The following is a 56335-nucleotide window of genomic DNA, read 5'->3' as shown; positions in this document are numbered from 1 at the left end:
TTTAGTAGAAGCGGACAAATTTGAATAGTTATTTTTAATCTTTTTTAAATTTTGTATTGTACTGTATCATTGTTTTAAACTGGCTGTAAGCCGCCCTGAGTCCTCCGGGAGAAGGGCGGGGTATAAATTTAATAAAATCAAAATCAAATCAAAATCAAAATCAAATCCAGAAGATGGTAGAGGACAGAAAGACCTGGAGGAACGTTGTCCATGGGGTCGCAATGGGTCGGACACGACTTCGCAATTAACAACAACATAGCCTATGCAAAAGAAACTACTGCCAGCCCAAAAAGGAACAGAAAGACCCAAGCACTATTCCACTATCAATCAGCACCCAGATCAGCAGAGATTAATTCCAAGGTTAGCATCAGGCTAATAATTAAGTAAACAATATCCCAATCAAGAACTGCCAAAGAAGGCAACAGTAAACAGCCCAACCAAAGAATCTCTAAGAGCACCCCCACCAACACTGACAGGCAAACAACTAGAATATAAACTGACAGCAAACTGCACTCCTTATTAGCACTGATGACATTACCTAGTTTGGGTAATGAAATGTCTGCAAGAAAACAAGCAAACTCAGAGAGAACCAAGGACCCCTCATGTCAACCCTGAGCTACAAGTATTCTGCTTTATTACTAATTAGAGAAAATGGGTACTATACATTGCCCAATCAATGGTGTCAGATGTTAAGGAATATTAGAAATATTTCTTCTGACCTAAAAACTCATTTAGTTCAGAAAAAAAACTTTCAAGACGATTGGACCCTTTCAAAAATGCTTTAAAAGGTTGACGCTCATCCTTTCTAAGCTGAAGAGATAATTGAAAGAACTAGGTCTAACTTTGGCTATTTAAAAATGGAATCAAAATGTTGAAACTAAAGAAAATTATATAATTTTAACAGCCTGATACATATTATCATCTTTAGATCAAAATGTACATTTGTGTGTGAAATGTAGAGAAATAAACACATATTTATCTATTTTGTGTTAAATAATGTCCTCCTGAATATAAGCATGGTGCTACAAGAATTCTGAGTATTTAAGTTGCAGAATGCAGAATGATCCATTAAAAAAAATTAAAAGGGAAAACAAGTAAAAAGTAAAACATTCACCACAAAGTTGTCTTGGATGCAGATTATGAGATTAATCTAGCTATCAGTAAATGGTAATAGACATTTATTATATTTGAAGTGAAGAGTAACAATAGGTCAGATAAGAAACAGATGAAGATTCTTTCCCTTGTTACCATTTGCCTTGGTGGTCAAAAAGTCTTATAGGTGCAAAGACGTTAAGCAGTCTCCAACTGTGTGTGTGTTTGTGTGTGTGAGGGAGAAGATTTTGCAAAACTCTGAAATGTCTTAACCAAGGTTTGCATGTGAACATGGTTTGTTCTGCTTAAAAAAGTTAATTAAAATCTGTATTTTTGTCAAATTTATATCTATCTTTAGTGATTTTTTTCCTGTTTCATATTATATTGTTTTCTTCCAATTATTTCTTAAATATTCTTTTTAACTTTGCTTTCTCATAACTTATGTTCAACTTTACAATAAACTAGCCATAGGTATTCATATTACTGTATTAATGTCCAATGCAAAGCCATAATCTAAGTATTATTACCTTCAAATAGCAGGGTGAGCCAGGGAAAGACCACCAGCTCCAGGTTACAAAAACCTATTTTTGTATCTCTTTGCTGACATTTAGTGCTTATCCAAATGATGGAATTTTATCAGAATCCTTAAAAAGAAGCTGATTGTAGAACCATACCTACGTTTTTACGATCTTTATAATTGACACCATGAAAATGTTAACATGGTAAACCAACTGTACATTTTGTAATGTTTCTTTGTAACGTTTCTTGGTGTAAATGCCAAATTTATGCATTTCATTTGCTAGGTCAATGTTTCTCAACTTTGAAAACTTTGATGTATGGACTTCAACTCCCAAAATTCCCCAGCCATCAAGCTGCTGGGGGGGAATAATGCCTGGGGGAAATCTGAGAGTTGAAGTCCGTACAACTTAAACGTTACTACGGTTAACACTGAGCTAGGGATTTGCTTAGCCTGGTATTTTCTGAACTGTCAGGGCAAATCACCAGAAGAGATACTTCTTTTAAAACGAGGCGCAGTCGCTCCAAATAGATCTCTTTAAGTTTATACCCCACATCAATTCGGGGTCACAGGATTCTCCCCCGTTGTCTCATGGCGCTCCTGCCTCGCGGATGCACGACAGAGAACCCTGTACAGCAGGGGTCCTCAACCTTGGCCACTTTAAGACTTGTGGACTTCAACTCCCAGAATTCCTCAGCCAGCAAAGCTGGCTGAGGAATTCTGGGAGTTGAAGTCCACAAGTCTTAAAGTGGCCAAGGTTGAGGACCCCTGCTGTACATCCAAGGACTGCTTCCATTGGTCCACCCCATCCTCGCGCGCGGGCGCAACACGATTATTCAAATCAACTCTTTTGGGCTGGGCGTGTCACACTAGCGGCTGACGTCAAAAGAGACACCCAACGTCTGGCGGGAAAAGCTTCCGCCCGGTTGACGGAAGCGAGTGTGCAAGTTTTTATTTTCCCCTTAAGCGTGGAAGAATTTTTGTTTAGACCCCAGTCGCCATTTCTGCACACTAAACGCTCCCCTAACTCTATGCTCATTTTCTCCAATGAGAGAACGTCTCTGTTGGAAAGAGTGACCTCCCGGTAGGGCCTCTCCGCAAAGCATTTCCGGGTGGTAGAGCGTGACCCTCTGCCCTCGTGACGTCGTTCTCTCCTTTCCGGTGCTGGCTGCCGCCTGCAGAGACGCTCGAGTAAGTGGCTGGTGGGGCCGTTTTCTATCCAGCTCCATCCTCGCGGGCCCGGCCCTCTCCGCTCCCCTTGGGGCTGCCGGTGGGCTCCTCACCCCCTAACTGAGCGGGGAAGGCAAGGGAGGGCGAGGTCGGGGGCCTTGGTTTTTGCCCAGGGGTCGAGGCCCGCCTCACCCGGTCCCCGGGATAGTTGGGGTTTTTTTTTTTCGGTGTGGGCCTCCTCAGCCGGCTTTCCCCCAACTTCGCGAAGGTTCATTGTAAGCTGCGTGTATTTTCCTTGGGAAACAAATCTTTTAGAAGAAACGTGCGTCGTCTCTACCTTTATCGCACGCTAAAGAGCTGAGGCCGAAAAGTGTGTTCAAAGCCAGTGTTTCTCAACCTTGACCATTTTAAGGCATGTGGACTTCAACTCCCAGAATTCCACAGCCAGCAATGCTGGCTGTGGAATTCTGGGAGTTGAAGTCCACATGCCTTAAAATGGTCAAGGTTGAGAAACACTGTTCAAAGCCATCTATTTAAATAATATGTTAATGAGGCTGCCTTTTAAAGCACGGGCGGTTCTCCCTCCTTCTGTGGGTAGAGGAGTTTTGAGAAGGGGAAGATTTGTTGACTAGATCCCAGAGGGTTTGAGTAACTAGATGTAGTTAGTATTTGGTAAGCCTGTACACGTGGGTTTATTCCTAGAATGATTTCTGCTTTGCAGAAAAGTGGGATTCAAGTCTGACGGGTAGGATATTTCATTTAAGCCCATCCTGATTTATATAGAAAGGCCCTGTATCTTACTACACTTGTAATGCATTAAACAGCAAAAGTGGCAGTTTAAGTCTTTTAGGAAGCAATGAATTTTAAGTAATCTAACTATAGCAGTATACCCTATTGCAGTGGTGGCGAACCTATGGCACGGGTGCCAGAGGCGGCACTCAGAGCTCTCTCTGCGGGCACGCGCGCCCTTGCCCCAGTCCTAGGCCTTCAGCTGGGTTTTATAAAACCTTTTCGCTTTAGGCCTCCACCGCCGTGTGCCAAAAAAAAAAAAAAAGGTTCAATCAGTCAATTTCAACTTCTCGCGGGGAAAAAAAAAGATCTTGCAAAGTTGGAATTGATTGATTGAACTTTTTAGTCCCGCCCAGGCTGCCGTTACCACCGCAGTCACGCCCACCCAATGGGCCACGCCCACCCAGTGGGCCACACCCACCCCGCACCCGATGATGCATAAGTGGGTTTTGGGTTGCAGTTTGGGCACTCAGTCTCTAAAAGGTTCGCCATCACTGCCCTATTGTAAAGGTAATGGTCCAAGTCGTATCTTATTTTTGATCTTGTTTGGTGTGGAAAGTTCTCATACACCTTTGTGATTATCAGAACATTATGAAAATTATCAGAAGTCATATGATCAGGCAACTTAATTTGCAAAACAATAGGAAATATTGAAATTGCTAGATTTTCCATGGGATTGCTATCTGGGTATCCATACATTCTTGCATATATAATTTTTTTGTTCTGTAACTGGTATTGTAAATCCTCCCTAATCACAATGCAGCCCTTTTGTTTAAAACTTAAGTATTTTTTTCACTGAACTCTATTTGACTAGTGTTCTCATGTAAGAATGTAGCCTCCAAAATTAGTAAACTGTAATTTTCAGACTGTATAATTAATACAAAGGTAGCATAATTCACAAGTAAAATATTAAATATTGAAGTAAAGGTATAGAAATACCCAAATCATTGTTTTAATTTTGCAGGTATATACTTACGTAATAACAAGAGGGAAGTGGGGAACATTAACATTTAAATATTCATACTCTATGTTGAAGAGGCTATAATTCATTGATGGTACTTTGCCTGCAAAAGATTTCAAATTCACTCTTCCAGATCTCCAGGTAGTGCTGGGAAATTCTTGCCTGACACCCTAAAGAACTGCTACCAATCAGTGGGCAAATATTAACTACAAATTGTTTAGTTGTTGAAAATTAATCTCAAAATATTCAGAAGAAAGATCAGTATAAAATATTACAATCTTTACTGTGATCAAGAGGGCCAGATTTTGATTGCTGGATCATCTTAGGATGATTTTATTAGTACTTGTTGAATACATCACATTTTATTTAACATTTGGACTTGACTACACTGCAAATCCTTCAGTATTTTCCTCAGGTACATAAGTGAGTCAATCCCATTATTTGGTCTGTACAACAATCTGATGCTTTAGTAAGGGAGGATTAAAGCACTTACATTTAGAATTCAGTTAGGGGTAGATTGAGTATGAATTGTCAGTACATGATTGATGTGATAGAAGTTCTTATCATTCAGAAAATGATAAGCAAAAACAAAAGCAATTAACAATTAGCAGAAACTGGTTGCCTAAATTTTATGTCTGCGTTATGCTGTTCCTTTGCATGTAGTTCTCACAACACACTTTCTTGTATTGGATTTTGTATTCAGATTGGATAATCTGAAAGTCTCCATCATCTCTTGCTTCCTTTTTAAAGCCACCAACAAGTTGCTTGAAGTGTGACGTAAAGTGCCAATTATATATAATTTCTTCTGAAATGGATGTCTCTTATTGCAGGAATAAATAATTTGTGGACTGCTTATGTTGAGTGTAACATTTTGGGACCTGTCTTGGACAATTTGGATGGATTTAAGAGGAAAGGGGGTCCCTTAAGCACAAATTTTAAGTATTTAAACCTCGTATCAGTTGTGGACTGATTTTGATGTAGCTCTGCCCATGCCCATGCTGATACCACAATAGTCATGCCCCATGCAGTTCTCAGGGCAGGAAGTGTATTCCCAGTTCAGGAAAGAGTATCTGCTACTTTATTGGAGATCGGAATGGGAAATAATCCCCTAATTAGAAGTTGTGAATCAGCTTTATTATATATGATGATGTTTTTTTTCTTTCCTTGACTTGGTATTTTGATTTTTATAGTTTGTCTACTTCAACAAACTATTTTAATATTCTGTCTATTCCATAATTTGTTATTGTTTTATATAGATATGGCTCCCCGTAAGGGTAAGGAAAAGAAGGAAGAGCAGGTTATAAGTTTGGGACCACAGGTTGCTGAAGGAGAAAATGTGTTTGGAGTTTGCCACATCTTCGCTTCCTTCAATGATACATTTGTCCATGTAACTGACCTGTCTGGCAAGTGAGTATCTCTACTTGTGAAAAGATAATATTATTGACAAGATTGTAATAGAAGATCTTATTTATTTATTATTTATTTATTATTTCAATTTATATCCCGCCCTTCTCCCGAAGGACTCAGGGCGGCTCACAACATTATTTAAAAGACAAAGAAAGACTCACACACCCCACCGAATAAAACCAAATTAAAACCAATATTTTAGTGTTGTGGTGATTAAAATTTCTAAAAAACCCAATTTAAAAATCCTCCCTAGGCCAGGCNTCATTCCAGAGGGCAGGGGCACCCACAGAGAAGGCCCTCCCCCTGGGGGTCGCCAGCCGACATTGCTTGGCCGACGGCACCCTGAGGAGACCCACTCTGTGGGAGCGTACCGGTCTATGGGAGGGAATCTGTGGCAGAAGGCGGTCTCGGAGGTAGCCAGGTCCTATGCCATGGAGCGCTTTAAAGGTGGTAACTAACATCTTGGCAATAGATGTCAAGACTTTATGTCAAAAGGCCTATAATATTTACCTAGCCCCATGGTGGCGAACCTATGGCACACGTGCCACAGGTGGCACACAGAGCCCTCTCTGTGGGCATGCGTGCCGTCGCCCCAGTCCTTGGCCTTCAGCTGGGTTTTATAAAACCTTTTCGCTTTAGGCCTCCGTTGCCGTGTGCAAAAAAAAAAAAAAGTTCAATCAATCAATTTCAACCTCGCGGGGAAAAAAAAGATTTCGCAAAGTTGGAATTGATTGATTGAACTTTTTAGTCCCATCCAGTCTGCCGTTACCACCAAAGCCATGCCTACCCAATGGGCCACGCCCACCCGGCACCCGACGATACATAAGTGGGTTTTGGGTTGCAGTTTGGGCGCTCGGGTCTCTAAAAGGTTCACCATCACTGACCTAGCCTGAACTAAAAGGAAACTCTGTCTACTTGGGCGTATACATACTTAGCATTGTAACGTTCATGGAGCCGAGTATTATGTTTTATTACTATAGCTGAATCCTAGGTGAAGTATCTACTCTTGGAAGCTCTTTGTATAGAAACTATTGTTTCTGCTAAGATATAATGGTGTTGCAGTCAAGCAGAAACTCTAACCCTAACTCTGGGAATTGTTTTATTCGTACTGTATTTTAAAGACAAGTTAGCAAAGAAGTTACGCTTTTTGTCTCTGGTGAAGGAAAGGCTGGGATTAAGTTCATCTATAACAGTGTTTCTCAACCTTGACAATTTTAAGGCATGTGGACTTCAACTCCCAGAATTCCACAGCCAGCATTGCTGGCTGTGGAATTCTGGGAGTTGAAGTCCACATGCCTTAAAATTGTCAAGGTTGAGAAACACTGATCTATAATGCACTTCTTCTTTTCTCAGGGAAACTATCTGCCGAGTAACTGGTGGCATGAAAGTGAAGGCCGACAGGGATGAGTCTTCTCCTTATGCCGCTATGCTGGCTGCCCAAGATGTAGCACAAAGATGCAAGGAGCTGGGAATCACTGCCCTCCATATCAAACTGCGGGCTACGGGTGGAAATAGGTAAAGGGAGCAGCGAGCGCTTCATTTATTTCTCTTTTGCACATTTATTTTCACATGTACTTTAGAATACTTTGATTTAAATAATAAAGTCATTTTAACACCTCTCTAGTATTATTTTGTATTACTGAGAGACTTTAAAATGAAAAATATTATCCTGTGGAATCATATTTTGGAGCTGCAGCTGTTGGAAGAATGTCCTGTTAATCTGAATGCAAATATCTATCTGTAATATAGTGGATATTTCGCTGCTTTGATGTTACATTATTGTTTATATTCTATCCTTGTTTTTTAAAAAATAATTAATAGTTTTACTAATTTTACTGCACTGTACTGTGAGTTGTCTGTAGTTTGAGTTTACTATTTTGGCTTGAGCCCTGCCATTCTTGGCTCCTATGGGCAGCCAGGCATCATGTGAGCAGCTGGTTCAATGTTTCCATGAGGGAAATGGCATAGCTATCCACTTTGGAGCAGATGGAATTGCTTCCTCTCCTAAGGCTTCCATGGATCAAGCCACCATTTATAACTTGTCCTGGTCTTTGACATTCTCTTTTTAGGGAAAGTTGATGAGAAGGTGGTAGGAAGATCCTAGAGGAAATGAATTATCTGGATCCTTTTGAGTCAGGATTCAACCTTGCCTATGAGACAGGAATGGTATTGGTTGTTCTGATGGATTGCCTTTGTTGGAATCTTGGGGAAGGGGGAAGGGAATGGTCCAATTAGATCTCTCAGACAACTTTGAAATCATTGGCCATGGTACTCTTCTGGAAATGCAAGGATTGGGACACCAATTCTGCTTCTACCGGAATGAGTAATTAGAACTGATGCGTGTGGGTGACAAGTGCTCAAGTCCTTGGGAGTTTGGCATTTTATCCCATGTTTATGTGGAACCATTAGCAGAGATTGTCCACAAATTTATGGTGAGGCACCATCATTGGGTATACATTGCTATCTTGATCCAGGCTAGAAATACTATTGAAGTCCTGAGCTAGTATCGAGATCTAGTGTGTAGATGCCATTAAACATCTGGACACCCCAGTAACAATTATCCAAGTGATTACTGTGAGTGAAACCACACTTCCCCAAATGAGGTGTGACTTGTCCACTTGGACTTTCACTCCTACTCAAGCAACAGATAGAAAGTGTGACCAATGAGATGGATTTGCTCAGCCTCAGTTCAGCCAGTTGCAGCCTTACTTGCAGTAGGGTACCCTGACATTTGTACAATTTACTCCTTGGGAGGCTCCTTTTGAAGACAGTCTAGGAGCTGCAGCTGTTACAAAATTAACTAGACTATTGTAGGACACTAATGCCAGTGTAGAATTATACTTACTTTAAGGTTGTTGAACTGGTAATGAGTAGGCTTCTGGGCCCAATTCAAAGTCGTCATTACTTTACACAGCGTAGCGTCAAGAAAAAGGTAGCACCTTGCAAAAATTGAATATGTCCAATCCATTTCAGTCCATTCATCAAAATGTCTCCTTAAGTGTCCCCAGTCTTTATGATGCACACAGAGAGGAGGAGAGGCACTCCGTAGCACTCCCACTCTCTATAGCGTTTTCTTCCCTCAAGAAATATGGCCAGCCCTAATTTCTTCGCTTTTCAGAAGTAAATGAAAACAGTTCTGTCTCTTTGGTCCAAGCTAATTGTGAGCACTGTCCAATAGGAATATAATTGCATTAGGTTTTTTTGGGTTTCTTATGTACGGGTAGTCCTTGTTTAGCGACTGCCTCATTTAGCAGCCATTTGCAATTACGGTGGTAATGAAAAAGTAACCTTATAACCAATCCTCCCATTTACAGCCTTCACATATCTGTTAGCAAAGGAAAGCTGAAATAAGATAATAAACAGTTTCACTTGGCAACCACTTGTTTTCAAGTTGCTGGTCCCAGTTGCTGGTCGTTAAATGAGGACTTCCTATAACTTCTCTTGCTCAAGTTGAGATTGGAGTGGGTTAGACGTTCTAATAATTAATTAGAACCGGTTTAGCAAAAACAAGCAACAAAGGGGCAGACGTTTTACTACACCGAATACAGAATAAATCTACAAAAGATTTGCATTTAGAGACATTCTGAATAGGCGTTCTGAAGAACTTTTCAGTGGTTTTCCTTTCTTTTGATTTTATCTTAGCTTTACAATTTATAGTAGCTCTTTTAGCCAAAAAAAAAAAAAAGAAAAGGCCATGCTATATCAGTTTAACCATCGATCTAGCTTGGAACTCTGCTACTAAGAATAATTAAGCTTGAAGTCATGTTGCACCTTTGTTTCCTCACTGCTATAAATTGACAAGAAAAGAAATGCTGCACTGATGCTGCCCCTAATATTATTCGGTTCTTCCAAATGAAATAAATCCTAAAGTCAATAATATTAATGTATGTTTAACTTCCTTTGCAGGACAAAAACTCCTGGACCTGGAGCTCAGTCAGCTCTCCGGGCTTTGGCTCGGTCTGGCATGAAGATTGGGCGCATTGGTAGGTTTTCTGTCGAAGGATATTTTCAACAGTGTGCCTCCTGCAATCATTTTCAGAGAAAATATACCTGCTGCTTTATCCCATTACTTTACCCTAACAGACAAACCATTTATTTTGCATTAGATAGTTTGCAAAGTTCTTGCTAGATGAAATTATTTGATCCATACTGAAATGAGACATGAGAAAAAGATGACCCACGCAATTAGGGCCTTCAGGTAGAGAGAATTGAGTTACAACATGATAGTGCTTGCAGCTGGATCTTTCAGAGAACAGCGTTACAAATTGTCCCAGCACAGTACAGCCAGAGTGTCCAGGCCAAAACTTGTTTGGTTTAAGCACAAGCCAAAACATGTGGCATGGGGGGGGGGGAAGAGGAGATGTGATGGGGAAAAGCTTAAAAGATACTGGAATGGGGGAAAGAAAGAAAGATGTTGGAAGATTGAGGGTGGGGATTAGACAAGGAGGATATGCTGTGCTTGAAGTCAAGAATTCTAGTGGCAGCCAAGGGGAGAGAGCCATAAGATGACTCTGGAAAGATCAGGGCTTTACTGGAAATGCTGGTTGGATATATTATGCTGGAAACAAGGACTTCAGCGGATCACTTGAGAGAATAGTTTGGGAAGACTTGAGAGAGTAGTTTGGAGCTCAGATGATGCAGAACAGGGAGAAAAAATCACTCTAAACTTTGTTTCAGCCCAAACCTGGAACAACCAAAATATTCCGGGCTTCGGTTCTCACAATCTGCAACTCATTCAAAAAAAAAAGTTCAACAGAAATTCTAAAACAAAATGAGTCTCCTTCACATTGGAAATAGATTATTTTTTTTTTCTTTTGTGCGTAGACCTAGCTTTTCCTAGTAGCTGTTTTTTAAAGCTTGTGCAGACTTGCCTTATCTCGGACTTTCACATCCTGAAATTTCAGAAACTTAAATTGGGAAGTATGATCTGTCTCAGGAAACTTTGTGATGTTAGTGTTACGTTCTGAATGTTGCCCTCCTCTCAGAGTATCATTTTCCATGTTACTCCTCGGTGGTTTTTGAGGGCTTGCATACGCAAAGAGTGAAAATAATCCAAAATCAACCTTTTTCTCTCCACAGAGGATGTTACCCCCATTCCTTCAGACAGCACTCGCAGAAAGGGAGGTCGCCGTGGTCGTCGTCTGTAAAATAGTGGCTGTTGTATTTCATCATTAAAGCTTTCCAATAAATCTCCGTTCTCATTTGTTTTTCTGTTCTATAAATTTAGCCACCACTGCTGTTCTACAAAGTGTATCTTTGACTTGCCATTAAACTCTCAATAATTATTGACATGAAAAACATCCTTTCTGTGTGGAGGTTTTTGTGGGTTTTTTTGCCTCCTAATAGCTCCCACAGGCTTTTTAGTGTATTCCTTGTCACTCAAAAGTTTTGTTTTTTTTTTGCTATGAAGCTGCTTAGTGCGAAATAAAACCCTAAGGCAATAAAACAGTATTGCAAACTAAGACTCGTATCAGTTAAGTAGAGTTTGGAGATAATGCATAATGTTGGTAGCTAAAAGTAGAGATAGAGAATGGCTGCATTCCTCCTATAGATTGAGCTCTTTGTCTTCTTGGATGACTGCTTCCTCAAATGAGAAGCTCAGACTCCAATCTGAAAGGCTGATATACAAAATTGGCCTGTGCACTGAATTTCTAAAGTTCTCTCAAAAATACTCTTTTGAAAAGCAGCAGTTTGCCTCAAATTTTTTAATCCTCATTCCTGACAAAGTTTTAGTTTATCTTTTTTAATTTCGTTGGAAAACTAGGCATATATATGATTGGGCAACAATATTCAAAGACCACTCAGAAATATCTTTTTATGCAGTGGAATTGACAGACATAAGCATGCAATGGTGTTGCAGAAATAGTTTTGGTTTAAAATTGGAGGGAAAGCAGCCATAGAATTTCTGTGCAAGAAACATTTACCCGTGTTGGTGGTCCATATGGCGACCCAATTCTATAATTATGGAATGTGCAGTATCCTGAATAGATAGTCACAATTTGCTTGCTTGTTGATGCCGCACTCATCAATTCAGGCCAGACATGTCAAACACAAGGCCCGGGGGCTGGATGCGGCCCGCAAAGTGGTTTCATGTGGCCCGCAAAGCCATCCTGGAAACAGTGAGGGAACGGCCCCCACTGCCTTGGCCCTGGCCCAGGCTGGCCTGGAGCCAATGTACAATTTTGTGGCCATCTATGCTGAAATGCATTCAGTCTTAGCTCCACAAGGCCATCTGGAAACAGCAAGGGACCAGCCCCGCCCTCTGGGTGCATGCTGGGGGGGTGTCACCCTTTGTGAGGAATGAAGAAATGGACCATGTCTTGGCGCTTGCCCCGGTCCCACCCCCTTCTGCCAGAGACCCTCAGATCTGTCCCACTCCTGCCCAGGCCCCCACAGGCACTCTTGACGCGAACAATGTAGAGCTGGCCATGCCTACCCAGTAGGCCACACCCACTCCATCCACGCCCACCCAGTAGGCTGCACCCACCCTGGCCACACCCAACCAGCCCCCACCCCCGAGGGCAACCGCAATGCTGATGCGGCCCTCAATAAAATTGAGTTTGACACCCCTGATTTAGGCTATTGTACTGTTACGTTTCACCATAAAAAACCCTATCCATGAGATTTTTTTCCCTTTTTTTAACTGACCATCAGGCCTGGTGCTCTTAGATCATCTCCACAGCAGGATTATTTAATTGATACTAGATTTTTGTTCGATGCTTAACTTTAAATATGTAAATTCCAAGATATTTCAAGTTTATACTGTTGGGGTATAAATTATAGCTTAGTACAACTGGGAGATAATCAGAATGGGAAAATGAGCTGAATTTTCATTTTCAACATCTTCTATCTAATCCATAGCTGACTTTGGTAGGCAAATCAGCTCCAGTCTAGATATGGAATCTGGCACCATTTTGAAACCTTTTCTTTTTCTTCTGATGGACAGAAAATAGATGAAACTTCCCCCCAAAAAGTGATAGTTTTTTTAATCGCTGCATTTCATAGATCTTTTAAATCTAAATAACTGCTAAAATAGCAGGAATGGGGCTGAATCTCAATGAAAAACAGAAACATTAACTGCTTAAATCTAATATATACTTCACAATAGAAGTTATTTCTTTTAACTGGATACTACCTTAAATAAAAATTTATACCTTTCAGTGTCTACTTCTTTTCTGGCAGTGAGATGTGTGCCATAAAAACCATTTGCCCCAGCTACCATCTTCTTTTGGTTCCATCTTTGCCTTTTGGAGAAATCGTATGTAAACTATTTTGCTTCTGGGAGGCTGCCTAGAAGATGGACAGTACCTGTGCAGCTGTTGACCTGTCTCTTTAGGCCCTCTCCCCAGCCACCACAGCAATGTTGGCTATAAAAAACTGTGTGGAGAGACTATTGGTGATGACTGTGTAGAAATAAACATAAAGCAGATAGAGATACTGTTCTCCAGTAGTAGGACTTGCAAGGAGCAGTAATTGAGAGAAGCAGTAGTAGGAGATATAGTACCACTTGGGAAGAGTGGGGTAAGTGAGCAGTGAATTCCAGCCTGTGAATGTTTGTGTATGTGTTGCCGAGGGAGCTATGTTGTGTTGGCTCTGGTGTTTTGGAGCTCACTGGCTTGAATATACTTAAAGAAACCTGTGACAGCTTCCTCTTCTGAAAATAGTTTAGAGAAGCAGTCCCCACAATTTCTTCGTACTCTCATTCTGTGAAAAATGGCATCTTGAAAAAAAAGATTTCCTCTTTTTGTGTGCAAGCTTATTCATGTAAAAGTGACTCGTTAGTAGTGCTTAGTGCTACTAAGCAGGCACTCATTCTCAACAGAACGTTGTAATTACATAAAGCTTTTGAGAATATAGCACATTGCTCGCAAAGCATGCTATCATGGTTTTGTTCTAAATGTTCTGTGGTTGCTCTGTAAATGAATTCTCCTTTTACCGTCTCCAAAATCAGCTGATCTAAGTGTTTTCTCACTGAAACAAGCACAATGTCTATTGAGATGCTGAGATTCACCTCAATAGGGAGTTGGTATTGGCTATTGCCACTGTTGCTAATAAAATTCTATTTTAGTATTAATTTAATCAGTAGCAGGTAGTGAAGAAAAGCCTGCATTTCCTACCTCTTAGAGGTAGCAAGACATACCTCATGGTCCATACTCTTCAATAAATTTCTCTTTAATAAGACGTTTAATATTCTCCTTAATAAGACATTTTCCCTTAATACAATCACTAGGTGGCAGTACTATCTAACCATGGCTATTTGAAAACAAAAGCTGGGTTGGGCCTAGTTAGTATTTGGATGAGAGGCCATCAGTAAATCCCAGCCTTGTAAAATAAACTGGGAAGAAGAAGGTGGTAAAACCACATCTCTGTTGTTAAAGAGAAAACTGCATGCATATCAATCAAATCTTTATTAACACTCATAGACCAACATAAGGGTGGGATGCAAACAACATTTTTTTTAAAAAAAAAGCTAAAAAAATATTAAATTAGTGGGAGCCAAGGTGGCCCAAACTAGCAGCTCCTGGAAAGAGCTCCGAACCTCTCCTCTGGCTCAATCTTTTGACAAAAAAGCCACAAGAAGAGAACCCATAAATCTAAACTATATGAGTATTTCCTTAGAACACTAGGAAATATACAGTATTTGATTTGGAGACGGAAGACGCCCACATTTGTGAAGTTTATATTCTGAACTGTAAAAAGTTACTCTCAGTAAGGCCCATTTTGCTCAGAAGCAGCCCATCAGTTACCCCCAGGTCTTCTTCAAGGTGTTGAGCATTGGTGGAAAACCTGCCACAAAGGACTGAGTAACTTGCTGTGATGTATGAAAGCTACAGAATGTGTATACAGTACTAACTAAACCATGGGAGCATGTGTTCATCTCCTTTGTCCCTGTCTTTCCCAGGACCCGTTGGTTTTCTAATACTTTTAGTCAGTGCTTTTTTTCTAAAAAAAAAAAAAAGGTGCCGGAATTCACACACGTCATACAACCCGCCTTGCCTACCCTACAAGGTTCCATCCAAAAAAGGTGCCGGAACTCCGTTCTGGGCGTTCTATGGCAAAAAAAGCCCTGCTTTTAGTAGGGGAATATTCTGGCCTCATCTCTCAACTGAATGTGCAGATCAGGTAGCCATTGGGAAAGTATTCCCTAGCAATCGGTTGCCTTCCCACATTAAAGAAAGCATATAAGTTAAACTATGCCTCCTGGCTGTTTGGGAAAAAGCAGATTTAAATCATGATTTGACTATTTAAACCTTGCTGCTGAGGATTAGGACTCCTCTCAAGTAGATTTTAGATTAAAAGGGGCTTCAAAGGAGAGAAGATGATTGGAAAGCCCAACCGACCAGCAAAATCTACTCGTGATGCTGGATTTTATCTTATAATACGATACTACAAATTAGGAAACTGTCCAGATTCTCAGATCATCTCTTTGTATCTTAGTCTATTACAAATTGTAACCTAAATTTTAAAATTCTGCCTGACAAAACTAGGCCTCTGATCTATTTCAAAAAATTATTTTAAAATAAATGAAATAACGGCCATACTTCTATTTGTTTTAGCACTGCTAAGGAGCCTATAAGAACTGTTGGGCATATAATTCCAATGTTTCTTAATCTCAAATTGAGAAATACTGCATTATCCCTATCCAGAAAGCAGTTATTTCCACAATGCAGAATGAAGGAGTTATCAACTAATATCCTACTTCTCATCTCTATTCCTCTGCCATTATGTACAAAAAAGAGTTATAGCTGGAATAACCAAAGATGATTCCTTTTTGGATGTCCTTGCTAATTGTTTAATATATTGATTCAGTGGTTCTGAAAAATTCTTTGGAGTGATCCTTTTGGTAGATAATGTATAGATAATGTAAATTCTTGCCTCTTAATGTCTTTTTTCTTGATTTTGCCTGCCCTTTAATTTTTTTTGCCAGTCAATGTTTTGATATTTCCTGATACTTAATCTATATAAATAAAAATGTAAATGTTCATTTGTTCAAAATCTTAAATCTCCGAAAGTTCTTCACCGATTGCTTTGAAAGTTTGACACAACGTTGCATTCGAATATGCGCGTGTTTTTATATACCTATATTATATAGTCACACCTGTGACAGGTAAAAACATGCTTTTTTTTGAAAAACAGCACCATCTGTTGGACGTAAAAGCAACACATGCTAGACAATGGAACAACAAAAAATATTGTATACCCACAAGCATTGTGAAATTAAACATATTAGAAACGTGTGCTTTCTCTTTTCTTTCTTTTCCATTTAACCAGACTGAGCCACAGCAACGCGTGGCCGGGTACAGCTATAAATAATAAAATGATATAGGTACAGAGACAGATTTTGAACTGAGTGGTGTATTCTTGCTCTGATCTGGATGTAAGAATTGACTAGGAATTTGCAAACTAAACTGGAAATTTCCCTCAATCATTTTCCAACAAGAACTAGTTGAGGATAAGACTCTCCAAAGTTCGAATTCCACATCCTGCTCTGGGGCTGAAGTTTCTGTGAGAATTTTACCTACAAAAACTTTCTCATTGAGGGATGGAATGGATCCTGAACTAGAAGCTAGATTCCTGTCAGTTGTCATTCATTAAAATGCATGCAAAAGTACTCTCAGGAAGAGACACCATTTTGTGTATGGAGAGAGTCAAAATAGCTGGAATAGGGAGACAACATCAACATGAACAAAAGCTGTGAACTACAATTTAGTCAGTCTGTTATTTGACCTGAATTTGAAGGAATGTCTATGTATCTGTACAGAGCTCCTAACATGTCACAATTCTTTGTTCCCAGTAGTATTTATTCTTTGGTGAAGTAGCTACAAAATCATTAACTATGGTAAAAGCCAGTTTGATAAAGAGATTGCATGCTAAGTATTGGATGAAACCAAGAACAGCCACAGGCTGCCTGCCAACAGGTGATGTCATTTGAGTACCCAATGACATCTCTTAGAAATTAAATCTGAAATAAAAATGCCCAATTAGATTACTTCATTATAATAAAGTGGGCAGAGTATCGAAGGGTATTTCCAGTTACCTATTACTTTCAACTTTCACTTCCTTCATTTGCCTTTCAAGAAACACTTGAAAAGCCCAGCAAACTTTTTAAAAGTTCCCATTTTCCAGTCATCAAGCCCACTGCCAGAACTCTGCAGAACTGAGGCAATTAAGACCATGGAGGATGACCATATTCTTCTCCCACCATCTCGACCACAAGCAAGGTATTTGTAGCTACCACTCCTTTATTTCCTTGGGCTGAGTTTTGAGTTTTCAGTATTGCACCCTCCGTTGTATTGAAAAATAGGGGACATTTGATGTAGGTGAGAGAGATGGTAATTGGCTGGTCCTTCTGCAACATCTCCATTGTGTCCAGAAACATTGGTGCTGATACTAGAAGGAATTAAGACAAGGGTTTAAGTTGACCCTCAGTCTATGATGCCCTCCACATGGGTTGGTTTACAATTCCAAGCATCCCCTCTCACATGCTGGTCATTATGCTAAATGGGAGATAGTCTGTTCCAACTGGAGGGAATCTGGTGGCAAAAGTCACGGTTTGGATTATATGGATTTTCAAAATGGAAGAAAAAGGAGTCATGAGAGGCACTGAAGTTGTAGCATTATGAAAATTTACATGGAAATAAACCCATTTGTATCCACGGGGTTGTGTGAATAAATATATGTCGGATGATATTGCTTAGATTATTTTTATTTTTTGTTAAACTATGATTTATTGAATTGGCTTTACACTCACGCCACATCATAAACTATGTTTTATAAATCACAATGGCTGGGTTCACACTATATGCTAAGTCTCAAACCAACCATATTTTGACTTAGCACAAGATTATACACCTTGTTCAAGGTTAGATATATTTCTTACCCCTGAATCTTTTCATGCCTGGCTTGCTTCATTAGCACAATCAATCAAGGGCACATCTCTCAAGCTCACCAAAAAGTTGAGACACAGTGCCTGGTGCTTAAGAAAACCAATCAGGTCGTATGGAGGCCACAGCCATAATATGTTTAATAACATATTAAGTTATGTGCTAAAACTAAATAAGTATTGGAGCTATTTTTTAATCGCTGGCAAAGAATTATAAATTTTCTCTGGTACTTCACCATTTTCCTTTTTTTTTTTTTTACAATGGTGCTTTGAAAAATACAACTCAATTCTCTCTTCCTCTCCTTTTTCTTCCTTTCTAAGCGGTAAAAAAATATTCACTTGTTTTTTTGCATTGAAAGTCTCATTTTTAAAACATACTTGTAGCCACCAATTGTCCTGTTTGCTTTTTCATCATTATTTATTCTGCCCTATAGAACTACTTCGTACATTTTTTTTACAAAAAAGGACAATATTGCTTTCATTTTTGCTCCCCAAAATTCATTACATAGGCATCTTACCGGTTCTTTAAGAAAAGCTAAAAGTCTACTGTGTTACTTTTACAATACTCCTGCAAAATGTTCAGGGCTTCATAAATCAGCAGAAATGTGAATTTGGGTTCTCATATTCCCACACCACATTTATATTTGTTACTGTGCCAAAAGTTGTATCTTATGTCATCAGATGCTGTATGGGGAAAAGTAATCCTTATTAATAGAGACCATTTTTAGGGAATTATAGCGCTGTAAAGCTGGCTACTATAAGACATCCAATAATCAAAGCCAATCATTTAATAGATTCCAGATGATTAGCTGTTTCTAGGGTGAAATGTGTTCAAAAACCTCTCATCTATACTTCAGTTAGGAGCACACTTTCTAGTTCCTACTGAGTGCATATTGGTATAACTTGCAACTAAAATGCTAAACCCTAGAGGGTTTTTTTTCTCAAGGCAACACCCCAGTATATTCTGCTTTTGGATCCACTCTAAGTTATTTTAAAATGGAAGATTGCCCAGAGTATATTGGTACACTCAGTGAATGGCAATATCTACCTAACACTATGTGATCTCAGAAGATCTCAGAAGGAAGGTCTGTCCTGAGTGGTACGTAGGTGGGGAACTGCCTGGCGTTTCTAAATCAGGAAGTTGAAAGAACATTCTGGAAGAAAGTGAATCACATCGGTAATGCTGCCAAGTATTGTGCACGAATGCAGTCAACGAGAATGTAGTTAACTGAGGACTTTTTCATCTTTTAAAACTTACTGATATTGACAGAAATAAATCTTGAGCAATCAGGCAGTGTAGTTTTATGATAATTAGTTAGAAGATGATCATAAGTGGAATTCTTTAACCTGCCAGAAGGACTTTCCCCCAGTTGTCATATCTGTCACGTCAGTTAATGTATTTCAGTTTTTGCCTCTTTTCCAGAATTGTCTGGAGAAGACACAACCACTCTAGCAGCAAGCAGATATAGTATTTGACAAGATTAAACGAACATGCTAGTTCTGGACACAGTTGAAGGAAACCATACTGAAAGTCCCTCTTCGTTGCTTATACCTGCATATAAAACTTGGCACATGGAAAAGCCTCTTCTAGGATAGTGTTGCCCAACATATCCATCTTTTAAAAAAACTGGTGACTTTTCAAAAGTCCTTCGTCTGTAACCTGCAACTGCCTCTATAATCAGTCAATATATAAGTATCCTGATTGTTCAAAACTCCACCTGTTTTTTACATGTCACACATCTTGATTATTTTTGACCACACACACTGTGGACCTTCCTGAAACAGTCATAAAGTGCACGTGTACAAGAGAAGTGGCCAGAACAAAAACTTCGATTTGTTATACTCTCATGTTGCGCAGTGAAATATTTCTTCTCTTTCACTTTCAACTTCTATTTTCCAAGCAACAGATCCAAATTAATGGATCAGATAAAGGTCTCTTGGGAATTTCCCAGTTTTGTTTTTGGACCAGGTCATTTTGTGAGCTTTGGGAGGGGAAGACGGGATTTTCTATAATTTGGTAGGGGACTTTTTTTTTTTAATTGGCCATGTATAATTTTTTTTTAATTTAAAGCCTATTAGACCGTATCCAGTTTGGTCTGTGTTATATATATAAAAAAATCATATCTTTATCTTGGGTTAGAAGGCAGGGGAGTTGCAAAAGAGGGAGAAAAATGGGGGGGGGCCCTCTCATTTTAGTCCATGATTTCCTACCTCTATTTTAAGAACAATCTAAAGATAGCTATTGTCAAGTCGTCCACTGTAGTGGGATATTTACATTATTGGTCATTTATTAACTTCCTTTGAGAAATTATGGAGTTCTAAGGTTTTAAAACCACTTGTTAAGATACCAGGAGTTACAACGAGCAGATCTCATATTTTTTTTAAGGAGCAGGTGGGGTGGATGAGCTTTTTTCTATTCTATCCCACTTTCAGTTCCCTGCACTGTTTGCTCAGGTGGGTGGTGGTGGAGTATATACTTAAGTGCCTCTATGCCAGTGATGGTGAACCTTTTAGAGACCGAGTGCCCAAACTGCAACCCAAAACCCACTTAGGTATCGTCGGGTGCTGGGTGGGTGTGGCCATTGGGTCGGCGTGGCCCATTGGGTGGGTGTGGCCCATTGGGTGGGCGTGGCCCATTGGGTGGGCGTGGCTGCGGTGGTAACGGCAGACTGGGTGGGATTAAAAAGTTCAATCAATCAATTCCAACTTTGTGAGATCTTTTTTTTCTGTGAAAAGTTGAAATTGATTGATTGATTGAACCTTTTTTTTTTTTTTTGCACACGGTGGAGGCCTAAAGCGAAAAGGTTTTATAAAACCCAGCTGAAGGACTAGGACTGGGGCGAAGGCGCGCGTGCCCACAGAGAGGGTTCTGCATGCCACAGGTTCGCCACCACGGCTCTATGCTATGCTACATTTGGCAACTTCCAAAGGGAGGGATTTCCATGAGGGAAAAGGAAAAAGATACAGGTAGTCCTCCACTTATGACAATTGTGCTCAAAATTTCTGTTGCTAAGTGAGTCATTTATTAAGTGAATTTTGCCCCATTTTATGATCTTTCTTGCCAGAATTGTTCAGTGAATCCCTGCATTTGTTAAATTAATGACACGGTTGTTAGTGAACCTGGCTTCCCCACTGACTCTGCTTGTCAGAAGGTCACAAAAGGGGATCACGTGATCCCAGGACACTGCAGCCCTCATAAATATGAGTCTGCTGCCAAGCGTCTGAATTTTGGTCATAGGGATGCAACAACGGTCGTAAATGTGAAAAAATAGTCATAAGTTACTTTATTCATCGACATTGTAACTTTGAACAGTCACTACAGGACTACCTGTAATGCCTTCATTTGCTCTTTCTCTATAGTTCTTTTTAATTTTAATGAAACCACAAGGGGGGTGGATCACGGAGTCTTTCTGCTATCTCAACTAACCTGGTAATTATTGCAACAGGCAGAGGTTTGCATTAATAAATGGAAGAAATGTCTAAGCCAGTGGTTCTCAACCTTTTTAATGCCGTGACCCCCAACCGATCGTAAGTCGAGGACTAAACCGGTCGTAAGTCGAGGACTAAACCGGTCGTAAGTCGAGGACTAAACCGGTCGTAAGTCGAGGACTAAACCGGTCGTAAGTTGAGGACTAAACCGGTCGTAAGTCGAGGACTACCCAACCGGTCGTAAGTCGAGGACTTTCCCTGCCGGGGAGCGCCGCACATGCGTGGTTCCGCTCCCTGCACCGGCTGAGGCGTAGCTGGCAAGCGGCAGAGACGGAGCAGGCCGACCACCAGCTGGCCCAGCTCAAGGGAGGTAAGGCATCCGCCGGAAAAGGGGGAAAAAAATGGCGGACAGCCTTGCTTGGCGACCCCTGTGAAATGGTCAATCGACCCCAAATGGGGTCGCGACCCATAGGTTGAGAACCGCTGGTCTAAGCAAAGTGTATCCCTAGCAGAATCCTGCAAATGTGCATTCATCGCCACTGCAATGCAGATGTTTCAGTATAGGACCTGGGGTTAGAGAGGGAGGGACAGACATTAGGATGACTGGGTGAGTACTGACACACACCTCTTATATTTGGCAGAAGTTCTTGCAGCCGTGGGACTGCCTACACTGTCTTTTCTCTCCTGGGGGCCTTGCTCCTCGCTGGCCAGGCTGTGACTGTCTACTTTGTGTATCAACATGACAACCAGATCAACAAACTGACCAAGAACACCCAGCAACTGAAACTGGACTCCCTGATTGGCAGCATCTCTAAAAGTTAGTAATAATAATAATAATAATAATAATAATAATAATAATAATAATAATAATAATAATAATAATAATAAAGTTGGAAGGGACCTTGGAGGTCATCTGGTCCAACCCCCTGCTCAGGCAGGAAACCCTATACCATTTCAGACAAATGGCCATCCAGTCTCTTCTTAAAAACTTCCGATGTTGGAGCATTTACCACCTCTGGAGGCAGGTTGTTCCACTGGTTAATTGTTCTAACTGTCAGGAAGTTTCTCCTTAGTTCTAGGTTGCTTCTCTCCTTGCTTAGTTTCCACCCGTTGCTTCTTGTCCTCCCTTCAGGTGCCTTGGAGAATAGCTTGACTCCCTCTTCTTTGTGGCAGCCCCTGAGATATTGGAACACTGCTATCATGTCCCCCCTCGTCCTTCTCTTTGTTAAACTAGACATACCCAATTCCAGCAACCGTTCCTTATATGTTTTAGCCTCCAGTCCCCTAATCATCTTCACCTTCTCCCCCCTTTCACTTTTAGCTGCAGAGCACAAAGATGATAGATGACCCTCACACAAGGTTTACTTGTGACTTCTTGTTTGCAGTTGCACAGGCTCATCATGATCTCTTTATTTAATCCTGCTTGGAAAAAGCCATCCGGTAGGAAAAGGGATTTTGAAAGTAATTTGTGGTTGAGTATGAAGGACAGGGTTTCTGACTCAAAGAAAGCAAGCCAAAATTTCTACTGGGCACACTCACACATTGCACAAAGGTAAACATGCTTCAGAGATTTGTCTGGATTATAGCCAGGGACTCAAATTCTTATGTCCTTGCTTTGACATAACTATAAGGGTAGGAGGCACCTGTGAATGCTCTTATGTTTATCTCTTTCTGTCTGTATTTTACAGTTTTCTTTCTTCCCACAGATGTCCGGTCAGGTCCAAAGATGGCAATAGCTAATGTGATGCCTTTGGCCCTGAATGAACCAGAGGTAAATACGAGAGACAGTGAAGGCCACTGCTCCTTTCCAAGACTTTTTGTTGTCTATGTGTGTTGAATTCCCATCATCTTGAGCTACTTCAGTGGGCAGTTCTGCAAATTCCGAAAAACTGGCTAGTTTTAAAAGTTCACCTTTCACAGCAGCTCAACCAAGGGTTATGTAGTGTTCTCAAGGCAACACGTTTTTGCACAAACTTTCATGGCGTTTGCAAACTAAATTGCACATGTTTAGAAATTTATGCACAAGTATATTTAGAGAAAATACACACAAAATGAGGCACGGTTATGTTTAAGTGACCTCAGTGCTTTCCTCATGATCACAAGAATAGACATGCCACCTACGTACTATAATTCCAGGGAAATGGGAGCTCCTTCTAATTTTCACTTTTCCTTCTCTAAATCTCTATTTTCTTTTCCACAGTTTTTGCTGATGGAAAACAAGCTGACTAACAGCACTGAGGATCAAGTCAAACGTCTGCTCTTGGTAAGGCTCTCGTGTTGTTACTTTTGCATTTTTGACAAAGCATTGTGTCTTGATTGTGGATAGTCCAACAAATCTGCATGCAGTGAGGCATGAAAATTTGAAGGAAAAGGCACATACACACACACTGCACCACACGCTGTTGTGTTCAAGCTCCTCTCAAGTCTATGGCTCCTCCTTGAACCTACCTTCCACCCAGCATTAGGCATTAGGGGAGAAGCATGCAGTTTGGACACAGTATGTAGCCTTAAACACAAGAAGACAATGGCAAGGTCACCTTCCTGCAAACTGTGTTCCGGATAGGCCTGCCATAGTTGTCAGAAAATGGATTGTCCTGGTGGAGAAACTGTGCAAGATGGTATCCCCATCCCTAGTAAGGTTGTGACAGCAGGAGAGCAGGCAGGATTTAGAAAGAGAAGGAAGGCTAGGTTGCTTATATGAGACCCAAATTTTAACTGTAGTGCCCCCAGCTCATATAGATTGGCTAAATGACTGGGGTTGTAAGAATGCATACAGACTTCTCGATTTATGACCATAACTGAGTCCCAAATTTCCATTGCTAAGCAAGTCAGTTATTAAAGTGAGTTTTGTGACCTTTCTTATGACCTTTCTTGCCACAGTTGTTAAGTGAATCACTGCAGTTAAGTTACCGATTGTTAAGTGAACCTGGCTTCCCCATTGATTTTGCTTGTCAGAAATTCACAAAAGGGGATCACATGATGCCCAGGACACTGCAACTGTCATGAATACATGCCAGTTGCCAAGCATCCAAATTTTCATCACATGACCATGGGGATGCTGCAATGGTTGTAAGTGTGAAAAATAGTAATAAGTCACTTTTTTCAGTGGCGCTGCAACTTTGAATGGTCACTAAACAAATGGTTATAAGTTGAGCACTACCTGTATGTCCCCTAGCTTAATTGTAAAAGATTTTGTAAGAAAACTATTCTAATGCCTAGAACAGGGGTCTTCAAACTTGGCCCTTTTATGACTTGTGGACTTCAACTCCCAGAATTCCTCAGCCAGCGTGCCTGGCTGAGGAATTCTGGGAGTTGAAGTCCACAAGTCATAAAAGGGCCAATTAAGCTATTCTCAGCAGAAAATTTGCCCTTCTTCCTAGTAAGAATCAGGTTTGAGACTTCATTAATTTTGTAAATCTTGTTAAGCCACTTTGCTTTTCAAGCAGCGAAGTTGACTGATGAATGTTTTTTCCCCTACATGAGAATCAGCAATGATCCTTGACTGCAGATGCATAAAATCTGTGGAGGAACTCAAACTCCGAGAAAAATGGGAGTGGGAAGTTCCTTCTTTAGTAAATTTTACAGAACCTAGCTGTAGTTTCTGCCAAGATCTAAGGAAGCTGCCGGTGAAAGCATAGCATATCAAGCTGGAACTTTTGGTGCAGCAGTTTGCACTGGTTAAGCTGATTAGCAGTTTGTTTCTTCAAGCAACAAAGCACACCTGTAATTCTGTGCTGGTTTTTTCAGTCAGTTATGTAACTGCTTTGGACCCTGGCCAGAGAGCTCCTCTTGCTAAGTGCTCTCACTTTAACTGTGCGAAGAGAGATGTACTTTTTATTTCAAGTTCCCTTCTTGGTTGATCTGTGGGTTTTAGGGCCACTCCCCAGCCTATGCATTCACATATACTCGATGTTAGTTATACTAGATGAGTGAAATGGATGTTTCAAAATCTCTTTGGCCTATCTGCTTTTCTCTTGATAAGAATTACATTCAGATTTGGAATCTTACTGAGCTGATTGTCAGTCCCATTAGGTAGATCAGGCTAGGAAATAAATTCTACAGTAGCTTTAGCCTTCTGAAACTCTGACATTGGATGTAACAACAGTCTCTTGCAACAATCTCATTGTACTACACCTTTTCATTCTTCCTATAATTCAACGAATTTGGGGAGGTGTCTGCCTAAACCACTTTCTAATGTCATCTGTTTCTGGACTTAAAAAAAAATCCAGCTTCTTTTGTCTAGGTAGCACCTGCATGTCTCCATCAAGGTCAGCTTCCTTATTCTTAACAAGGAAGAGAATTTAAGAAGGAAATTGGAGGGAGGAAAACTATGGGGTAGGGATGCCAGCAACCTATCCCATCAACTCCTGTTCTACTTAAATTACCGTTCAGAAGAATGCAGAGGTGATCCAGTTCAAACGTGCAAAACTGTTGCAGTCATGACTAGATGATCTTACATATTATGGCACTTTATTAGACAGCTGAAACCAAGTTGCTCATGATGTATAAACTAAGCCTGGTAATCAACCTGGTTCATACAAAGTCATCACACACGATGCTTCATTTGGGCTAAACATGTTGCAGGAAACTGACACCAATTGTTTCAATACGCCATAGTTAAACAAATCATAGTTTAGCATAATGTGAATTTATGCATAATCCTAAACCATGTATTAAACATAGTTTCTTGACCAAGCTGCAAAGGCTTAGCCACATAATAAGCCAAAATGAAATGAAAAGAATAATCAGCATATGACCCTGGCCTTGGTGCTCTTGAACAACGGCCCTTGTATCTTTTCTGTAAATATGTTTCTTTCTTTAGCGAGAAAACCCAACCAGAACTTTTCCTGAATTAAAAAGCAACTTCCTGGAAAATATGGGGCAACTGAAGATCCACATGGCTTACAACGACTGGAAAGTAAGTCTCTGTTGTTCCTGGAGTCATGTTCCTCCTCCTTAGATGTCCCTGATTTTCTCTCCTTATCCCCCATCCCTCTTCTGTGATTCTCTCATTCTTATCAAGATGCTGGACTGCCTTATTCCGATTTCTGCTATCACTGCGAGGTTCACGTATAGTGCCACCAGGAAGGCTCTGGATTTCTACCTTCCTCTCTACTTACATGAGAAGCATCTGCAGCTTCCCATGGATCTTCAATAGCCCTCTTTAGAAGATACGGATTATTCCCCAAGGGGTTAACAAAGAGGGGCAGAACTACAATGGCCTTAATTTAATATAATTAACCTTCAGTAATGATATCTGGTCTGTTTGCAGGAGTTTGAAACCTGGATGCACAAGTGGCTGATCTTCCAAATGGCCCAAAAACAGGATACAGAAGGTATGTATGCTAGACTTGAAGGAAACAAACAACTTTTAGGCATGAACTAAGGAAATTCTTGCAACCAAACGATGAATTCAACATTCAACTCAGAGCAGATCAAAATGTTATATTTTACTTGTGCTTATCACCCTAAAAAGGTGTAGGAAATGAATAGAAACAGCAAACAATATTCTAGAAGGCAGTTCCAAGTATTGCGATGCTGTCAAGCTTTGTGAGGAAAGTTAAATACTAAGGTATATGCAGAAGGGTCAGGATAGAATTTGTCTCCCTACATCCCATCTATGAAGCTTTACTTATAGAATAGAATAGAATTCTTTATTGGTCAAGTGTGATTGGACACACAAGGAATTTGTCTCCAGTGCACAAGCTCTCAGTGTACATAAAAGCAACAAGTGATAAATCATGATCATAATCATACATTCATCAGAAATCATAAGATACAACACTTAGTGATAGTCATAGGATACTAAATAAGCCATCAACATGAATCATACTAGGATATTAAATAAAATAAAACATTTAATATAAACCATAAGATACAAGCAACAAAGTTATAGTCATAAAAGGATGAGGAAATAGGTAATAGGAAAGATGAGAAGGATAATAGTAATACAGCCCTATTACGGTAGATAGTTTGACAGTGTTGTGGGAACTACTGTAGTTGTTTAGCAGAGTGATGGCATGGGGGAAAAACTTTCCTTGTGTCTAGTTGTTTTGGCATCAGTACAGTACAACACAGGTAGTCTTCGACTTATAACCATTCGTTTAGTGACCATTTGAAGTTACAAAAGCCCTGAGGAAAGTGAATTATGACCATTTTTCACAGGTACAACTGTTGCAGCATCATTATGATCATGTGATCAAAATTTGGGCACTCGGCAACTAGCCTGTGTTTATGATGGTTACCCTATCTTGGGGTCGGATGATCACCATTTGTGACCACCTCAGCTGGCTTCTAACAAGCAAAGTCAATGGGAAAAGCCAGATTCATTTAACGACCTCATGATTCACTTAACAACTGCAGTGATTCACTTAACTGTGGCAAAAGGGTCATAAAATGAGGCACAGCTCACTTAACAACTGCCTTGCTTAGCAACAGAAATTTTGGGCTCGGTTTGTGGTCATACGTTGAGGACTTCCAGTACCTTGCGTTATAATAACGAAGAAAGCCAATTTGGTTTAAAAAATACTCAAAATATGCACGTCTGACCAGCAATATCGGATGATGAGGTCAAGGAAGTGCACATCATGAGCATATCAGGGCACACTGTAATGTGCATGTACATATTATCAGGGTTCATAAGGGAAGAATGGGGTTGGGGGTGCGATGGCTCAGTGGTTAAAGACACTGAGCTTGTCAGCTGGAAAGCTGACAACCTGGATTTGAGACCTGAGAGTTGCACAACAGGGTGAGCTTCCGTTACTTGCTCCAGTTTCTGCCCACCTAGCAGTATGAAAGCATGTAAATACAAGTACATAAATAGACACCACTTTGATAGGAAAGTAACAGTGTTCCATGCACCTCGATGTATAGTTGTGCTGGCCACATGATCACAGAAATGTCTTTAGACAACACTGGCTCCCTTGTCTAAGAAACAGAGATGAGCCTCACCTCCTAGAATCAGACATCACTGGGCAGAGGAGACCTTTAGGGGAAGAACTCAGCAGTTACTGCTTTGTTTGACTGGAGAGAAGCCCCATGTTCTATGAAGGAATTCAAAGGTCCCATCTTGTAAATGGAAATCTCTTGTTCTGTTGCAAAGGGAATTTTGCCATTTCCACAAATTCCTTCTCTCCATCCTACATGGTCCTCCCATCCTCCAAACTAGCTGGGATGGAGAGTGGGAAGAGGAAAAACTCCCTAATTTGTGAGAACTAGATGAAAGTTTGGTTCCATTCTCAAACAAGCCAAGGCAAGCCCCTCACTCAAAGATAATGCTCTGCCTAGAAGGCGTTTCTAGATGCAAACGTGTTTTTAATTGATGCCAAGGGTATTGCTCCTCTCTTCATGCAAATGTTGCTTGAATTCAGTAGTCTTGTTGCCAGCTGTAAAATTATATTCTGTGCCCTTCAGTTCCTGTTTTGCATAAAATAAGACACTTGTCTTTGGCCCTGCAACAATATATTTCTGAGAGCAACATGTCCAGGGGAATTACTGAAGGAGGTGCCAAAGAATATTGCCATTTGGGTATAACTCATTGTGTAAAACGTTCAAAGCCCCTCTTGATGTAAATTGACCAAAGTCTTAAGCTGGGAAGAAAATGTCCATCTTTATTGGGTGTCTATATGTATCAAGAGTGATGCTCCATGCCAGTAGCAGATTAGGGCTGATCTCAGTGAGCAAGAGAACAAGAAGGATCTTAACGTGAAAAGCAGCAGCCAAGCCACTCCTGTCTCTTGTTGCCCCTTCTTCTTTGCCAGGTGTTCCCTGTCACCCATTGAAGGGACCGCTTTCAACACATTGGACATCATTTGGTGGGGGCAGGGTGTCTTTCTGAATCAATTAATACAAAAGTAGCATAGCGTACCTGATTGTTTTGCTTCTACAGGATGCCTGACTTGGGGATCCATTGTATCTGTAGCTCCTTGCCTTTCTACAAAGAAGAGGCAATGGACAAAATGTACACAATACAGGTAGTCTTTGACTTACGACAGTTCATTTAGTGACCATTCAAAGTTACAATGGCACTGAAAAAAAGTGACTTAATGACCAGTTTGTCCTGGGGCTGCGTGATCTCCTTTTGTGGCCTTCTGACAAGCAAAGGTTGCAAGTTGAGGACCACCTGTACCTGTTAACTTATTGAACCTGGTGGTTGATGAGCTTTTCATACTGTAATAGAGCCCAGATGGAAATAGAAGAGAAAGCATTGGAGGTCACAAAGCTGAAGAATCTCTCTCTCTCTCTCTCTCTCTCTCTCTCTCTCTCTCTCTCTCTCTCTGTGTGTGTGTGTGTGTGTGTGTGTGTGTCTGTCTGTCTCTGACTCCCTCCCCCTCTCGCCCCCCCTCTCTCACACACCTGGCAATAAGTGATTCATTTAATACTTCAGTTACAAGCTAGAAGTTGCATCTGTGAGGAAGGAAGACCAGAGGTGCAAATTAAGAGCCTCTTCAGTATAATTTAAAACCCATGGGACCATCTTAGGCAATTTAGCAACTCCCTCCCTAAATGATTCAAAAATGCTTCAGTAAGTTCAGTAACTTTATGTAACAAACTTGAGCACCAATCTTGAATTTAAAAAGAATGCTTCCTTCTGTGATTTCTGCGGTTTTTGAAATCAAACCCCCATGGCTGAGATTTTCATATCAATTAGCCACCCAGCAGTCATCAGCCACTGCCCCCCCCCGTTAGCGGAATTTATATTAATACTACCTCCATTAAACTACTCATTAGCGTTTGCTCTCATTAGGCTAAATGGTTTCCCTGGGAGCCATCCCAACGAAATAGCTGTCCTAATTAAAGTGGCATATTGTTACAAAAAGCATTATTTCCTTACCCTTCCCTTTTCCTTGGTGTAGCTACAATGGAACAACCTGTTTTGATGATTAAGGAGCAACTGACACAGTCAGCCAAGCCATATGTTAAAACTTTGCTTGGAGCTTCCAGACTGCTTGTGTGTGGTGCAAGGGCTATACAGAAGACTTGGGTGCTCCCTTTCCCTTGTAATGTTGTGTGTTGTGTATGCAAAAGCCCCACCATCCTGGGTCAAACTGTATTGAGTGCTTCTCCCTGAGAGACTGGTTTTCTGGAGTGTAGTTGTGCCACCTTCTGAAAAACACTTTATTTCTGAATTATACTCAATACATACATTTGTCATATTTAATTTTATCAGCATTGGAGAACTGCATCTCTTCTGACATAGCTGAAATACAACTCCCGCCATTCCTCCTCTCATAATTTTTGTTAATTTTACATCCAAACTTAAAATACAAACTCTAAAAGAAAAAAGAAAACAAGAACAAGGCAAAATGATAAACTAAGACAAAAAATGGGCATAAAAACCCCATACCCATAAATTGTCCCCCTCCCACTTGAATACCGATAAGTATATTTCAACCATAATAGTTCCCTCCCTTGAAAACAGATCCAGTTTATGAACTTTTACAACTCTGTTAACCAAACCAGTTTGAACTACCATCTATCCACTATAAGAAAGAATAGATAACAGCCAACAGTAAAGCTAAACTTCAAAGCCCTCTGCTAACAATCTATTGTAATTAATGTGCAGAAAGTCCACAATGACTTCTAATCTATCATAAACTACTGCAATTATTAACTCTGATCCCTCCAGGATCAAATATCTTGAATATTTGAAAACTCCATCCATTCCTGGCCATTCTCCAACATTGGAGGTTTTTAAAAGGAGAGTGGACAACCATTTGCCTGAAATAGTATAGGGCAGTGATGGCAAACCTTTTAGAGACCGAGTGCCCAAAAACTGGTCCCGCCCCTGCTCCACCCCATCCTGCCCCCACCCCGCCTGCCTGCAGGGCCAATTACCGCCTCCAGGGCCTGCCACAGATCGCCTAGCACCGCCATGGCGGCCATGCCCTCTGCCTGTGCCCCGCAGCATCAACTCTGCGCGATGGGGCGTAAGGGCAGAGTCTTGTCTATGCTGCCTGGCTGCCATGACCTTGACTGCACTGCTCCGTGTGGGCCACACTTGGGGGCAACTCTCCTCCAGGGGGGCTGCTGATGAGGGAGTCACGGGGGGAGGCAAAGCTGGGGCAACGGCACATGTGCCCACAGAGAGGGCTCCAAGTGCCGCCTCTGGCACCCGTGCCATAGGTTTGCCACCACTGGTATAGGGTTTCCTGCTTGAGCAGGGGATTGGGCTAGATCAGGGGTAGGCAACCTTGGCTCTTTTATGACTCATGGACTTCAACTCCCAGAATTCCTGAGCCAGCATGGCTGAGCCAGCTGGCTCAGGAATTCTGGGAGTTGACGTCCACGAGTCATAAAAGAGCCAAGGTTGCCTGCCCCTGGACTAGATAGAAGACCTCCAAGGTCTCTTCCAACTCAGTTACTCTGTTATTGTCCTTGCTGGGCGAGGTTGAGGGGAATTGACACCACAGCCTGCACTGACAGCCATACACTCCATATCATCATATGCTCTTTTCTGAAGGCAAGGGATGTGGTTATTGTGATTTACATGTGCTTTAAAAGGACAGCGAGAGTACTGGCAGTCAGCTCTAAACGTTAAATTTCCTTGGTTCTCCCTTTTTTTTTTTTTTTATAAAGGGAAAACCAAGTGTCAGAAGGAAGAGTGTGTTAAGGGTGTCCATCCAGGAAGATTCTGTGCCCATTGTGATGAAAAGGGGAACTATCTGCCTATGCAGTGCCTTCCCAGCAGTGGCTATTGCTGGTGTGTCTACAATAATGGCACAAAGATTGAGGGCTCTTCAATCCTTGGACGTCCAGACTGTGATGGTAAAGAGCTTTTTTCTGCTATCAAGGGGGAGAGTTACTCATATGATGGCTATGGTTATGAATATTAAATTTGTTTGCCGCCCATCTTGTAGTCTGAAGCGACTCTGAGTTGCTTGCTGTGCGATAAAATATCCAGACAATTATAAATATAAAAACAGATTAAAATTACAAAAAAATTAAACTAAAAGTCCATAAGTTTGGAGTGAAGAAATGGGGAGTGCCTTCTCTATTAATGCACCAATCACCTCCATCCAACAGTTTTTCCTTCAGGACACCTTAGCCAAGTTTTAAGGTGTTTTCTGAAGGCTAAAAAAGAGAAGGCAGATCTTACTTCCTATGCAAGGTATTCCAAAGGACGGGGCCAGGGCAGAAAAAGCCCTTCTCCTGGTTCCCACCAGTCAAAATTCCTTGGCTGATGGGATCCACAGTAGGCCCCTTGAGTGGGACAGGCCAACCCCACTGGGAAAAGATGGTTCCACGGATATCCCAGATTCATGCTTTAGATCAGGGGTGTCAAACTCGCAACGTTACGTGACCTGTCACGATGTATCGTGACTTTTTTCCCCATTGCTGGCAATCGGGTGGGCGCAATTTTGGCATGATGCATCCGGCCTGCGGGCCGGCAGTTTGACACCCCTGCTTTAGATGGCTTTAAAGGTAATAACCAACACCCTGAATTGCACCTGGAAGCAGATTGGCCTCCAGTAGCTGAGGCAGAGAGGTTGCTATTGCACCAGGGAGGCTGGTATTGCAGCAACGCTTCCATTTGATCCTGAGTCTTCCATCTGGAAACTTGGGGAGCATGGTCCCTGAAAGCCACAAGACTCTTGAATGACAACTGCCACTCCCCCTCCCCTGCCCTGTGGCCTTGGTTAGTGCCAAACCCTAACACCCTCCCTCCAGGCACATCTTTGAGAGGGGAACCTTCTCCCCCCCCCTCTGGAGTTAGCTGGATCTTGATAATGCATGCCAGGCCGATTTGCTTCTCCCTAATAAGATTGCAAATAAGGGGAAGGGGGGCTTGGCATTCATCATTACAACCAAAGTCCTGGGCCTCCAAGAGACTAATGTGTAGGGTCTGGGAATGAGTTCAGAAGGCTGGAATACACCACTGGTCTTAAGCATAGTTGGCATTTTCCCCTGCAAAAGCCTGCCTTTTGGCTCCCATCTATATGCCCCCCGCCCATCACCATTTGAATGAGTTGCCCCACTTTGCGACCTCCAGGTGATCCTTCCCCTTCAGCTCTGGCATCTCTCTCCTCTGAGGCAGAGGTCCTTCCCTTCCTTCAACCATCCTTCAATAATATAAAAATAAAATCAGTGGGATATTTGTGCTTGTTTTTATAAAACCAATGCATCAAATGCCTGGTTCAATGGAAGTGGTTGCAATTCCTAGTGAGTTTTCAAGTGCTCGTCAGAAAATGTTCATCTAATTTTGCTCTTTGTGTGCTTCATTCTTGAAAAAAGTTGTTCACAAATGTATACAATGCCCTCCGGCTATAGGCTGGTGAGACAAAATGATTTTAGAAAAATCCATTTTTTAAAATCAGGACAAATTATTTCTGCCACGCTTTCTGTAGTAAATTGCTTCATAAAGTCACCATCAGTAAATGGTTTTGATTTTTTTTTGCCATTAGATTTTCTGTCCCATAGCTTTCACAATAGAATCTGTTTGAGTTGTAAATTTGTTTAAAAAAATTATTGAGATGACAGACTTTTTAAAAATTCTGCGATTTTGTTTTTACAAAATGTTCCTTGGTATGCATTGAATTTGGCAGCACGTTTTTACATATAATCTCCTTCTGAATTGTGATCTTTGAAAACTGACACAATTCCTTACAAATTAAGCATAGTGCCATTTGTCTTGACAAAAAAAGTATTCAACTCTCCATTTTCCATTGAGCACTCTTAATCCACAATTTTCCTTTTTTAGGGTTTTGTTTTCTTTTGAGAGGATGTTGAAGCCGTGCTCGCGTAAAAAAATAAGCAACCATTTATTTTTCTAGTATTAGCAATGGCATATGTAATTATATCAGTATCATGAGCAAAGAGCTATTTAATTAATTTTTGCAGTTATTCTACCACAGCTGCTAAAAAGCTATTTTAACTTATTAAACTAATACAGCAAGTCCAAGTGCAATAATTAAATAAGAAAACTTACATGTCTGCTTCCCAACAAAAAAACCTAGAATGTTTTTTTTTTGTTGGATTAATATTAATAAACACCTGTCTTCACAGGCACACACCTCATATTATCAGACACATATTTGTTATTGCTTTCTATTTCTATTTGACTGTGTGGTGGGCACGGGAGGTGAAGTTAACACTGCTCTACACAGCGTTCCATAATCCATACTCATGTACCGTGTAATTGAGTCATGAAAAATATAGCTAAAAATCACATAATAATGTTAAAAGTTTACAATTGTGGGGCTGCCTTACTGCATGTGGGCCGCAGATTGGACATGCCTGATCTAGACCAAAGGGAGGGCTCCTTGTTCATAGACAAGCTAATCTAGGAGTATAGGTACATCCTGATCAGGAAAAAGCTAATCTTCATGAATTAATGGTCCAGATTTTTCAGTCTAGAAGCACTTTGCTTCTAGAAAAGTAGGGGGCTTTTTGTATAACCAGGACAGCTTTATCCCAGGGTTAAACAGTGTGTCAGTTGCATAGTTCCCGGAAAAAGAATAGCTGAAGATTTTGAAATACACACTATAAAGGAATATTGGTAAAAATTACAACATTTGCAGAGGTAGGAATTTGGTTAGGGAAAAGACAATTACATGTATCAGTGACTAGATACCCTTTATTGTTTTGTTTTGTTTTGTTTTTGCTGAAAATGGAAAAAAAGTAACTTGTGATTTATGGGATTAGAAAAGATAGCATATGGAAAGAAGGAAGCAATGACAGAACTATAGAGATGGAGGACAAAATATAAACGCATTTATAACTGCTGTAAAGATCAGAAGCCACTTCTTTATATCTTTTTTCTTTTCTGTCTTTTTTCTTGTATTTCTTTTCTTTTTCTTGAAATTTGTATTGCTTTTTTACTTTGTAAACCATTTCATATATATATACATATATGTACATATATATATTTATAGGAATAGCTGGTCCCACTGAACCAGTCCGCCCTACTCACCACAGCCCTGAAACAAAAAACCCCCAAGGAGGTAATAAACATTGCACTAATTAATTCTTTCAAATTAAGAAATAGATATTTCAGCTCTTTAAATGTGCTAATATTTTGTCTTTGCAGGCATTTTGGATCCTGAGAATGTGACCTATTCTGGAGATCAAAACTGATGGCTCTCTTCAGGTGACTTGAGAAGAATCCCATTCAATCTGACCAGAGGCCTCTCTAGGGCAGTATCCTGCTTCCCCAAATGCCTACCCACAGATTGCCACGGCAGCCTCTCCCAACTTAATACTCTTTAGATGGCTGGATGTTCTATATTGCACACTCTTTGGCTTGCTGGCTAGGAACTGTGTTGAAATCCCACCTATCTGGAGATACCAGGTTAAGTAGGGCTGGCCTAGGGGTAAAGGACATAAGCTCCATAGCTCCTCAACGTATTCCTTATTTCCCAGCTAATGCTACCCACCTCCGATTCAGAAATGCTAATAATAGTGACTTGTTCTTACATTAGCTACAAATATCTACCATGCAATAAAGAACTGCAGTTCAAATGTTATTCTGAAGAAAAGGAAAAAAAATATCTTGACTACATCCAATTGACCTAACATACTGCTGGATGTATAGATTTCAGAGATTCCATACTTATAATGCTTTAGATGCAGGTCCAGCTAGATTGCAGAACATATAAATGTCTTTACGCTTCATAATGCTGGAACAAAAAAAAGGTTTTTTTTAGATATACGCATGTGTGAAGAACACAGGTATGGATATAAAAGCTAAATGAGCAACTTCCTTGAATTGGTTTGATCAAATTTATTGTAATGGCACCTTACATATTTACAGCTGTGCGTTCAATAAATGTTGTTTAGAATAACTTGCAGGGAGAAAGGTCTGAATAAAAGGAGTTTGTGGCAGTACGTGGGTAAGTGAATAATGCTACAGTAATCCATAGGACAGGGGTAGGCAACCTTGGCTCTTTTATGACTCGTGGACTTCAACTCCCAGAATTCCTGAGCCAGCAAAAGAGCCAAGGTTGCCTACCCCTGCTATAGGATATGATTAAAACATACATGATTGGTTTGTATCTTGAAAATATGACATGGACTTTCCCACTCTAGAGAGACCAAATTAGACTAATATCTCTAAAAAACTAATCGTTTTGTTTCTGGAACTATATGGTTACCATTCACCTTTCTTTTTTCTTTTTTCTCCTTAGAAAATATGAAACAAGGAGGCCAGCTCATCAGCCTAAGAAAGCCAAATTACCTTCAGCTTGTTTCACTTTTGCTCTGCTTGGATGTTGTATTTCCTGAATTACAGTAGTAGCAACCGCTTTTAGATTTATCAGTTTAAGAATTATCCTTAAATGGAAAGGAGGTAAGGGTGAAAAGTAGCTTAATTATTACCGAGTGCAGTGCTGAGTGGAGAATTATTCTTTTAGAAAAGTGACTTATGCTTATCCAAGACTTTAACACACGAGCAAGAAATTTAGATGTTTCCCTGTATAATCATGTTCCCCCCCACCAGATTTTAATGGTTAATTGGTTGAGAAGTTCATTCGCTGCAAATATTTCATCATCAATCCTGTCCCATAGTTCCATTTGCCATCAAATAGGAATTTAAAACATGGCAAAGATGACATTTCTCTCAAATGCTTTCTTTGCAAGTTTTATTTCCCTCAGATTGCCTCTCCTGATTTTACAAAGCCCACCTATTCATATCATTTATTTACCATTTATATGATTAGAACAAAACCACTAAAAGAACTTTCCTGAACAGATCCCCTCCAGATGCACATTGAGATGACCAAGGTCAGAACCCTGGGCCAGCATGTAGGACAATGTTTCTTAACCTTGGCAATCTAAGATGGTTGGGGTCAACTGAGCCAATGAATTGAAGTCCGCACATCTTAAGAATTGCTAAGGTTGAGAAACCCTGCTCTAGGGATTTTGAAGGTTGCAGTTACACAATACATTTGATAGATGCTAGGATGGGGAATATGCTTTACACGGAAGGAGACATCCTTACTCCAGAAAGGCCAACCTTTCTAACTGGGTGGCATAGGTAGCTTATTTTCCCCCCAAGAAAAGCTTAGTAGGGTATTAAACTTTGATGTGTATGCATGCCTTCTTTAGTAGTATCTTTAACATAAGAATCTTTAGAATTGTTATTGAGCAAGTTAGATAAGCAGAGAAGTTTTTAAAACACTTCTAATTGATAGGCTCTCAAGTTTATACACCAATCCTTGTCTATGTTCTGTTAATGATATGCACCGAGTATATAATCACTGATAACAAACTAAGATGATTTTAATGATAAGCTTCTGCAAAATAAAAAAGTAACCAACTAATGAAGCACTCTTCTGCTGAAGTGGATGATTGACCCTTTCATATTCTAGCAACGCACAGGCTGCCTGAATATCCTCTCCTTTTGAAAAACTGCAGTTGCGGAAAGAAGATGCTGCGGTATTTTGCTCAGGAATTGCTAATGATGCTATTATTCCTGACATGCTCATTTGCCTGTGCAATCAGAAGGCAAGTGTGATGGGGATGCTGCCTTTCTTTTGGGCCGCTGCAGACTTCAGAGAAGGGGATCTATATAAAGAATGGCTTACACAGAACAGCCCATGCATGACCTTCAGAAGCAAGTTGCAACCATTTTAATGGGCTTCCTTCCGTAGTAACAGTGCAAAGGATTGAGGCCGTGGTTAAATTCTTAGAGAAAGTGAACCTTGCCAGTCACCCGTTTTGCTGACATCCACACTAGGTTGACCGCCACAAGGTGCAATGTATAGAGATGGGTTTAATATACTTTGGTCAGATCCAGTGGATGCAACATGCCACTACATAGTTATGCAGGTGTGGATGGAGTAATTGAAGGATCAAAACAAACACTTGGCTTACTTAAAAATACTTACGTGAAGAACCTGTTCCAAACACAAGTTTCCCCTTTTGTATTATTGTTTTCATATTTTGTAACAACATACAGTACTGCCTCTGGTAGCCTAATACATTAAACCAGCTGTCCCCAACCTTTCCTGCTCCGTGGACCGGCAGTGGGGGTGGGGGAGGAGAGAAAAGGGGATGGTTTTGAACACTCACCTGCCGCTTGCACGATCTGGTTCCCAATGGGCCATAAGCGTTATCAGTCTTCAAACGGGGGGTTGGACATCCCTGCATTAAACCATAAACCAAACATCTGCCATTTTTGCCTATGCAGCTAGTTTGTGATTTAGGGCATTGTATGAACAAAGAACACTACTGGGGAAAAAAAAAACTTGGCAAACCGTACGCAAGCGGGTTAAGCCGCTATAACTACTTTTTCAGCATAACCGATTATGATGGCTAGTGGATCTCTTGGAGGGATGAAGCAAAGGGGTACTAGCCAACATGTCAGAGGTAACGTGGAAATAATGAAATTTGTAGCATAAAGCAATTTTCCATGCTTCAAGACTTGGTTGAAGAAGCTTGGAGGGAGACGATTGCAAGCACAGCAGAAAGTCCTCTCCTGCATGCCCAACAAATGTCGTATGAAAAATTGGGCATATTTCATGAAAGGTTTTCTCTGGCTATTCATACTAAGTTCCTAACTAAAGAGAGGACCTCTCCCAAGCCATTTTCTGGATATGCCAAAAAGGCATTGGCCATGAGTGCAGACCTATCAACTGCTTCCCTAGAATTAGAGCAGGTATCTCCAAAACGTTTCATGATTTATTAAATTTATATGCCACCCTTGTCTGGATGGCCTGTGGACTTAAGTAGATATTAAACAGCATAGGGCATTTAAAACTCCATGGGATATCATGGGCTTTTACCAAGGTGCCAAACACTAGCCCTTCAGCACCACAGAATGGAGGCTATAACCCAGAGGTGTCAAACTCAATTTCATTGAGGGCCACATCAGCATTGCGGTTGCCATTGGGGAGCAGGGTGGGTCTGGCCAGGGTGGGTGCGGCCTACTGGGTGGGCGTGGATGGAATGGGTGTGACCTACTGGGTGGGCGTGGCCAGCTCTACATCATTCATGTCAAGGGTGCCTGTGGGGGCCTGGGCAGGAGTGGGACAGATCTGAGAGTCTCTGGCGGAAAGGGATGGGACCAGGGCAGAGCCCATCAAGCCGGATAAGTGAAGTAAGCAAGGGCCATTTGCTGGCCACTTCCAGGCGATGGTGCATTTCTTCATTCCTCACAAAGGGTGACACCTCCCCAGCATGCACCTAGGGGCGGGGCCGACGCGGCAGGGGCTGGTTCCTCGCTGTTTCCAGACGGCCTTGTGGAGCTAAGACTGAATACATTTCAGCATAGATAGCCACCACAAAATTGTACATTGGCTCCCGGCCGGCCTGGGCCAGGGCCAAGGCAGCGGGGGCCGTTCCCTCACTGTTTCCAGGATGGCTTCGCGGGCCACATGAAACCACTTCGTGGGCCGCATCCGGCCCTCGGACCTTGTGTTTCACATGTCTGATATAACCCAACAGAAAGAACCAGAATCATTGCAGAATAGACTCCCCATATAGGACTGAAAGGAACTGAAATAACTTCCATTCTCTAATTCGAGTCCTGGCAAGGTGATAAATCAAGACATTTTCAATCCTACTTCACAATTTTTTTTTTAAAAAGGAGATCTATGTGGATCTTTAGTTGTGTCATCCCTTTCTAAATCACTGTATGCAAAAACCCTACATCTGAGACCTGTCTGTAATTCTCCAGCTCTTCCAGGAAAGGTTTATTTACTACAAGTTTTTTTCTTTCCTAGAATGACACAAGTACCTTTTTGACAGAAACATTAATTAATTGTCTTTCTCTCGGGTTTCCCTCCTTCAGGACAATATAATGAAGTCAGCTGAGACATGCATAGAAGAAGCACGTAGAATGCTTCTTCTTTACATCTTTTGTCTCTAAACGTTAAAGGAATCCAAAATAATAGAAACTGTTTTCAAGGTCTGATAATTATAACTTCCCCAACATCACAAAGTTCTGTGTTGTCATGATCTAATGGGGCAGGAAGAACCTTAATATTTCAGTGAGTTTCTTGGTTAGTCTGCAAAGGAGTAGCCTCCTTTACCTGGAACAGTCAAGTTGGAATTTCCTACCAAAATTGCTACAATGCCGTCAAGCATCACTCCTAGTACAGGACAGGATTGAAAAAAAAGAAGAGTTGGGTATGAAAAAAACCACACAGGCATTCCTTTATAGAATCTAGTTGCTTCTCATGCAGAATGTAGATGTTCTTCATTCATAACCTGGCTGCTTTTGAATAGATACCACTTTGCTTCCAGTATTCCACTCTTCAAACATTTTTAAGACACTTGTAGAAAGTATGAGGTTGGAAATCTATATGAAGGTAGAGCGGGAGAGGCACTCCGGAGGTGATTGGATGACTAAGAACCATTTCCATGTTGTTGTTAGTTGCGAAGTCGTGTCCGACCCATTGCGACCCCATGGACAACGTTCCTCCAGGCCTTCCTGTCCTCTACCATCTTCTGGAGTCCATTTAAGCTCACACCTACTGCTTCAGTGACTCCATCCAGCCACCTCATTTTCTGTCGTCCCCTTCGTCTATTGCCCTCAATCTTTCCCAGCATTAGGCTCTTCTCCAATGAGTCCTTCCTTCTCATTAGGTGGCCAAAGTACTTGAGTTTCAACTTCAGGAATACAAAAACAATTCTTAGTCCCATCAAATATTAACCAATCAGAGGAATACAGAGTGAGATTCCATAAACTTTCCTATGAAAATTTGAGGCCTGGGAACCTGACTGTCTCAAAATTAAAGAGGCAAACATAAATGCATGAGCATATTCAGTATGAGTTCACAGAGGCTTGCCAAATCATCAGCAATGTGCAGGTGTGGTGGAAAGACTGTACTCTTTTTTAGGTTTTACACACACAAATCTGCTTTTTCCAGTCAAAATCTTTTTTCTTTTATTAATAAAAAGAGGAAGGATGAGACAGAAAGCCAATCCAGAGACAACACAATTTTGTACATGCTGGACATAAAGAGAGAAAAAGGATGTCCCTTCCTAAAAATGAAAATAAAAAGTTGATTTTAAAAAAAATTAGCAGGAGGGAAGGGATGAGGTGTTACTTTAAAAATATAACTCTTAAGTGTCAAGGAAAGGGAAGAAAGGAAGGAGAAACAGCAATTTAAAAATTCCTCAGTAAACAAAACGAACTTTTTTGTCTCTGCACATGCCTCTTCTGTGATCTCTTCAGACATCCAGATCACTTTGCTCAGTGGTACAAGTTGTATCCTTCTACCAAGCCCATATCCAGGTCATTTGAAGCACAGTTTCTTAGCTTTAAAAGTCATCAGTAAAAATAGTTATAAGTTAAATTCAATCTCTGACATTTGGTTTTGTTGTTTAAAAAATATAAATGAATAATTCCTTTCTGATGAATGTACTACCATTCTTCACGTTGAATTACAAGGCCACTGCAGAGAGGAGACAAAAGACAAAATTAGGAAAAGCACTGTGGTGGAGAAGTGGGAGAACCTAAGTGGGATTCCCATACTTTTTTTTAGCTGTTAACCTTTAACTGCTCTACTTTAGAATTTGGCAATCATGTTGGGCTGAAAGAAGAAAGTTTGTCAGGTCTTCTCAAAAGTAAGGTGGTTAAAAGAAGAGTTTCAAATAGATTTGGATATTCAGCAAATCCAGAAAAGACGACTTCTCTTTTTCCATCTCTGATTGAAGTTACCTAAAATGGAAGGTACCAGAAAATCTTGAAAGAAAAGCTAAAAGTAGCAGAGGTAGAACTTGATGAAATCAGTAGGTTCTCAAGTTCAAAACTATGGTGATCTGAGTACAGAGAATTTCAGTAATGCAACTTACAGCAGCCCAATGCCCTCCAAATATGGGACCAAAGCTCTAATAGGCTACGATGGATAAGCATTATGGGACATTAGAAGTCAAAAATACCTGGAGGTCATCAGACGGAGAAGAGATGCAATTTATCTAATGTAAACACGATGTCTATGATGCTAAGACATTGGTTAAATTAATTAAAACCCCACTACATTACAACCATAAATCAGTAAACATAATAACTAATATAGATAAAGTAAAACTGAGATCAATTTCAGCTCAACTCCAATAATTACAAACATGCAGATTTTCTGACAGCATCACAGGAGTAATTTGCCGTTGCTTTCTTTTCCTTTCAATCAATTTTGACTCAAGGTGCTTTCATATACATGTGTACACGCTATTCTTTGGGGAATGAATAAGAAAGTTAGCCATTGCCTTCCTAGCCTGGATGACTGCCCAGCCTGGCCAACGCAAACCGGCTAAAGCCCTCCAAAATATCTTAAATACAACAGTCACTTTGTAGGGCAGACAGGCAGGAGATTAGCAGAGCGCCTTCATGAACACAATGAAAACTCCCTTAATTTCACAACACCTGGACAGAAACTCCCTTAATTTCACAACACCTGGACAGACTCAACCATAGTTTCAACTGGGAAACTGAGAGCATTCTAGACCAAGTCAAGTCAAGTCAAGTCAAGAAATGCTAGAGAATTCCTGGAAGCCTGGCAATTCAGACAAATCAACCATCAATGGAAATAAACTGTATTTACACACCATTTAATGGAGACAATAAAAAATCTAAGAAAGATATAAAACTATCAGAACACATCCTCTCCACAGCAGCCACTATTCAGATAAGCAGGGATTAACACCAGGTAAACAATCAAGCAGGAAACAATACCCTAATTAAGGAACTACCAAGGAGAAAACCACACCCTCACCAAAACCGGCAGCGTAAGGTGCTCTATATTAATAGGGACCAAACTCCACATTCACTGGCACTGATGTTACCTACTTGGATAATGAAATGTCTGGAAGCAAACAACCAAGCCCAAAGAATAGCAAGGACTCCACAATACAACCCTGAGCCAGAGTGACTCCCTATTACTGTAATGATTTAATGATTTCCCATCAAATGATTTCCCTTGCTTAATTTTGAAGATATACCTCCAGGATACGCATGGCTCCCAATTTCTTTGTTTCTCTCCCAGAAACCCCCTTGATTGTGACAAATTTTAGTTATGCAATTCCTTGACATTTAGAGGTGGGAAACAACAGAAAACATATAAATCTAAATAATAAATAAATAATAAATTTGTGTAGGCTCTACAATAGGTTGACTCATTTCAAACAAATTTAGAACAAAATGAAAATCCTGATCCCAATTTTACTTTTTATCTTTGCTCCTTAGCCCTTCCACCGCATATTAAATACATTCCCACCTCTCACAAGGACTAGGGGTGAAATGATATCAATGTTCCAATATCTCAGGGGCTGCCACAAGGAAGAGGGAGTCAAGCTAGTTTCCAAAGCACCTGAAGGCAGGACAAGAAGCAACGGATGGAAACTAACCAAAGAGAGAAGCAACCTAGAACTAAGGAGAAACTTCCTGACAGTTAGAACAATTAATCAGTGGAACAACCTGCCTCCAGAAGTGCTCCAACACTGGAAATTTTTAAGAAGAGATTGGACAACCACTTGTCTGAAATGGTATAGGGTTTCATGCCTGAGCAGAGGACTGGACTAGAAGACCTCCAAAGTCCCTTCCAACTCTGTTATTCTGTTATCTGATTTCCTGAGTTTATTACAACTTGAAAAATTATTGTGCAAGACTTCAATTTCTAATGTTTTTCTTCCAAGCGCTGCTGGCAAACTAGTGGAAATCATTGTTAAATTCTGGAAGAAAAACTATTTCTTTCCCATTCACCCACTTTGAACCCAGTTTCACCTAACTGCCTTTTCTAGTCTGATAACCTTTTGACATACCTACAGCTCCTCTTGTTCCGACTCAGCACAGGAAAGAATCAAGGATGATGGCAGTTATCATCTGAAGGGCAATAGATTAAGGAGTACTCATCTAACATATACTTTGCAGGGGTGGCTCAGCATACTTACATGTTCATGCCTCTTTTTGAAGGTTATCCGTTTTCTGAAAGAATCACAAAGCAAATGATTTCAATTTGTTCTTTTCACACATAATACAGAGAGATAATAATGTGCTAAGAAATACAGACTGTGCTGGGGGGGGGGAGAACACCCAGAGTCTTCTCAATTCTTCAATGGAAAAGAACTGAGTTTCAAAAGCAGAGTTTGGCTTTCATTTGTGTTGAAGAAAGATACATTTCTGGGGAAAGAGTAGACTATCTTTGAGTAAATACATTCTGAAGGTTCTGGAGAGTAGATAAAAGCTAAGCAAAACAAGCTGAACAAGAGTAATTTGCCCTATTCAACTTGCGTGCAAGAGAACAGATGGAATGTTTCATATTAAAGAATTCTTGAGCTCTAAAATAACAAAAACAACAACAAAATCTATTACTTCCTTTCTGATTTGGCTTAATCCCTCCCAATCCTTAACTCTGGAAGAAGTAAGCCTTTTAGATTATATTAGGAGAGTCATTTATGCAATTGTTTGCATTTCCAAATGAGGGATGTTTTTCTATATCCCACCTTTGATATATTACCCAATCCACTATCTAGGCTAAAGTATTTCTTCCCTAAGGAAGTCTTCCAGAAGCACTGTTTTTGTACACTCTTCCATTTAATAACTTTCCTCTTCCATCACATTAATAACAAGGGAGTTTTCTGGGGGCCATATGTGTGCGTCAAATTGTGCACCTCTGCTTTGAAAACATTTTTGGAACATAAAAAAAAATGTCATGAGTCTAGAGGTAGCTGTATATACACAGTGAACTAAATATATGTCTCTGAGTTGATTAATACAGAATGGTGACAACAATTACTCAAAGTCTACTGATCTATTCAATATGTACCTGCTCAGGACTGTAACTAAACCAGGTAATGGTGGGGTGATTTTCCTTCTGCTCAATCCTGTATCGGCTGACAATTAAGGATCATGAAATTACCCAACTTAATTTAAACACCAGACAAGTTTAATTTGTATCAGACACATACACCACACAAAACAATTTAAAACAAGAGTATTTTTTCCTACCTTCTTTTTCTTCTTTTTCTTCTGTGACCCATCTGCATCAGGTCTCTCCACATTTTTTCTCTTCTTTTTCTCTGTAAGACATTTAACAGTACAGGGTAAACAATTCAGATTATGTCTTTCAAAAAACATTCTGGGGGCCACATAAAAGCACATTCCCAGTTTTGAATGATTTTAAGTGCAGGACCAAGTTGTACCAAATCCCCCAAGATACTTTATTTCTTGGATTCCAAAGCCATTTAAGGAAATGATAGCTACAACATGTTAAGAACCTGCATATTATGAATTAGTGCTGAGGCTGTGCTAGAAAAATCTAGGACTGTCAGTTGTTTTTCTGCAGAGATTCAGATTTCCACCAGAATCTCCTATTTACTGCATTTGGATTTTTTTTTTGCTAATATTATATGCAAAGATATCTTGATTTGAATAGACCTGCATTTAGCAGACTTCAAGAGCAATGGAACTACTTGGCATTCAGAGATTTCCCCCCCCCCTTCCAATAAGGGATAAATGCACTGCAAATGAATATTCCAGATGAGGCGGTTAAATTAATTTTCCTTCATTTAATCATTACAGAGCAATTTATACCATTTGCCTATAAACTGCCTCAGTAATGTACTTCAAAACCTTCTCCTCAGATGGACCATTCAAATGAGGTTTCACTATGTTGTTGCTGATTTAATCCAGGCATGAGGTCTCAGGTATTTATTTTCTCGCTAACTAGGATAACAAAATAAGGGGTAGAATAAGGAATGGCAAGAAAATTTGACAGGATTAAGCAACTGAAGACAGCCCACAAGAACTTTTAGTGATTGCTTGCTGACAGGGACAAGCACTGGGGAGGGATGGGGGGGGGAATAAAACAGTTTTTATGCTCCTCACACTGCAAACTTTATTCAAGCATATCTGGAATGTTGAGAGCAAGACTGGGATAATACCAGAAGAACCGCTGCTCTGGGGAATCGGGGTTATAAAATAGCCATTTACCAGAAGGCTAATTGGTGATAATGCTCCTTATCGGTCCCTTTTGACATTAGGATGCTATTACCACCATCCTCCCTTCCTTTTTTTTCCTAAACAGATGGGCACATTTGTAAATTTGGCTGCAGCCATGTTGTTTTCTATGAATTCCTAGGAGGCTAATTCCCAGGTGTTTCATGGATACAAAGATAACTCTTAAGGTTGGCTTGTGCCATGTCAGTGTTCAAGCTTCACATACATGGCAGCACACAGAAAAACCCAACAATAATCTACACCATTTGTTCAACTCTGAATTTGACTAAGAGAGTTGTTTAAAACCCAAACACAACACCATGTGGTCAAGCTATTCTCCAAAGCACCTGAAGGCAGGACAAGAAGCAACGGATGGAAACTAACCAAAAAGAGAAGCAACCTAGAACTAAGGAGAAACTTCCTGACAGAACAATTAACCAGTGGAACAACCTGCCTCCAGAAGCTGTGAATGCTCCAACGCTGGAAGTTTTTAAGAAGAGACTGGACAGCCATTTGTCTGAAATGGTATAGGGTTTCCTGCCTGAGCAGGGAGTTGGACTAGATGACCTCCAAGGTCCCTTCCATCATCATCACCATTATTATGCATAGCCAGGGTGAAACCAAATCTGCTTCACTATCTGGACACATAAATTAAGACTAATGCAGAGCATTCACCAGCTTACCATTTGCAGCTCCCTGGCTCTTTTCCTAGTTTTAAGGTAATAACTACAGAGATTGCTCCATTAATGGAAATAAGATGGTGCTCCTCTGATAATTTAATATTTTCACCATCTAAAGTCTAATTTGGCAATTTATTTGCAGTTGAGTTCAGTATATATTATACACTCATTCTAGAGTGACTTCAAATAATGGAAGAGACAGTATGGCTGTTACTTTAAAAATCCTGAATAAAAAATCCTAATCCACCCTTTCTTAAACTGTCACCCTCTGAATACGTTGAACCTAGTTCCCTAAAGTCCTTGCCAGCATGGTCAAAGGCAGGTTGCTATGACTGCTGTACAATAAACTCCCCCCCTCCCCCCCTGAGTGATGGAGAGAGATTTTATAAATCATGATACAGGCAATGAAAGGTGGAAGCCTCCAAAAATAAAAATAGAATGATAGAGATAGTGCTAGGTTAGGACTCTGGAGAGAAAAAGAACATTGTTGACTCATGTTTAGGTTCCCACTTCTATAGATAGAAAATCTGTGAGATTTTCAGAGAATTCATTGACAGGAGAGACCAATACTCCTGATTTAGACTAGAATCTCCTTGAAAGACACAGTAATGTTAGTTTGGACAAAGGACCACAAAAGAGTAGAGGAGAAACTGAGTGTGGAACTTGTAATTAGCCTTTCAAATTAGGAGCCACCAGGGGTACTACTTAGTCGCAGTAGCTAGCAGAGGAAGGTTTGCCAGACTTATACATCTTGGAGGTTTCGTACAATTTAACAACAGCATTTTAAGTATAAGAACCATATCCTAAAAGCCCTGATCAAATACAGGTCAAAATTAAGCATAGAGATACATCTAGTTTGGGGATTTCTAAAAATGAGAGCTCGTCTAGAAGACATTCCCCCCCCATGAGCGATATTTGCTTAAGAACGTGGGTCCCAAATGAGAGCTGTGGACGAGTTAGATCTAAAGGAGCTTTCCCCAACTTCAGATCTGTTGACTAACAAGTTTGCACCATGTCAACTGAGGACAGTAAGACATGCTGTGGAAAAACAGTATTCATCTCTATGGTTTCAAGACAACTTCCAACAGAAAAAGCAAGCAACTTTATCAACAGGTAGGAAGAATCTACCAGGATAGGCATAATTTTGTTGAGCATGGCTGCCTTCCATTGCTAGCCAATGTGACAGTCAGCAATGCAATTAAGTATACATACAGAATGTACTTGAAATATGAAATATACCATCTCTCTGTTATCTTAGTGGGTAGACAACTACAACAAAACTTGTGGCTCAGTCTGCTTTCAATTAGAAACTTATGGCAAAAACAGTTCAAATGAGAGGGCAAAAATATTAAGTATATAAGCTATATTGAACTGTAACACAGAGTTGAAAAAAAATGTTCCCTCTAAGAGATTTGCATACCTTCATCACTGAATGTTTCCTACTGATATATAGTCTGAGTGAATGCATAACAGCAAAGAGTGGTATCATATTTGTTCCATTTGTTTCATAAACAAGCATCCAACATTTTCCAATGTGAAAAAGTAATTCCTCATTCCCAGTAAAAACAACTCAAAGCAACTTGGTCAGTTGTATGAGTGCATCATTACACAATCAAGATTAATTTGAGATAGCCCTGCCCAATATAAATCACGAACTATGACACTCTGGTATTCTTACTACACAGATTTTAGGGGCATGTCGTGCCCTACTCAAAAGAAATTTCTGAAGACTTCCATTAAAAAAAAAAAAAGTCAAAACCTATCAATCTGAGAACAGTTACAAATCCATTAAGGCTTCTCCAGAGACTTAATCTTGAATTGGAGATCTGGGACAATAGTGAATTTTCCCAAGATGAGTTACCTTGTTGACATCACAACAGTGCAGCATAAATTCATCCAGGGAGTCACAAAGAATTGCAAAAGAACCTGTATGATTTTCCAGATCCCTGTTGATGACTCCATCAAAAAAACACTGGTAAAAATGGGATTAACTGGAGAATAACAAGTCAAAGCCACTGCTGAGAAAGAACAATGATGGGTCACCTCAAATTAGCCAAAATATACTTTGTCTTCCACAGAAATGTTCTATCAACAGATGAAGCAAAAATGGGTACATAGGAAACCAAATATCGTTTTCCAGAATAAGAACCTCATACCAACTATTAAATATGGAGATGACAATGTCATGTGTTGGCAGGTGTTTTTTTGTTTCAGGACCTGGATGATTTGCCATCATTGAAGGATGTATGAATTTTACCGGATAATATCACCTAACTATTCTATTAGTTGAAGCTGAAATTCACAAATCAAAGCAATGATCCCAAAGGTACAAACTTATAAGGAAGTTTACAATATAATGGAAGGAGGAGGATAAATTCAATATTTTGGAATGGTCAAGCCAAAGTCCAGATCTAAACCCCACGGAAATGTTGTGTATGCAGGATTATGGAATGAGCAATATGCCGTGGAGAAATAAGCCAGAATTCTCGCACAAAACTGTTAGAGACACATTGCCAGTTACAAAAACAGTTGCTGAATCTAAGATAGCAATTATTTGCATGTTGGGTCACTTTGTTTCTGAAGTACAGTAAATGAAACAAGCACCAAACGTCAGTGCTACTTCTGCATTCGGTCTTTTTATATGATTATATCTATATAAATATATTCTATCTGTTTACTCAGATTCACAGGAGACCCTGGCAAAAATAGGATAAAAACCAGAAAATCTAAGAGGACAACATGTACATAGAATAGAATAGCTGGGTGATTTTTGTACACGATAAATAGGTTCTACCCCCTTTTTTTACATGTACATTTCTAAAGCATTATAGTCTATTCTTGTGCACATTAGTCAAGCGAAGCAGAGCGTGGAGATTTTTTTTCCTTCCTCCCTCAATAGAGAGGATAAGATCAGCAAAATTGAAGTCTCCACACAAGAGCCTCTTTCCTTCTTGTTCTCCAATTGCTAGAGGAGGCCTGTGACCATTTCTGTTTGGGAATTCAGCAGGAAACTCTAATGTCTCAGCAGGAACGGCAGAGCTGCTCTTTGAATAGCAAGATTAATGGTGCTCCAGCAGCTCCCTCTCTCTTAGTGTTGGTAGCAGCTCTCCAAATGAAGCCTTCTTAAGACTGACTCATCTACAATGATATTCATGATTTATTCAGCTACCGCTGAATATGACCATTTAGCAGCCTTTGTATCTGAAGCATCCTTTTCTGCTCTATCTGTGAAAGCTGTCAGCATATGCCTGAGTGGGAAAGCTGCCTCCATTTCACGTTTAAAGCCATGCAGCAAAGGGAAGCCATTTCCTAAGACATATCCTAGCTGGGCTCTTCCGCCTCCTCCATCTGTTCTAGCCAGAAAATCGGAAAGAAATCATTGGTAATCATATATCCAAAACAGGTTAAACACAGGAGGGTAGTATTTTGCACCCAGGCCAGCATGTGCTTTTCTTCTGAAATACAGGGAAAAGGCTATAACTCCACTTCATAAAGTAGAAGCGTTCTACCGAAAGCACTGCTCCAGCTGGGAACACTGAGGGACGTTTTATTCAGGGGTTTTGAACAAATCCAAAACCAAAGGACTGCTTGTTTGGGATGGTGCCAGAGGAAAACTAATCTGGTGGGCTAATTCATATGGGGATAAAGTAAAGCAGCTGGTTAAGCTTATTTTTAACTTTAGTTCTGTGTTGATTTAAACTCTGTCCTTCTATTTAAAAAAATCAGCTCTAAAATAGGAGAGCCAGTTTGGTATAGGGCAGTGGTGGCGAACCTATGGCACGGGTGCCAGAGGCTGCACTCAGAGCCCTGTCTGTGGGCACGCGCGCTGTCGCCCCAGTCCTAGGCCTTCAGCTGGGTTTTATAAAACCTTTTCTCTTTAGGCCTCCACCACCATGTGCAAAAAAAAAAAAAGGTTCAATCAATCAGTCAATTTCAACTTCTTGCGGGGGGGGGGGGGAAATATCTTATTTTATTTTATTTTATTTATTAAATTTATATACCGCCCTATCTCCCTTACGGGACTCAGGGCGGTGAACAGGCGATACTAAAAACCACAATAATAAATAAATAGTTTCTATGCTAAGTTGGAATTGATTGATTGAACTTTTTAGTCCCACCCAGTCTGCTGTTACCACCACAGCCACGCCCACCCAATGGGCCACACCCAGCCGGCACTCGACGATAAATAAGTGGGTTTTGGGTTGCAGTTTGGGCACTCGGTCTCTAAAAGGTTTCCCATCACTGGTATAGGGTTAAGGCACCAGGATAGAAAACAGGAGAGTTCTAGTTCTGTTTTAGGCACAAAGCCAGCTGGGTGACCTTAGGCCAGTCACTTTCTCTCAGTCCCAAGAAGCAGGCAATGGCACACCACTTCTGGGACACTTTGCCAAGAACACTGCAGACACTAGGCCAACTACTTGAATTGCCGTGAAGGCATGTGTTCACACAAAAGTGCCTATGATAAAAAATAAGGGACATTACAGAGCAATCACAAAGTAGGTCAATGTAACATCACACTTTAAGGAAAACTATTAAGTGGTACATCCAAATGTTCTGGACCAATCCTGGACAGAACAAAAAGGAAGATGACCCTGAGGATCAAGGTGGGATCAGATAATTTGCAATCAGTTCAGATCCTGGGGCTCAAAAAAGGACTGAGGGCATCATAGAAAAGGGGAAGTAGTTAAAGCAGAGTAAGCCCATACAATGAGGAAGGAAGTGGCTAGGAAAAAAAAACAACAGGAAGCAGAAGAATGTTAAAAAACAGACCTAAATATACCTTCTGAAAAGCCTTCTTGCCTATCCTTTTCACTTAATTGTTTTTCTTTGGATTGCAACCAAGAGGCATGTTAGGATAGCTTCTTTCCACAAGTATAAGGTGGGGACATCAGAGTGCTAGGGTTGCATATAGTGGTGGGATTCAAATATGTGAACAACCGGTTCTCTGTGTGGATGCCGCTTCCGGAAGTCCATTCTTGGCTTGGGCAACAAAAAATTAGCTACCGGTTCTGCCAAAGTGGTGCGAATTGGCTGAATCCCACCACTGGTTGCATATACTGAATAAACCTTTCCCAACTACTCCCTTTACCAGGGGTCTTCAAACCTGGCCCTTTTATGACTTGTGGACTTGGCTGAGGAATTCTGGGAGTTGAAGTCCACAAGTCATAAAAGGGCCAAGTTGGAAGACCCCTGCCCTTTACCAACACAAATGAATTGGTAACAACTGCTTATTGGTAAGCAATACCTCTTTACCACACGGGGGCAGCAGAACGCACTAAATAATTGAAAGGAAAAAAAAAAAGGGCCAGGAACATTAATTATCACCCAGCTTTGTTGGAGTAGGGATGGGGGTCTCACTTTTATCAGACTTCTTTTCTTTGCTGTCTTTTTTCTTTGTTGATTTGATGCTGTCTGAAGACTTGGATTTCTTCTTCTTCTTCTTCTTCTTTACTGGCATCTCTTCCTCGCTCTGCATTTTAAGCTTCTTGCTCTTTGAAACCCCAGGGCCAGTGTCCCCATCGGCCAGTTTCCGTTTCTTGGATGGCTTCTCTTTCTTTCCAGTTTTGGATGTCTTGGCCTTTGCCACAGGGTTAGCCCGGGCACCTTTTTGGGTTCCTTGTTCCTTGTTCCCAGGGAGAGCTTTGAACGATGGAGCAAGTGATTCTGGCAAGGGTGCCGCAGATGTCTCTTGGGCTTGGCCATTGCTCTGAGCTTTTGCGGCAGCTTTCTTTGCCGGGAGCGGCTTGGAGCCGGTGCTCTCCAGTCCTCGTTTCCCTGGCCCCTTTCCCTTAGCAGCCGCTGCGTCCTTTCCAGAAGAAGGCAACGAGGTGATCTCTGTAGAAAAGAATTATTTTTTTACAATTAAGCCACTATTAAGAACCCGATCCTTGTAGACTAGCACTGCCAATTTGTGGGTACATTATTCCAACTTAGCATCAAAATATATGAATTACTATGAATAAATGATATTTAAAGAAATGGCCTGTGTTCATAAGCTATAAAAGCTTCCCCGTGCTCGGCTGCTTCGTAGCTGCTGACTGAGCATGCTACAATCCAAGGGTTTACTCAGTCATGGCTACATTCCCATTTCTTCTTGCTCCAGGAAATTCTCAGCTACAGGAGTCTGTCTTCTGGTTGTACAATTATTTTAAATGCCATTTCCCCACTTAACGCTTTCCAGATATGTTTGTCTTAAAATTACCAGGCAACTTGGCTAACGGCTGGGAAGTACGGGATCGGATTTTAATTTTAATTTTTTTTTAAGAGGGAATCAAGTCAATGTTATCTTAAGGAGAAGATTTCTGTAGCGCACCTATGCACAAGTTCAAATATGCCCCATGTAAAAGTATCAGTTAAGCTTCATGTTCCAAACGGTTAGCCTTTTGATGATTAGCTTTTAAGCTGTCAAAAGACTCTTTATTGTTGATAAGTCAAATGGTCCCAGAAACAGGAAGAATTCAGCTCAGCATTAACATGCTTCCCCAGTGCTGCTAGAAAACCAAAAAGGGACCCATTTCAACAACACTTTTGGGCAACCCATTGATCTTCCTCTTTTTGCACAGTCTAGATCTTTGGATTGTGGGCCTTTTTTGGTTTTGGTTTTGGTCAAGCTTTCTCAGCCACCTCCATTTACAAGCTAGGGAATAATTTAAGCAGGCAGCAAAGGAAAGGGGAATCTGACATATAAATATGGTAACTATTCTATCTGCAAGCATTCCTGGGACTAATCTGCAAAACTTTATTCTCTTCAGGCCTTCTTTGAGAACACAGTAGAAAAATAGTTTGGCACATTTTGAAGGTATCCAGTAGATGGAAACTAAAGTCTCCCAGTGAGGGAGGCCCTTATTTTAATCATTTGACTGAAGGGCAGATTTTTTTCTTTTCCTTCAGACATGAATGAACCTGGTGATAGGGTCAGCAGAATCAAAATTCTCATTTTAGATACTAGGATTGCGATGAGCCATTTAAAGATGGCCAAATGAATTTGGACTACATGAGCCACCCTACACCTTCATTTAGGATACCCATCATAGAATTAGATCAGGGATGGATAGCCTGTGCCCTATGGAGGAATATAGCTCCCCTGGATTAATTTTTCCAGATCTTCCTTGGCCATAAATGGCTGCACCAATACTTGGTGGCAAATTGGTGATTTTGAGCACTAGGCATTAAAGAAAAACAACAGAGACTCAAAACAGATGCATTAGATCTTTAGTGGGTTAATAGTCATTTTGAGTAGGAAAACATTATTCTAAACACTTCTCAATGGTCCCAAATTTAACCCCACCTCATCACACCCCTAACTCCTTCATCACCTCAAAGCCAAACCCCCAAATTGAAGAAAGGAAATAAACTATATTTATTGACTGGAAGTTGCCCACACGTGTCTTAGACATTTTAGTGCAGGTATGAGATATCTTTTGTATCTCAATGTTATGCAACTTGGAACCTTGTCACATTGATCTGGACTATCAGAAATGTAATTATAACACCATCTGGACAGCCAGTTGCCTCATACAACACCATCAAGATGACAAGATGGACAGTATTTAATATTTATTTGCTACGTATATGTAGGGGTGTGGGTCTATACATACGTTGTTCATAGTATGTTTAGGTATGTGTCATGTATGTGTTTCACTTTGAGAGCGGGCAACTAAATTTCATTTCTGATGTGTGCCGTTGTGCCCACAGTAAAAAAATGACAATAAAGGTTATCTTATCTAAGCTCAACACTGTATTAAATAAGTTCAGCAATAAAAGTTCAGTATTGAACAACTGAATATTTTTTTAGGACAGTATTTCTCATCCTTCGCAGCTTTAAGATGTGTAGACTTTGTGCACTTCAACTCCCAGAATTCCTGAGTCAGCATGGCTGGTTCAGGAATTCTGGGTATTGAAGTCCACAAGTCATAAAAGAGCCAAGGTTGAGAAACACTACTCTAGGCTCTGTTGAAGGAAAACAATCTAAAGCACTTGTTAAGGCCACCTGGGAATTCCAGAAGTTGCAGATGTGACACATTTGGAAGAAAACCTGGGAAAAGGCTTCGCCTAATTAACTTTTAGGAAAGACAGATACTTTCTAATTTACAGAACTGTGTTTTAACAGTTACACCTAGCTAGATGTATTTCTATTCTAATCTGTCCAATTAAAAGAAAAACAAAATTTTATCAGGACAACTTTTTCCTACATAATTAAAGAGCCTTATTTTTATTATTATCTCAGAATTTTGGCTTAAAATTTAGACTAACAATTTGAAAAATGTTGCATTACATTAAGAATTATACCATCCCCAGTCTCAGATGCTCCATAGCCACCAGACAGTTTGGTCTAGTGCAGGGGTAGGCAACCTTGGCTCTTTTATGACTCGTGGACTTCAACTCCCAGAATTCCTGAGCCAGCATGGCTGGCTCAGGAATTCTGGGAATTGAAGTCCACGAGTCATAAAAGAGCCAAGGTTGCCTACCCCTGGTCTAGTGGTTAAGGCAGCAGGCTAGAAAACAGGAGACCGTGAGACCTGCCTCCCCATGCAGGAAAGCCAGCTGGGTGACTTTGGGTCAATCACTCTCTCTCTCAGCCCAACTAATCTCACAGCATTGTTGTTGTGGGGAAAATAGGAAGAGGAAAGTGTGTTGAATGTTTTTACCACCTTGAATTATTTGTGAAAATAATAAAGGTGGGATACAAATAAATAAAAATAATACATCAATGATAATAATGATAATGATAATAATAATCCAGGCAACCCAATTACAGAAAATTTATCTTCATTTAGAAAGAATCACCAAGCCCATTATATAATAAGATCACAAATTTTCAACCATTTTCAACCATTCAATTTCTCTGCACAGGACAAATCTCAGAGAATCCTTCAAAATATACTAAGCTTTGGAGAAAAACAAATGTAGCAGAAAATGTACCAGAAAATCTTCACCCAGTTGAAATAACTGTATAACTTTGGATTTGAAAAAAAGGGGAGATTTAAGAGACCATTTGCCTCTGGAAAATGAATCTGTGGAGGGTTGGGACTACATAGATAGTTCCTGAATTTAACCGTTCAGGATTACACAGATAATTCCCAAAAACTGCCTTTTAGTCTTCTGTACCAACAGTTCCTTCATAGCCAACCTGTTTCCTCACCTTCACTATCGCTTGAAGAGCTGTCACTCGATGATGTGCTATCAGCAGGAGCTGGCTTCCCAGGAGACTTTGCTTGAGCAGCACTGGCAGCCAGACTACTAACTTTCCCAGAACCCTGTTTGGATAGCAGAGGACTTGCTGCCACAGTGGATGCCTGGATCTTGTGAGGACCTGATAGCCCTGTTAAGAGAGACTAGGAGGGGAGAAAAGAGAAAGAAATAATGTACACACGTATATATCTTGAGTCCCTTCAATTAGCAAAACATGAAATTTGAAGTAGTATTTTTTAACTTGTTCCTCTGAAAAGGAATTTCAGCTTGTCGTTCTGAATGCTTAATTCATAAAGGCTGGAGCAAATAATACGTGTTGTGTGTGTGTGTGTGTGTG

General features: G+C 40.5%; 3 protein-coding genes across 5 annotated transcripts in view; 2 read left to right on the top strand and 1 right to left on the bottom strand.

Annotated features, from left to right (window-relative positions):
• The first annotated feature begins 2720 nt into the window (after positions 1-2720).
• RPS14 (ribosomal protein S14) lies at positions 2721-11125 on the top strand. Of its 2 annotated transcripts, none has more exons than XM_015819930.2 (5): positions 2721-2800; positions 5786-5936; positions 7290-7451; positions 9843-9919; positions 11016-11125. In XM_015819930.2, exons 2-5 carry the CDS (start codon positions 5788-5790, stop codon positions 11081-11083), a joined length of 456 nt encoding a protein of 151 aa, XP_015675416.1. In that variant the 5' UTR covers positions 2721-2800; positions 5786-5787; the 3' UTR covers positions 11084-11125. The 2 variants fall into 2 exon arrangements, with proteins under 2 accessions (XP_015675416.1, XP_015675417.1); XM_015819931.1 differs by lacking the exon at positions 2721-2800 and adding an exon at positions 2863-2879.
• A 5842-nt stretch (positions 11126-16967) lies between these two features.
• Positions 16968-38189, top strand: CD74 (CD74 molecule). Of its 2 annotated transcripts, XM_015819927.1 has the most exons (10): positions 16969-17158; positions 21891-22066; positions 22956-23020; positions 23450-23512; positions 26072-26167; positions 26522-26585; positions 31828-32016; positions 35124-35192; positions 35279-35338; positions 36375-38189. In XM_015819927.1, the coding sequence occupies exons 1-9, from the start codon at positions 17112-17114 to the stop codon at positions 35323-35325; spliced, it is 816 nt and encodes a 271-aa protein (XP_015675413.1). In that variant the 5' UTR covers positions 16969-17111; the 3' UTR covers positions 35326-35338; positions 36375-38189. The 2 variants fall into 2 exon arrangements, with proteins under 2 accessions (XP_015675414.1, XP_015675413.1); XM_015819928.1 differs by lacking the exon at positions 35124-35192 and having other exon boundaries at positions 16968-17158.
• Positions 38190-41075: 2886 nt separating this feature from the next.
• LOC107290985 (treacle protein) overlaps positions 41076-56335 on the bottom strand; it is a gene marked incomplete at its 5' end in the record, with an annotated part of 22157 nt that continues 6897 nt past the window's right edge. The window contains 5 exons of the mRNA XM_015819934.1: positions 41076-41588; positions 44080-44113; positions 45137-45207; positions 52165-52641; positions 55949-56141. Coding sequence (XP_015675420.1) covers positions 44084-44113; positions 45137-45207; positions 52165-52641; positions 55949-56141 — 771 coding nt within the window. The remainder of the gene's footprint in view (positions 41589-44079; positions 44114-45136; positions 45208-52164; positions 52642-55948; positions 56142-56335) is intronic.

The sequence above is a fragment of the Protobothrops mucrosquamatus genome, unplaced genomic scaffold (genome assembly GCF_001527695.2).
Source record: "Protobothrops mucrosquamatus isolate PMUCROS unplaced genomic scaffold, P.Mucros_1.0 scaffold1020, whole genome shotgun sequence".
Classification (NCBI taxonomy): Eukaryota; Metazoa; Chordata; class Lepidosauria; order Squamata; family Viperidae; genus Protobothrops; species Protobothrops mucrosquamatus.
The sequence above is the reverse complement of the archived record's forward strand: the minus strand, read 5'-3'. Positions and strand labels throughout refer to the sequence as shown.

Coding starts and splice junctions, on each gene's coding strand:
- RPS14 (XM_015819930.2), top strand. CDS start 5,788: ATGGCTCCCCGTAAGGGTAAGGAAAAGAAGGAAGAGCAGGTTATAAGT. Junction 5,937..7,289: donor GTAACTGACCTGTCTGGCAA/GTGAGTATCTCT, acceptor TTCTTTTCTCAG/GGAAACTATCTGCCGAGTAA. Junction 7,452..9,842: donor CGGGCTACGGGTGGAAATAG/GTAAAGGGAGCA, acceptor CTTCCTTTGCAG/GACAAAAACTCCTGGACCTG.
- CD74 (XM_015819927.1), top strand. CDS start 17,112: ATGGAGGATGACCATATTCTTCTCCCACCATCTCGACCACAAGCAAG. Junction 26,586..31,827: donor CCAAAAACAGGATACAGAAG/GTATGTATGCTA, acceptor TTTTTTATAAAG/GGAAAACCAAGTGTCAGAAG. Junction 35,193..35,278: donor AACAAAAAACCCCCAAGGAG/GTAATAAACATT, acceptor TTGTCTTTGCAG/GCATTTTGGATCCTGAGAAT.